This window comes from Delphinus delphis, chromosome 7, assembly GCF_949987515.2.
Source record: "Delphinus delphis chromosome 7, mDelDel1.2, whole genome shotgun sequence".
NCBI classification, from domain to species: Eukaryota; Metazoa; Chordata; class Mammalia; order Artiodactyla; family Delphinidae; genus Delphinus; species Delphinus delphis.
This window is the reverse complement of record NC_082689.1, coordinates 109,750,732-109,808,738: the sequence shown is the minus strand read 5'-3', so window position 1 is coordinate 109,808,738 and position 58,007 is coordinate 109,750,732. Positions and strand designations below refer to the sequence as shown.

At 45.8% G+C, this 58,007-nt stretch overlaps 2 protein-coding genes across 5 annotated transcripts; both read left to right on the top strand.

Moving 5' to 3' along the window:
- The first annotated feature begins 7,625 nt into the window (after positions 1-7,625).
- AMMECR1L (AMMECR1 like) lies at positions 7,626-28,262 on the top strand. 4 transcript variants are annotated; one of them, XM_060016994.1, is made up of 8 exons: positions 7,626-7,906; positions 9,421-9,530; positions 17,490-17,934; positions 19,950-20,060; positions 20,365-20,479; positions 21,135-21,225; positions 22,737-22,833; positions 24,523-28,262. In XM_060016994.1, exons 3-8 carry the CDS (start codon positions 17,528-17,530, stop codon positions 24,632-24,634), a joined length of 933 nt encoding a protein of 310 aa, XP_059872977.1. In that variant the 5' UTR covers positions 7,626-7,906; positions 9,421-9,530; positions 17,490-17,527; the 3' UTR covers positions 24,635-28,262. The 4 variants fall into 4 exon arrangements, with proteins under 4 accessions (XP_059872977.1, XP_059872978.1, XP_059872981.1 ...); XM_060016995.1 differs by lacking the exon at positions 9,421-9,530; XM_060016997.1 differs by lacking the exons at positions 7,626-7,906; positions 9,421-9,530 and adding an exon at positions 14,687-14,718.
- A 3,190-nt stretch (positions 28,263-31,452) lies between these two features.
- On the top strand, positions 31,453-42,097 carry POLR2D (RNA polymerase II subunit D). The gene is made up of 4 exons (XM_060016993.1): positions 31,453-31,566; positions 33,658-33,838; positions 39,390-39,485; positions 40,844-42,097. Exons 1-4 carry the CDS (start codon positions 31,494-31,496, stop codon positions 40,920-40,922), a joined length of 429 nt encoding a protein of 142 aa, XP_059872976.1. The 5' UTR covers positions 31,453-31,493; the 3' UTR covers positions 40,923-42,097.
- The last annotated feature ends 15,910 nt before the right edge of the window (positions 42,098-58,007 follow it).

Here is a 58,007-nt window from a genome sequence, read left to right as displayed (position 1 = left end):
TTTTTTTTTTTTTTTTTTTTTTTTGCGGTACGCGGGCCTCTCACTGTTGTGGCCTCTCCCGTTGCGGAGCACAGGCTCCAGACGCGCAGGCTCAGCGGCCATGGCTCACGGGCCCAGCTGCTCCGCGGCATATGGTATCTTCCCGGACCGGGGCACGAACCCGTGTTCCCTGCATCGGCAGGTGGACTCTCAACCACTGCACCACCAGGGAAGCCCAGGACGTAACTTTTTACATCTCTAGGATAAATGTCTACTGCTGCAATTGTCAGATCATATGGTAAGTATATGTTTAGCTTTCAAGAAACTGCTGAACTATTTCCAAAGTGGTCGTACCATTTTACATTGCCATCAACACTGTATGAGGAACTGAGTGTCTCTGCATCCTCACCGGCATTTTGTATATGCACTACTTTTTATTTCAGCTCTTCTGATAGGTGTGTAAGAACATCCCAGTGTGGGGACTTTGCTGGCGGTCCAGTGGTTAAGATGCTTCCACCACAGGGGGCAAGGGTGAGATCCCCATCTGGGGACTGAGATCCCACATGCCATGGCCAGTGTGGTCTTAATTTGCCCAATGGCCAGTGATACTGACCATCTTTTCACATGCTTATTTTCCTTCCGTATATCCTCTTCAGTGAAAAGTTTATTCATACATTTTGCCCATTTCCTAATTGGAGTGTATGTTTTTTACAGTGAAGTTTTGGAAATTCTTTATATATTCTAGGTATGAGTCCTTTATTGGATATGTGATCTGCAAATATTTTCTCCCATTCTGTAGCTTGTCTTTTTATCCTCTTAGAGGCGGTTTTTCACGGAGACAATGTTTCTATGAAACCAACTTATCATTTTTTTCTTTTACGGATGATGTTTCTGGTTTTCATGTCTGAGAACTGTTCACCAAGCCTTAGATCTTGAAGATTTTCTACTGTTTGCTTCTTCTAAAAGTTTTAGCGTTTTACACTTTAAAGCCTTTGATCCATTTTGAGTTAATATCAGGTACAAGTTGTGACGTGAAGCCAGATTCTTTTTTCTTTTTCTTTTCATATTTTTTTGTTTTGTTTTGTTTGCCTAAGGATATCTAATTGCTCCGGCACCATTTGTTGAAAAGCCTCTGTTTTCCTCCACTGAACTGCTTTCTCACTTTTTCGTCAGAAGCCAGTTGGCCATACTGGGTAGCCAGTAGCCTGTCTCTGTCTTCCCTGTTCTGTAATCTATGTGTTGGTCCCTCAGCCAATACCACAGTCTCTCTCTTTCTTTTTTCTTCCAGTTTTATTGACAAATAATGGACATACATCACTGTATTCGTTTAAGGTGTACTGCATGACGGTTGGATTTACATATATTGTGAAATGACTACCACGATAGGTTCAGCTAACATTCATCATCTCATATAGATACAATAAAAGAAAAGAAAAAAGAAAAGAAATTCTCTTTGTGATGAGAACTCTTAGGACTTACTCTGAATGATGTTCCTTTATATCATACATACATATAGCGTTAACTATAGTCATCATGTTGTATATTATATCCCCAATACTATGTATCTTATAGCTGGAAGTTTGTGACTTTTTGTGTGTGTGTGTGTGTGTGTGTGGTACGCGGGCCTCTCACTGTTGTGGCCTCTCCCGTCGCGGAGCACAGGCTCCGGACGCGCAGGCTCAGCGGCCATGGCTCACGGGCCCAGCCGCTCCACGGCATGTGGGATCCTCCTGGATCGGGGCACGAACCCGTGTCCCCTGCATCGGCAGGCGGACTCTCAACCACTGCGCCACCAGGGAAGCCCAGTTTGTGCTTTTTGACCACATTCCTCCGATTCTCCCTCCTCCCACACTCCTGTCTCTGGTAATCACAAGTCTGATCTATTTTTCTATGAGCTTTTTTGTTTGTTTTTAGAGTCCACATGTAGGGGAAAACTCAGTTCTGATGGGGGGTTTTGAAGCCCTCTCTCTGAGTAGGCAAGAGATAGGAATATGTAGAGGAGATTTTGTATCTAAATCGGGTTGCTGGCGGAAGCTGCGCTATTGCTGTCCTGTCAAGGTGCGGAGTCAAAAATACGTCTGTGTTTAGAGGTTGGAAATACCGTATTCACTCCCAACCAACACAGGGAGTAGGTGGGTCCGGGGTGTGCCCACTTGTGCACACGTCTGTCCCTGAGCCCACTTGGGCACACATCTCCCTGAGCAGAGATGCTCCGTTCCCCTCCCCATCCTTGGCCTCCTTTGCTGTTCTCCCTGCATCCTCCTTCCTACAGCTTTGTGTAATTTGGAAGAAAAATAATCACTCATTGAGATGTCTGGGCTCTCCCTTTCTCTGGAGAAACGTGTGCCAGGGTCCTGAGGCTCTAAAGCTTAGGAACTGTTTCTTTCTCAGTTAAGATCCATGCCCTGAGAAGTAAGAAAATATTTATGACCTTTGAAAGTCACTCACGTATCCACTCTTTTGGATGGACACATTTGTGCCCAGTGCTGTAGCGATGTGGTACTTCATGCTTTGACATGTTCAACACACCAGCTGCATGGCTTCAGCTGGAAAGGCTGCATGAATTCTGCTGGGCAGCGAGGGACGAGGGTCAGCGAGCTAGGATTCGTGATGCTTTCAGGCATACTGAGCTGCTTTTACTCTGCCGTGGTGTGCACCCTCAGTGACTGAATGTTTTCTATCCCTCTGTGTCTGTTCAGTGATTTCCGTTCAACGTGGTTACTTCTGTTTTCCCTGAGCAAACCCCAAGCTCAATTGCAATCTTCCTGAGCACGAATCAGTCTCTGGGCTTGTGGCTTCTCACCAGCTCCTTCCTTCTGGGTCCCCGTCTCCTACCTTTACTTTTGTATTGGTTAGATGTTAACTCTTTATTCAGTCTCATTTTCCCCCATCACGTCTGCACGTAAAGATCTCCCAACAGAACAGTGAAGGAAAAAAAGGTGGTAGTCTTCAACTGCTCTCATTTGTTTCCATCTCTGAGAAACACAAAGTAATTATATTAAGAGACTCCTTGTAACATTTGTAAGGCATTGACTTTTGGAATGTGTCCCACTGACCTCAGGGAGAAGAAGGGAAAGTATATCTGACCTCTGGCCCTTTCCTTCCCCTCCTGTGTACCTAAGCACTGCAGCTTTAGGAGCTAGAAGTTCAGGAAAGTCAGCAAGCCCTAAGGTGCTAGACAGTTCAGGACGGTGCCAGCTTTCAGCATTATTGGGATAAGGCCCCAAAGGTCGAAGGTTTCAACACAAACCTGAAGGAACTGCTACTAGCATATTCTCAGAAAAACCAGAGGGCAGTCTTATTTTGGTGAAAATTTGAAGCGATGGCTGTACCATTATTTACCTATTATTGCTCAGGCCAAGCCTGCCTTTCTCTGTTCTGTTCTGAGATAATAGGACTGGAGTCTATAAACTACATTTCCCAGATGCCCTTGCCATCTGATTTCTTTTCAGGTTCTGCCAATGGGAGGCGCTGGTGGGAGACCGGAAGGTGGCAGGGGAGTTGAGCGTCCCTTCTCATCTTAAGGTACAAGGCCCGAGCACCAGCTGCAACAGTCTCTCAATCCAGCACCAGCTGGTGGTGGCCCATCCCTTTGGTTTGAAACGCCTATAGCATTTCAAAGGAAAGTTTCTAGTTCCTGGATCTTAATTGATAGGATACTCATTACCGGGATTAGGGGTTACTTCCTACCTCCTGGAGCACATGTGAGTTTCTAATGCATCTGAGGTACTTGCCACTTCCTGCTCCTCAGTCTGTGCAGCAAGATGTCATGACTGTAATGGATCTGTGTGATGTTCTGTGGAATGTCAGGAAGATTAAATTCTCTGCTGGCATGATGACGACAGTGAGGAGAGGTGACCTAACGCCGAGGCTAGACAAGTGAAGATGTATTGCTGACTTACCTCCTTCCCGACTGGGTCCTGACGGATACAATAGCCATTTTTAGGATTTGCCATTTGAGGATGGACTACACTGAGGTTGCCAAAAAAAAAAAAAACCCAGGAGATTTTGTAAAAAAATCTTAAATCGCTAGACTTGGAGAAGGGGACAAGATGGTTTTAAAATGATGCTGGAGAGGCAAATTGTGGTATATTCATTCAATATGTATTGAATGGCATAGTAGTCTACGCAGCAAAGAAAAATAGTGAACTATAGCTGCACAGAACCAAAGGGATGAATTCCTAGCACGTAATGTTGAGCAAAAGAAACTAGACACAAAAGAATCCATACTGTACGAGGCCATTTCTCTGACATTCACGAGCAAGCAAAACTATTCCGTGATGGTAGCAGTCAGAATAATGGTTATCTTTTGAAGAGAGATTAATACCTGGGCGGAGGCTCATGGAAGCATTCTGGGCTGCTGGAAATTTCTGCGTCTTAATTTGTACGGCGGTTACACACATGTCCACTAATGGAAGAATTCGCCGGGCTGTACACTTGAGAGTCTCGCATTCTACATGCGCATCTCTCGATAAAAACCAGTACAAAATTCTCAGTACAGGCTAGACATTAAAAGCATTTATAAGATAAATGGATGTGTGACTTGAGCTTTCCAACTTGGTTTCATTTATTCCGCCAATAATGCTAGTAGAAGCTTAGAAACTTTTTGATGAATTGTGTACGCAAGTGACATACAAAGTCTAAAAACGCATCTTCTCAGAGTGGCATGGTTTAACTCTACCATAAACAAAATACTGTGAGTCTAATCAGTTTATTTAAACTACACGTTTCTGAAATACGTAGACATTTGTATATACAGATAAAGATTTATTTTAATCAGGTAAGTATTCATCATCTCTTTTAAGTGTCCAAACGGATTTATCCCGTGGAGGATACACAGGAGACAGGCACTTTTGTGGAGGCCAGAGCACAGAGGCAGACTTTGTATCTCCTACCAAGACCAGACTCATGTCAGTCTGGAAAATGGGACAGATGAAATCTATAACACCTATCAGTATATCCTGCGAAATCTTATTTCATTGCCACAGGCTGGTAAATGCCTTTGGTGCACGAATGCATTGCCAATCCAAGGTGCACATCCAAAAGAATGTATATGTTTGGTGTGCAGGCTAATTTCATGCTTATTCAACACCCTACTAATGAGGCTCACAGTTACGCAGCATTTTTTGACGTGATAACCTTATCATAGCTTTATATGTATAAACTTATTTAAATCTCATAACAACTCTGAGTTAGGGACTGCTACAATCCCCATTTTACTGACATACGAACTTGCCCTCGGGTCACAGGTATTCATGGCAGGACTGGAATTTGAAACCATGCAGTCTGATTCCATTCTCTCTCGTTTTTTAAAAGTAAGTTTATTTATGGCTGCATTGGGTCTTCGTTGTTGGGTCTTCGTTGCTGCACGTGGGCTTTCTGTAGTTGCGACGAGCGGGGGCTACTCTTCGTTGTGGTGCACTGGCTTCTCTTGTTGCAGAGCTCGGACTCTAGGCACGCAGGCTTCAGTAGTTGTGGCATGCAGGCTCAGTAGTTGTGGCGCACAGGCTTAGTTGCTCTGCGGCATGTGGGATCCTCCCGGACCGGGTCACGGACCCGTGTCCCCTGCATCGGCAGGCGGACTCTCAACCACTGCGCCACCAGGGAAGCCCCCACTCTGTTTATTTTTTGCACCAGTTCACTGTTGCCTCCTGACGTGAGGTGACCCCAAAATGACTTTTTAAAGTCCTGACCCTTTGCCTTTTGGCTTCAGTAAACACCACCAGCAGTGTCTGGGTCCGACTTCTCAGTAAAATGCCATTGACAGCTCAAGGCAAGGTTTGTTTTTGTTTTGAGAGTGTTTCAGATCCAACTTGGTTCCGTCATTTACCTCCTGGCAGCCTGATAACCAGGGAGCAGTAACTCCCTTATCTGTGGGCTGTTTAAGGACAACACAGTACCACCCTGGGAGCAGTAGCCTAAGGCCCTTTTCCAGATGCCATGTTTTAAGACTTTGAGCTGGAAAGACCTTCACTACGTGAAATTTATTCTGATTATTTAAAGTCAGGATTTGGTCTTCTAATTCAGAAACAAACAAATGAACTCTGGCTTGCTGCCTCCTGCATTTCTGGCTCTAGGCCATGTGATCATCTAATTTGTAGTTTCTCAGGCCGACAGAGGTTAGGATCTGGCCAATGTGGGCCTCAACAGCAGATAAGCTCATCAAGACTGTGACAGGAATTATGAAGACTGCTATAGATGGCTTTAAAAAAAATCGACCTCCCGTTCTGCAAGGCATCATTGTCCCTTTCTTCCACTGCTGTGCTTTGCCAGGTTCTCTGTGAGTCCCAGGTCCAAGAGGCACCAATCACTCTTGGTGTTCGCTGCCTACAGGTAATTATGCTAAAAGTCTTGTAGTAGTAGATATTATTATGCTTTGGTACATTATGCATTCCAGAGCAGAAGGTTTTTGCTGGAAAGCTTCACTGTTAGATATGATTTGCATTTTTTACTAGGTACTTTTCTTTGCTCCTTGAAGACAAACACGTTAAGGATTCCTTTGTGCATAAACAAAACTGTGGGGTTGAGTGTGTGTTCTTAACAAGACTGGCAATACTTTCAAATAGGGCATGCCTTTACTGCAGGGCCTAAACGGTTTGTTTGGAGTGGTTAGGGTGAGGGAGCAAGGCAGAAATAAAAGACTTTTAGGGCAAATCCATCTGTAATTAAAATAAAAACGTTAAGTCGTCAAATCAAATAGCAAGGATTTGAAAGTAAAATGATTTACTACTGATTTTTAAAAACTGAGTTTTTTTGTAGTGCTCTGTTTGAGGCTCTTGCCCTGCTATAGTGCTGAGGAATGTGTTTAGTCGACCTATTGAATTAAGCCTGTACTGTGGGTAATTCCACCTGAGTCGTCTCCAGGCTGGGGACGCACAGGGTCAAGTCAGAGAGGTGGGCTCCTGGCACCACCCGGGTGTAGTTTGCCCCTTCCCGTCCACGAGGAGGCTGGCCTGGAGGCCGAGCCTGGAACACCTCCCCGCAGGCCTGGCCGGAGCCAGTGGGTCAGCTGCATTTAAAGCTGGTCTGAGCTGCGCCTTCCTGGCTGCTTTCGAAGGCTGCGGCCCGGTCGGGGGAAGCGACGCGAGCGTGAGCGCTCGGGAAGAAAAGCCGTGGGCAGGTGAGTGTTGGGTCCTAACGCGGGAGAGGGCGGAGCAGCGAGGCCGGGACACCCCGGCTGACGTCCCCAACCGGCACCTGGGCCGCGTCGCGGACAATGCCGCCCGGCCGGCCACACTACAACTCCCGGCGCGCTCTGCGCTCGCTCGCAGAAGCCAAGGCGGCCCGGCGTGCACTGCGCCGGCCGGCCTGACAGCCGGGCGCTCCGCTTGGCCCGCTCAGTGACCTGGGTCGGGGGAGAAACCAGCTGGCCAGCCTCCTCTCGGTGCCTCACCGCCTCGCCTTCTTTATTCCAACTGCCGGGGACTCGGCCCGAAGACTGGGAAGCAGCCTCCTAAATACAATCCCGTAGAGTCGGCGCCAGCCAATAAAGTGCGCGGAGTCAGGCCACGTGACAATAGCGGGGTGGTGCTCCGATGGCTCCCTAATCTCTATGGTTTTGGCGACTCGCTAGAGGGCGTGTGGACCACTGGAGGACTCCCTACATTCTTCCTCCATTACCTCACTGCCTCCGGTGGCTGCTGGGATACCGGAAGACTCGGGTCCCGGCTCGGCTCAGTCCTCCAGCTGCCCCGGGGAATACCTTTAGCAATTCTTTCCTACCGCTACCGCCGCCCCGCCGCTTCCTCCTCCGCCCGCCCCTCGCCGGCCTTCTTGGCCCCGCCCCGTCCGCGCCGCGCGTCTGGCCCGCCCGCGGCCCGCTTCTCTCGGGAGCCCCCACCCAGGTGCATGGCTCCATGAAGCAGGAGGAGGAGGCAGAGCGCGAGAGGTTCCGTCTGCCCCGGCTGCGTCTGGGCCAGGAGGAAAGGTGGGAAACTCGGTCCGCGCCGCTCCCTCCTCCCCCGTGCCCGCCGGGCCGGCCTCCCTCCAGCTGCCGCCGTGCGCGCCGGGCCTCCTCACCCCGGGGCGACCGGAGGGGCCGGGGAGCGGGTCCCCCCCGGGTTCGGGAAGAGGGTCCCGGGACAGCGTCGGGGGGAGCTCCCGGGCGGCGGTGAAAGGAGGCGGCAGGCGGGGCCTGCGGGCCGCGTGTGCCCGCCGGGAGCAGGGGGGTCAGGAGGCGTGCTGGGGAGGGGGGTGGGCGGACGCCCCTGCCCCCGGGCCGCGAGGCGAGGCCGGGCGAGGCTCCAGCTCCTTTCTGCACTCCCTCCAGGAAGCAGTCTCGGGTCGTGTAAAGTTTGGTGGTCTCCGGCGCCGCCTGGCGGCCCTCGCCCCCAGTCCCACCGCCCCCTCCCCCGCCCGACGTCTGGATTCCACCCCCGCGGCTCGGCCCTCGCTGCCCTACCAGTCGCTGGGTCGTCCCACCACTACTCCCGGCGCCGCACGCTTTCCTTCCACCCCCTTTTCCTTACCATTCACCTTTCTTTCTGCCTGTTTGGTCCCTCCCCACTCTGGCTTCTCCTCTCCCCACTGTATCTCGCCCTTTCCTTGCTGAACTCTCTTTCACACGCACGCTTTCGCCTCTTCTTCTCTTTCTTCCCAACTCCACCCTCATTCTGTCCTTCCTTATCCACCCAGAGTCCCCGTTTCCATCAGCCCTCCACCTGACACTCTTGTGGGTTTTATGCCTCCCTCCTTCCCAGGCTGTGAGCTTTGCCCTTCATTCCTCGCCCTCCTCCATCCCCTGTCCTGATCTGAACTCCTCACTTTGCCACACTCCCTCACCCTTATCCCTCTGGGCCTATCCTCTTTCACTGTCCTCTCCTAGGATAGAGTGGGTGGGGCCTGGAGTCTCCTGTTTACATCTTTGGGAATAACTCACATCTCTACTTCTGGGGGGGGGCTGGGGAGAGTTGGTGAAGAGATTACGAAGAGATTTATGCCAGCCGAAGAGTATGATGGGTGACTCTTACCTACAGTTATCATCTCCACCTGGGATAACAAGATGGCCTGGCCTCAGGACCCTGGCATGCTGTCCAGTAATCTTTCAGCACCATCTTTGCAGAGGATTTGGGAATCTGTTTGTATTCTGAAGCCAGTGGAGAACCTTGAAATGGTGTATCTTGGCCTGAGAACAAGTTTTGGTCTAAATTAGTGGTAGAGGAAGTTTTAATGTGTGTTAATGTTCAGGTTCAATAAAACCTTTGATCCCCCCGTCCTCCCTTCTTGGTGACGGCACCAGGGATGAGATGATTTTGTGCATGGGGTTGCCCTTGCTGCCTTATATTTAGACTTTGAAATGTTTTGAATTAAAGAAAGCCTGTTCCTTAGCTTTTTTTTTCTTTCTAGAAATTGCTCTGTTGAGTTGTAGTTTTTCAGAAACCATCTCTTACCCCGGCACTGCCTTGATTTTGTTCATTCACTGCACCTGCATTTCCATCTTAGGTACAGGAAGAAGGAATGGAATCGGAAGGAAGAAAATTCATTTCAGAGACAAAATAGCTCCCCTCCTCTGTTATAGCTGTTCCCCTGGCAATACAAACTTTCTGCTTTCAGTGAGTATTACCTTGGACATACTTAGACTAGAATTTTGTTGCTTTTGCTCTCTTTTTTCGTTTTAGGCCTGTGCTAGGACTTTAGGATGTAGGTTTACTTTGTTCGCTTCTGTTATTCTGTTTCCGTGAGGGTGTCCTAAAGCTGATGAATCCTTCCACTTGCTCTCTTTATATGTAAAGACAAGTTTATTTTCCATAATCCCATTAGAGTGACCTAGATGGTGGTGTAGTATTACACTTACCCTTCGCGTCTCCCACCGCTTCCCAAATTATGCATTTTTTAAAGACAAAGATCATAACTTGTAGGTTAATGCAGTTCCTGTCAAGGTCAATTATTGGGTGTCTTCCACATGGGTATAATCTTCAGAGATTTATGGAACATTTTGCCCTGAATTTGCTAGGGTGATACTGTTTTCTTAAAAATAATTAAAAGTCTACACGTAAACCAAGTTCTGGAAAAATTTTTATTACTGCTGCGTTCCCCTCAAATGTGTTAATAACGGTATGCAAACACTTGTAAGAGAGTTTTCCAGATCGCTTCGCATCTTACTGGAGGCTCACAGCCACTCTGTGAGGAAGGCAGAGGACAAATATTTTCATTTTACGAATGAAAGAACCAAGGCCCAGAAGGATCTGGCACCCTGCCATAGCTCACAGAGTAAAGGGAGGGGATCTAAAAGGAAAACAGAGCATCTGACTCCTTGTGGTCATGTTTTTCCTTAAGCTAAGTTGACATGAAAGTGTATAGTACTGTGTATTTTTCTAAATCTGTAAATTTTAAAAGCAATTGTATAGGTAGATCTCTTTTTCGCAGGGAAAATTTTCACACAGCAAATGTTTTGGCTGTTTATGTGTGTATGATGGGCTTTCGTGTAGAAATGATTATTTGAAATGATGACCAGAATGTTTGTGGGTCTTTCATCTGTTTCTTGGAATTGTTCCATAATAAGTAGGCCAGAATTATAGCTCAGGTGCCGTTTCACTGCTCAAATAATGATTAAATTGAATTTCAGTTCAACTCTGTGTCACAAAGGAAACAGCAGCCTGTTCCCTTCTGCGTAAAGCTTGGTTTGAATAGACATCCGGAGAGTAAATAATAACAGAAGAAAATACAGAGACCTCTTTTTTCTTTGCTTTTTGCCTACCTTCCAAATCCATTTTCTATGTTAGAAGGTCATGCCCCCGCATAGGCTGTTTGGGGCTTCAAAAGATGACTCTCTCTCTATTTTTTTTCCACCTCCAGGCTCTTCTAGATGTTTTAATCTGGTTATTGTTGGAAATCTAACTGCTTTGACTCAGTAGTTCTGTTAGTACTCAGTATATATCAAGGTATCTGTAATAACAACAACAAATTTAGTTTCTTTTTAGTGTATGGCTGCAAGCTTAAAAGAGGACCCTTGTAGAACAGAACTGTGCACAGCTCTCAGCCCAATATTCCTTATATCTTCTGGTGTCTCACAATGAAAAAAACAGTGGATGACTTATTAGAAGCATGTCTCTCCAAAGAGGAAAAGCATCAAGGTCATTAGAGTAATAACCCCATGTTAGTAATATGATCTTTTAATGTATCTACAAAGCAGAAGTAGAGTCACGGTTGTAGAACACAAACTTACGGTTACCAGGGGAGAAGTGGGGGAGGGATAACTTGGGAGATTGGGATGGACATATACCCACCACTATATGTAAAACAGATAACTAGTAAGAACCTACTGTCTAGCACAGGGAAGTCTACGCAATACTCTGTAATGACCTATATGGGAAAAGAATCTAAAAAAAAAAAAAAGTGGATATATGTATATGTATAACTGATTCACTTTGCGCTACATCTGAAACTAACATGACATTGTACATCAACTATACTCCAATAAAAATTTTTAAAAAATAATATCTCTACATGGTAGTTCTTAATAGAATTTTATTATGAGGACATTTATCCCTCTAGAAATTGTAAGAACTCAGAGCTATGTTATTTATATAACAAACCCTGCTTTTATCGGTAAAGGTAGTCCTAGTATTAGTAATAGCAGATGCTTTAATGAATAGTAGTTCTGTGCCAGAGAAGTGCTAGATGCTTTTCATGTCTTAGTGAATTGCTCACAGCTAAGCCCTCTGTGGTAGCAGGAGCCCAGGTCCACAGAGATGTGACAGCCTGCCTGAGTTTGTACCTGGTAAGTCAGATTGGGGATTTGAGCCTAGACAGTAACCCCAAAGCCTGGGCTGTGTCCTCCGAAGATGGGAGCTGCTCTGGGAAGGCACCAGCTTGTTGTTTTCAGTGGACTTAGGAGCCTTGGAAGGGACCCCTAGCAAGGGAGGAAGGCCCTCCTGTCCAGCCAGCCACGTCTGTCGGGGTGTCCTCACATCCTCCCCTCAGTACTGGTCTCCACACCTTGTTTATGTTTATAACATCAGCAATTTATGAGACATCATTTGTATTAACTCCTTTTTTTTAAATTTTTATTGGAGTATAGTTGTGTATTAACCCCTGAAATCATAAATTGCCCTCCAGACAAATAATGCTCCCTTGGGTAGCTCTTAAAGTGCCCCATCTTTGATAAAGAAAAGAAAATTCTTTTCAAGTGCAGTTTAGAAACTAGGTGTGTCCTTTGGAAGGAAAGCCTTGAGCAACCTACAGTTGAACAGCACCTGCGGCCAAGTCTAGGACTGACCAGTTACTGTGTTTTAGCCAAGAAGCCAGCTACCACCATAAACCAAACCAAGAAGTTACTGTAGGGGATATTTGACGTGTTTTTTAGAATGGATTGTCCACGTTGGCTCTCCACCTTGCTATGAATTAAACCACTCCTTGGTTTGGGCTGAGTAGAGCTGATGTTGTGTTTTGGTTTGGTTTTGGTTTTGTTTTTTTTGGCCACACCCCGAGGCTTGCGGGATCTTAGGTCCCCGGCCAGGGCTCAAACCCAGGCCCCAGCAGTGATAGTGCCGGGTCCTAACCACTGGACCGCCAGGGAATTCCCTGAGTTGACATTGTTGATAATAATAGATACCTGTATTTTGGTCACTTTCAGCTTCTGACACACTCAACAGTCAGCACCTCACAGTGAAACAAGAGTATCTACAAGTCAGGTTGTGCCGTAAATATTCTTTTTATTAGGAAGGCTAACTTAAATGGAATTGCTGGGAGAGCCGTAGATAAGGTTGTTGGTGTGTGTACCATGTGCGAGGCGCTGTGTTAGGTGCTGCGAAAGAAAACACACAGATGCGGCTCGGCCTCTGAGACCAAAGGTGTTGGTGAGTTCATTGCTGGCTGGAATTTAAGTGGCTATGTAGGCCACTGGGCCCAGATCAACAACACACTGCTCAGCTTTCCCACAGAGGGGGCCGGAGAGGTGCCTTTGTTGTGCACCCTCGTGAAGGCCAGGACCCCTTGAATACTGCATGTCAGGTAAAGGGTGTGGTGACTTTTTCAACCCTGAGAGCAACTTTACTTCATTTGACACTTGCTAGGTTAGGCGGTCTTAAGAGGTAACACAGTGATTCCTGTTATTTCCTCCAGCTTTTTGTGGAAGTGTGGGTATTGTCTCCATCTGGTGGAAATCCAGTTTTAACTAGTTCTTTTTCATTGTTCGCTCTAAAGTGGACAGACAGTAGGAAAATGACATCACTGCCATTGGCCCTTAAAGTGGCCCTTGAGTTTAGCTTTGAAAGAGTAACCAGCTGAAGGCTCCGAAGGTCTTAGTGATATGTGTTTACAAAGCAAGGGTTTTTGCCTGATTCCAATTGCTTCAGATGAACCAGCTTGACAGGAGTAACATTTATTTGCTCCTACTATGATCAGTGTACCATTGCTGGTAGTGTTTATGAGGTTTGGGGGAAGAGTGAGAACAAATGCACACAGTCCTAGAAGAGGTAGACTGTGCCGTTGGGGTGTTTGTTTTTAGCTGGTCAGACAGCAGGTTAGTCTGTTGTACTGAAATGCTATTATTCTGAGGGATCTCACACTGTGCCCTCAGAAGCCGAGCGGTTGGAGAAGTGAATGTGTCTTTGGTCGTTGTAGGACAGTCCCGGGAGCCGAGTCTGGGACACTTAGCTGTGGTGAGATGCCCGCTTTGTTGGAGTGGGGTTAGAAGAGTCTCACTTTAAAGAGAAACCTGATGAAATTGATAGGTTGAGGTTGATATGGTAAGTAAAAGTACTCACTGCCAGCACTTTCAGTCTTTCCTGTCGTTCACTTAACATCTGCTTGACGCTGACAGATAGGTAAAATACTGGTCCCTTTAAAAACAAACCTTAAAAATTCAGTAGGAGGTGGGGAGATGGAGTAAGTAGGCTGCATATGTTTGAAATTTTCTATAGATTTAAATTTATGGAAATTTTTTTTTTTTTTTTTTTTTATTTTGCGGTACGCGGGCCTCTCACTGCTGTGGCCTCTCCCACCGCGGAGCACAGGCTCTGGACGCGCAGACTCAGCGGCCACGGCTCACGGGCCCAGCCGCTCCGCGGCACGTGGGATCCTCCCGGAGCGGGGCACGAACCCGCATCCCCTGCATCAGCAGGTGGACTCTCAACCACTGCGCCACCAGGGAAGCCCTATGGAACAAATTTTTAAAGAAATGCCTTCTAATATATTTTTGAGGCAGAAGGTCTCTAACTCTGCCTTTGGTCACTAACTGAGAATATCTGTTGAATTGTTTGCTTAGTGGCCTCCAGAGAAAGCTCGGGCCTAAGGAACCACAAGATTTGGGTGGGTTCTACAGATTACAAATTATAGTTGGGGAGGGGGAATTGTTAAACGTATTCTCTTGGTGTCAGTTGTGATCATGCCCCACTGCAGATCGGTGATTGTACGTGATGTGTAGGCAGAACCTTCCTAGGCTTGAGCTCACCTGCCTTGGCATGGTTTGAAAATCCCTTCTATTGCTCTGTTGTAGGATGTTTCACAGTCAGGTAGCTGATAGCACCTGCAGAGAAACACCTGAGTTGCCACTATCTCATGACATTTCGCCCTTCGTTCAGGTGTGCTTTGGTGTAAGGCGAATGAGGAAAGATTTCTTTTTTTAACCTATTTTATCCCTCCTCTTTGCCTCTTTGAATTTTGGGGCTCTCTAGAGGCAGAGCCTCAGGGCCCTGTTGGTGCTGTTAAAACTGTAGCTCTCGAGAGATGGTCCCTCTGCTTCATTCAACACGTGTCCTAAACCCCCTGCACACAGTTATGCACAAGGTGGAAAGTCAGGTAAGAGCTCGGAGGGCAGTGCCATCCCTTGTGGAGTCAAGGGACAATGGCAGGGGTACTGATGATTGTCAGCGGGATGGCGGAGATACTGGCTTTGGGCTTAGGTTTTTTTTTCCCCCTGCTCCATTTTTGTTGGCAAGATTTTGCAAACTATTCTTTTAGTTTTTAGTATACCCTTGATTTTTTTTCTTTTTTTTAGTCATGCCCTTAGGAAGGGGACTGAATCCCATGGGTATTATTGGCAGGCCTCATTCTTCTTTGTGGTTTGGTGGGAAGACCCAGGCTTTGGAGTCTTACAGATGGACTGTGGTCCAAATCCTGACTCTGCCACTTAGCGGCAGTCTGGCTTTGGGCAGATTATCTTGCTCATTAAACCTAAGTTTCCTCCTTTGTAAAATGATGGTAACGTTGTCCTCCTTGCTGAGTGGTTTTGAGGATTCAGTGAAATCCTGTTTAAAGAGCACCTGGTCGATGCTCTAAGCCCTGAGTGCCCAGCGAAGTCCTGGCCTTCCGGAAGTTTCCATCCTGGTGGGAGCAGATGATAAGCCCAGATGATAAGAGCAGCTGACTCTATGCCAGACGCTGTATGGAAGCAGCTGACACATATTAAACTCAGTTCTCCTAACAGCCCCATGAGGCACGTGCTCCTGTTATTCCCAGTTTGAGGGAACTGAGGCATAGGTTAATCCTGGAGGAATCAGGATTTGAACGCAGGCCATTTGACTCTGGAGGCAGCATTTTTTTTTTTTTTCGTACGCGGGCCTCTCACTGTTGTGGCCTCTCCCGCTGCAGAGCACAGGCTCGGGAAGCGCAGGCTCAGCGGCTCAGCGGCCATGGCTCCTAGCAGCATGTGGGATCCTCCCAGACCGGGGCACGAACCCATGTCCCCTGCATCGGCAGGCGGACTCTCAACCACTGCGTGGAGGCAGCATTTTTAACCGAGATCTTCTGCTCCCTCTCTTAACAGTCCGAACAAGGCAGTGATATCCGTGCTCAGGAACAGTCTAGTCATTGGAGGTTTTACTGCATCACGTGCGTGAGGCTTTCTCAAAAAGAAGCCCCTGTTTCAGGCCAGACATTGAAGCATGCAAGCTGCTATTCCTCTGCTAGAGACAACTTTCATCTTCCGAAGAACTGTCTTAGATACAAAAATGTGTGTTTGTTAGGGGTCAGTATATATCAAGAACATAAGCAATATTTGTGAAATTTTTGTATCTCATTCAACCTAAAGTGGCAGGTTGTTTTTGTAGAAATTACGGCATTGCAAACGGGTACGTGCATATCTAATTTGATGTAAAAGGTTGTAGAATTTACAATCAAAATACTATACAGTAGAGCAGTGCCTAAAAGGCAGTTGTGTGCTACGTGTTCAAAGCACAGGGAAAATTTTAGGTAGGGATTATATATATTTTTTTGGGTGGGAGGGCTACAACTAACAGGTAATGACTTGAGGAAAAACAAAGTGTACTTTTCTCAAGTCAGCAGAATTTTACAAACTTTGGTATTATCAACATTGAAATAACTAGGATCGCTTTTCCTGAGCCTGCTGATTACAGACACAGACAACAGAAAGGATCTTGATCATGTTATAACTATGTATCTTCACCTTAGGCTTTTTAAGAAAAAGAATTCAGTGGAAAAAGATTCCTTCCTCCCCTTAATCAGTTGGGGCTCTCCGGTTTCCTGGGCCATCTGATGCCGCATTTGGTTAAGCTGATGGCTTTGCATCTGTCTGCCTTGCTATGACAGGGCAGAAATGGCTGCCTCACAAAAGGGCTGTGAAGCTTGGGTCATTTGTGTGAATAAAGGTTTCTGCCAGGTTGTAGCTTTTTTTTGAATGGGGTCTTGAAAGGACAGAAGTGTAGAACTTGGAGTGAGTTCAGAGGAGAACCAAAGAAAATGAGTAAGGCTGTGCAGGACAGCTGTGAGGACGGAAAGGTGGGAGGGGAGCCCGGTGGTAGAAAGCGTGCTCTCGTCAGAACAGCTGCTGCCTTTCATCTTCATAGAGGTCTGGGGCTAAAATTACACAGAAATTGAGGTTAGTGATGAGGAAAATGAGGAAAGGATGTGGTTAACAAGGAAAAGCAGGGCTTCCCTGGTGGCGCAGTGGTTGAGCGTCCGCCTGCCGATGCAGGGGACGTGGGTTCGTGCTCCGGTCCGGGAGGATCCCACATGCCGCGGAGCGGCTGGGCCCGTGAGCCATGGCCGCTGAGCCTGCGCGTCTGGAGCCTGTGCTCCGCAATGGGAGAGGCCACAGCAGTGAGAGGCCCGCGTACTGCAAAAAAAAAAAAACAAGAAAAAGCATGAAAGTTTCTCTGGGGTTCTTTAAAAATAGGGTGGTTCAGTTTGGAGCCTCTAAAACAGTAGAGAAAGTGTCCTGATGAGGCACCTGACAGGTCAAGTGCAGTCTTCCAGTCGGTCTTGAAGCGTCCCCATTCAGCTGCACGCTGGCTGCCACCCCACCCTTCTTTCTGCCCAGGGAGTCCTGGGCAAGAGGGAGCTGCTTGTGGCCTGCCTCCGTCCGTGGCGATGATAACCTTTATGGAAAATGGAAAACAGCTCCCCCTGAGGAAGAGGTTAGGCGCCTTCGGTCTGGAACTCAGGGTCTCTTCTAGCCCACTGGTCTGCCACCCTTTGCAACCAATGTGACCTGGGCAAGAAAGAATTTGATGGCTCCTACCCTCTCCATGGAGACCCTTTCTCTTTGAGTTTTGTGTTCTCCTTGCGGCGAACCATTTGAGTTAATGCTTGCATGTTCTCTTCTGGGTTAGGGTTCCGCAGCATTCCAGACCTCAAGCACTGGTTCAGGATGGGAAAAAGACGCTGCGTCCCCCCACTGGAGCCCAAGCTGGCAGCAGGCTGTTGTGGGGTTAAGAAGCCTAAGCTGTCTGCAGGTGGGACGCACGGTCACGGGAGCCAGTCCACAGCCGTCCCCGGCTCCAGCGTGGGGCCTCTTCAGAACCACCAGCATGTGGACGGCGGCGGTGGTCGCGAGAACGTGTCGGACTTAACTCTGGGACCTGGAAACCCTCCCATTACACGGATGAACCCCGCATCGGGAGCGCTGAGCCCTCTCCCCAGGCCCAATGGAACTGCCAGCACCACCAAGAATCTGGTGGTGACCGCAGAGATGTGCTGCTACTGCTTCGACGTCCTCTACTGTCACCTCTACGGCTTCCCACAGCCACGCCTTCCTAGATTCACCAATGACCCCTAGTGAGTAAAGCGGTCGCGCGTCGGGGATGGTGAGAAAGGCATGACGCCTCTGTCGAGGGCATTCTCTTGAGGGAGTCTGCTACTTACAAAAAGCTTAACATGATTTGGGCAAAGGTTGTTGGGAATAGGATGATGAGAAACGTGCAGCCAATGTCTAGAACACTCACTGGGCTCAGTAATGGAAGGGCACTAGGCTGTGTTTGCAGGAGTGGTTGGCTTGTCAGAGTAATGTTCCGGGAATCAGGAGGGTTTCGTTCTTGGTCTTCTGTTGGTTCAAATGGCAGTGGGTAGGTCATTTAACCTCTCACGTGGAGAAGTCACACCATCACACCATTGTGGACCCGAGCACCGTTGAAGCCCAAGTGACCTGCCAGTGTCTGGGTGCCAGGTGGGAGACTAGGAGCTCATTTAGTGGGAGCTGAGATGCTCTTAACAAGGGTCCCCTCACTTGGTTCATTGTCAGTCCCATGGGGCTGCCGGCACCCCACCAGGAATGTCAGAATTTGCTGTACTGTGTTTAGTTCAAGACTCTTATTTGTCCCAAGTCCCCCCGAGGTGTCAATGACTTTAATAAGGAATGTGTGTAAAGGGTAAAGTCAGGTGAAGATGCTCGTGCCGATGCTTTCTTTCTCGGTTGGAAGCAGCTTGGAGGTGGCTGTAAAGAGCACTGCTGCTTGTTTATTTTTATTTTTAGAGCATTCACTGACTGATCATCATTCCTCGACTGTTAATGCCATACTGAGGCGGTGCCTAGCCCCGCTGGGCAGGGAATGGAGGAGTATGAAGAAACAGTCCTTGCTCTCGGAAGACTTGAGTTGGCAGATCACACACAGAAGCTAAATAGTGTTCACACACCGTCTGGGCAGAGGTGCAGAGGAAGTTACTCCTGTGATTGTGTCAGAGGAGAAGAAATGCAGAGAAAAATGTGCTCACTCTTTAGGGAAGTATTGCCGTGCGATACCGTGAACAGAAGAATCCGGACTGAGTCGGTGGAGAGGCTAAGCCTTGATCTGAGTGGGGTCAGGTGTGTCCCTTGCAGGAGAGGGACGTGGGTTTGGAAGCGTAGTGGTGGCCGCAGCAGTGTAGGATGTGGAGACAGTGGAATTCTTGAAGGGTTTTTGAGCAGGTTTTGGAACATTAACTTTGGCTGGTGGTGTTCAGGTGTTTTCCTGGAAGGAAAAGATGGGTAGGTGGGAGATCCTGCTTTGTAATAATGATCAAAGTTAGATAACTTAAAAAATTTAAGTTGCTTTTGAGAAGTGTTAACTCAAGAATCAAAGAGGTAAGGGCATAGGAATATGGAGGAATTTCAGGAAGAGGGGACAGCCCTGTAACCTCTGCCTAAAACATGTCAGCGTCAATCGGATGTAGCCTAATGCAGCATGACTTGGGCCTAGAAAGTGGTTAACTTCTGCTAAGAATAAGCTTTTTATTTTATCTTAGCGGCGCCACTTGGCTTGCGGGATCCTCGTTTCCCCACCAGGGATCGGACCCGAGCCCTCGGCAGTGAAAGCGCAGAGTCCTAACCCCTGGACTGCCGCGGAATTCCCCAAGAACAAGCTTTCTTGAGGAGACTTTTTCTTTTTTTCTGGAATTTATGAGCAGGAGAGGCAGAAATAATGATGGGCACGATGTGGGGTTGAGCGGAGAAGGTGTGCAGGCCCCGTGTGTCTTCATGAAGGTGGAACTGGGAGCATAGACACCTGAAAAGAGAGTAAACAAGAGGAGAAAGACATGGAGAACTAGAAGAAGAAAGAAAGAGTTGAGTCGTGGGCAGAGGAAGAAGAAAACGGCACCTCCACGTGGTGGTAGAGTGGAGTGAGGCTGTGAGCAGGGGCCTTTCTTCTCGTGCCTCGTGGCGATTTCCTCTCCATTTACACCCTGGGGCTGCGCGGCTCGGAGAGGGCAGAGAGGACAGCCCGCGTCAGGAAACCATCCTTGAGGGGAAGAACAGATGAACGGGGATGGAGCCGAGGCTTTCTTCTTCCCTGATTGATGTGTGCTTGCTCTTTCAGTCCGCTCTTTGTGACGTGGAAGACGGGGCGGGACAAGCGGCTTCGTGGCTGCATTGGGACCTTCTCAGCCATGAATCTTCATTCAGGACTCAGGGAATACACGCTAACCAGGTAATGGCAACCGCACATAAGACTGGTAGATGATTGGCAAGAATGGAAAAAAAAACTGCCTGTCTCTTCTGAGTGGTGAAGTCCAAGTGTTCTCTTTTGGCTAATCAGGAAATGTAGGGGACTTAATCCGGTGAGTCACTTCCAGTCCAAGTGCAGGCAGTTAGTGGCGTCAGGTTGTTGGCAGCATGCTCGGGCTGATGGATAGTGGATGTTTTCTGCAGAGCTCGAGAGCCATAAGCGTTCGGCACATGATGTTGGCTCCCAACCCTGGAGCAGCCTCACTTGTGTTTTCTGTCCCCTCCAGTGCACTTAAGGACAGCCGATTCCCCCCCCTGACCCGAGAGGAGCTGCCTAAGCTTTTCTGCTCTGTCTCCCTCCTTACTAACTTTGAGGATGCCGGTGATTACCTGGACTGGGAGGTGAGAGCAGCCGCATTTGGAACTCTGCGTCTCTCGTTGCATTTGGGTTCGGGTTAGTACATGGTAACGTGTCTCCTTCATTGAGCGAGGGTCTGAGGATGTGAAAGCTGAGCTTGGGAGGAATTGCAGGCAACTTGGGTGACCGAAAACGTGCTGCGGTATCAGAAGTAGGAAGAAATGGGAAGGCTTTCTTCTCCCATTCTTCCCAGTCTACTCTGTTGCACATCCTTTTCCCATGTCTAATAAGAAATAGGAATGGGGATAAAGGAGAACATTCCTGATTCTTTGTGGTAAGCCCTTATCAGGAGCCATGTGTGCAGAGTCAGGGGCCCAGATCAAAACCCTGTGGCATGTTCTCTTAATGGAGTAGCTTAAAGGTGGAATATTCAAGATCTTTGGATGAACTGCTGAGAGAATTTATTTCTGTAGCCTCCGTACTCTCAGAGAGGTGGCTGCACGTAGACTCTCACTTCCCCTAAAGCAGCAGTTTCTTTGGCTTCCATGCCTGAGAGAGAGAGTAAGTCATGAAAGGCAAGAGCCTCCCCTTTTCTCAGCCCTGGGTCAAGCTGGTCAGGGGCAGTGTTGATTTATATGAGGATAATTGAAGTTCCACTAGAGTGAGTAAATGCCATTTACCGGTTGTGTGTTTTTGTAGGTTGGGGTCCATGGGATTCGAATTGAATTCGTCAATGAAAAAGGCGTCAAACGTACAGCCACATATTTACCTGAGGTTGCAAAGGAACAAGGTGAGTTGGACACATGGAATTTCCGTGAATGATACAGTTCATAGTGCTGCCAAGTAAAGGGCAGGAGAGTGGAGTGTGTTGCCTTTCAGCCTAACTGTAACTAAGGATGAGTGCCTTTCTTCCTCTCCCCATATCTGTCAAGTTCTTAAAGAACGAGAAACTCCCCCAAAGATGTAGGAGCTGGGAAGAGAAGAGGGGTAAAGACTTCCCACGCCCAGCTGCTCGTTTCACGTACTTTCAGTGAGTAGTGGTATTTCTTGGCCCCCAAAACTGCAGTGGTTAACTGTAGGGAAATTCCAGCAGTCAACTTGGTCATATTCTGGAGTTCATTGTAAAGGGAGGTTGCCCGTATTAGTGGGTTTTGACCTTCTGGTCGTGAGCTACTACACAGTGTGATAATTGGAAGAATGCAGAACATAATCTCTCCTGTGTTTTGAAAGAACTCGGTAGCTACTTAGCTCTTACAGTGGGACATGAAAGGTAGGAAATGGGTCAGGCAGGTTTTCTCTTTCAAAGCATAGTTAGAAGAATACCTTAAAATGCTGCTCGTGCAGTCTGGTGTATGACCCAGTTTTCTTTCTTTCTTGGAACTGGTCTGTGTTTTGAAAATAATATGTATCTGTTAGGTGTGAACCTGGAATAGAGAAAAATATCCGGTTCAGTGTATCAGCGAACTGATGTTGTGGAGAGGGCTTGCCTTGTTGGTTCCCGTCGTCGTTGTGTTTAAACTGTTTCAAAAGCAGTGAGGATACGACATAAAAAGGAGGAAGCCTTTTAACCGCTTCATTGAGATCCTAAATCTGGCATTTCTGTCCAAGGAGGCACACCAGGAGTTACTTCCTGAGAGTGAGATGTGGTGATAATATGGGTAAATAAGCAAGCACTTTTGCCATTTGAAAACTGGTTGGGAAAATTTAAAAATCAAGGCACCTACTGCAGTAATTTAGGGGGTTCTCTTTGGTTTTCAGTTTGATATATTTGGTTATATCTGTTGAAAATGTTTCAAGAACAACACAGCAGTAGATGGGTGAACACCTTCCCAGCCTTCCTAAAGGAATAGTTTCCTTCCTGCTGTCAAGTCTCTGTAGTAGAAAACGACTCCTAGAAATCATCGAAACGAAGGAAGGCCACACGAAGGAATACAAGCACAGAGTATGAATTCTCTCTTCTCCCAGAACAGCCCTGGTTACAGCACTAGGCCTACAGGCTGGTCTACGCTGGGACCATGTTTGCTGCTAGATAGTTATACTGGGATCATATCTGACAGGAAAGACTCAGAAGCAGGGGGCCTGGGGACAGCCATTAGTGACGTGTGTCGGGCGTCATCTCACATCTCGGATTCTCCCTGGACTGCCAGTGAGGCAGACGGGGCTCCAGGGACGTGGGGCAGTGCCCAGGCTTGCTCCGCCCGCAGCAGACCGGGCTGCTTCTGTTCTGTCACTGTGGTGTCAGAGCACGGCCCGTTCTTGTGTCGCTGTGCGCTGACCTCGGTGTGCCTGCCTTCTCCTCAGACTGGGATCAGATCCAGACGATAGACTCCTTGCTCAGGAAAGGTGGCTTTAAGGCTCCCATTACCAGTGAATTCAGAAAAACCATCAAACTCACCAGGTAAGCCACTGTCTTATTTTCCTTGTCATTTTAATTCACTTGGGGTTGGATGGAGGATACTTTTGACAGACAGGGGAAGAGAAAAATTTTCTCTGTTAATGTCTCTAAACCGAAGACGTATGGGTGAGGTGGAAGCTCTGAGGAAGCAGTGGCAGCAAAGGCAGAGACTCCCCAGCATCCTGGGCATGTCCACGGCTAAGCTGCCAGCACAGTGGGAGCAGAGTAGCCGCTAAGCAGGTCGTGGGTGTCTTTGTCAGACCCACTTGCTGGGAGGCTGAGCGGGAAGGCTGAAGGCAGGAGAAAAGGCTCTCAGTACAGAAGTCCAGGGTCAGTTGAAGTCATCACATGTAGTCAGGTGGCCTGTTGATGGAATAGTTCCAAGGAAACGCCTCTGCCTGTTTGCGGCTAATACTTCTACGGGGAGGCTGCCTAGTGTAGGAAAATATGCATGGACTGGACTCTGAGTCCCAGCTCCACCACTTCCTAGCTGTGTGACCTGGGCCAGTTTTTCCACCTCTCAGAGCAGAAAAAAAAAAATGTCCTGTCTGCAAGAGGTGAATGGTAATGCCTTGGGGTCGTTTCAGGGTGTGGTAAGGTAATGTATGAAGAAGTGCTAGTCCAGGGCCAGGCAACATTGTAGTAGGTGGTCAGTAGATGTCAGTCCTCTTCCCATCCCTACTGAACTCGGAAACACTGAAAGGTTTAGCTTCTGTGGGGTTTCTGTGGACCTCCGTTGGCCCGTTCATCTGTGAAATGCTGAATAATCAATATCGTAACCTCACAGGTCTATCTGGAAGATAACCCCGTGTTTTTGAAATGCTTTGGATTCCAAAAAAAAGAAAAATCTTCAAATACAAAGCATTATTATTATCATTATTATTATAATTTATTTGAACAGCCATTTCCCTGTCAAAATTCAGGAATAATCACCTTGCAGTGGAGGAGTGATTACAGTGGGAAAGAGATGGCTCTGGGTAAGGATTGTCACACCCAGCTCCTGTGGTCTGTAGTAGGCTCCATAGGTTTGTAACACCCCATGCTTCGCATCCTGACTCATGGCTCTTTCCAGAGCAAGGCCAAAGTGCTATGAATTCTGTTCTGATGACCCTGTGATATGATATGGCATATTCATCTGGAAAGTGAGACCCATCCTCTATAGCCCCAGGATCTTTTAACCTGCTTCGTCAGAATTTGACCCAGAATTAGGTATCTGTGCCCCTTTTAGTTTATAAATAACTTGTTTGTTGCTTTTCTGCAAGTGGAGGTTGCATTTCTGTCAAATTTATCACATTTTAACCTGAAAGTAGATATGCGTTTTACACTGGGCATTGGTGCAGCCATCTTCCAGTCTGCTACCCATGTAATTTGACCTTGAAATTCTTCACTCAGACCCTAGTAGCAGATTGCTTAAGAGCAGCCTGGTGATAAGCATATGAAGTGTTTAAAGGTGGGATGTGCAGAAAACAGATTCTCAGGGGTGAATTGTGAGTGTGCTTTTCCATCTCGTTCATTTGTAATAACAACACTGTTCTCTTGTGCTGTCGTCTTTCATTCTCTGTAAGTAAGATTGCTCTTGGTCTTCCATTTTATTCTTTCAAAATGTGGAATAAGCTTTTGGTTTTCTCTGCCGCGTGACTACAAAATGAAGTATCTGGGGTTCCTAATACCCTTTCCTGTTTCCTTACACAGGTACCGAAGTGAGAAGGTGACAATCAGTTATGCAGAATATATTGCTTCTCGACAGCACTGTTTCCAGAATGGCGCTCTTCATGCCCCGCCCCTCTACAATCATTACTCCTGACACACGGCTGCATGACCAGTCCCACCCCCCCGTGGCCACCAATGGCTATGACATCATTGGAGCAGATGCCTCCTCTTCCTGGTCCAGTTACTTTTATTACTGCACCATTTTATGATGCTAGCTTCCGTTGCCAAGTCTGCCTCCAGCTGACTGAGGGGGGCGGGGTTACATCGAATGAAACAGAACTTGAGGGGCCCAAGCCTTATCTCAGCCTTTCCTCAGTATGGGGTTCCGTTGGATTGGGGCTCCTCCATGACTAGTGAGAATTCCGTGTGGGTTCAGAAGACCTTGGCTGCAGGTGCCGCTGGTGATTTGCTGCCTGTGTGTTGGCCACTCAGTGGAAGCTGGAATTGATGGTCCGTGAAGGCTTAGCCCACACACACCCCTGCAGCCTCCCCAGATCGAGTAGGTGTATTCCCCTGGCAGTCTGGGCAACGGAGACCAACAAGAAACGTTTTTAGGTTGTTTTAAATTCCTTTTTTTAAACTTCCAGTGTATAGCATACCACGAGTTGATCTCAACCTCCATGCTTCGTAAGTGGACGCCATGTTAGGGTCGAACGTGGGCACCATGAGTCGTTTGCGGCTCCTGGACAGAGACCCACCTCAAGATCAGAAGCCCTTTGGATGGCGTTGCAGCTCTCATTGCTCAGTTAGCCTCAAAGGTTTTAATTCTCATCCCACTATCAGTTGGATTTTCTGGCACTCTTCCTGCATTGAGTCTCCTGGTATCGAACAGAGCGCTGTGGTGTAGCCTGCAGAGGAATGGACTGGGATGCCCGCGGGAGGTCCTGACGGCATCGCTGCATGCAGTGTCGAGGGAGAGACCTCTTCCTTACCACCCGGCTACCTCACTCCTCTACTGGTGGCAGTGCCTATAGCTGGATCTGGGTTCTCAGAGGGCAGAGGTGTTCAGACAAGCACTTGGGTCGGGCTCTAGAAGGGCACGTCGGCATAGGAGAGAATCCAGGGTCTCTAAGCTGTTTTTCTGTTCCGGCAAACATCCTGAGAGACCTTTAAGCAGAGGAGTTCCTTTTTCTAGTTTGCCTGTAGAAGTGGGAAAACTGTTGCTGTTACAGTCCTTACAGGACTTTAGAACAAAGCTGTGTCATTAAACAAGGTGAATCTTTATCTTGCCTAACATGCCGGGAATCTTTACCCCACCATGGCAGAGTTCCAAATAGCTCATTTTATTCTAGGTCATTCATCCTTTCATGTGGCATATTTCCCTTTCTTGTTGTTGCTGATTCCAAATACCTGTCAGCAAGTTTCTCCTCCCTCTTGCCTATTCTTCACTCATATGGTGGCAAAGTTCATAGAAGCTGGGGACTTGGAAGACGCTTTGAAAACATGGTCACAGAGGCACTGCTGAAATGATTCACAGGAAGAGGTGGCCACTTGGAAGAAAGGACCCTACGGGTGATACACTGGTTTTCAACAACGTGTTTAGAGAACTCTCGACGCGGATTGGGTGTCAACCCAGTGAACACAATGTTTTGATTTAATTTATTTTTAATGTTTATGTGGTAGTGGTGTGGCTTTCCGAAAATGGGCAGATGTTCAAGTCAAAGGGTCTTTGGGGTTTGCTTCTGCCAGGAACGGGGGAGGGGGAGCAGAGGCACAATCTGAGGAACGACACACGTGCCATTCTAGGCATAGTTGTCTCGTTCCTTGAAGAGATGGGTAAGGGTGAGCAGGTGAGCTCGGCACAGTCCTCTGCTGTTGGCGAGGGTGTGGAACGGGCAAGGGAAGCGCCGGCTGACGTCTGGATGCGCGGGCTGGGCTGCTGCACGCCGCCGCCTTTCCCTCGCGGTGTTCGTGAAAACAGGCTCCCAAAGAGGAAGGGGTTGTTTCGTGATTTCCTGCTGCTGAGAATAATAAATGTCTTGTTGCAAATAAATGTGACGGCAGTTACTCTTAGGTGCCATGGATCGATGTCAGGGTGGTCAGCAGCTCTGGACTAAACCGCCCACCTCCAATTTGTACAACAGTATTGATACATAGGGCTACACTCATTCCTGTTCAAGTCTTCTATGTTGAAAGTTGTGTTTAATTTCTAAAGTTTAAAAAAAGCAAAAAAAATGGTGCTAAACTTTCACCCCTGAGCACGCTCAGTGAGACTGGTCATGCAAGCATTTTCAGTGCCATGCTCTTTCAAGCCTATTTTTTCCTCGTAGAAATGTTGCCCTATTTGTCTCCCCCAACGTATAGTATGTTTTTTTATTTTATTGAGGGTGGGGTAGGATACCTGCCATTTAAGAAAATGAACAGAAGATTTTAAAACCCAGGAAATGGGGGGGAAAAATAGCAGTGCACAAGAATCGGGCTCCTGAAGCCCAGCACCACACTGACGAGGGCTCCGTGGGCTCTCTCCACTTTCTGGAGTGAAGAAGCCTGACTCCCTGCACATTCCCTCACGCCCCCATCCAAGCCCAGCAGTGGAGATACTCGAGGTCCTCTTGCCTTGGCGAGGGGACTCAGGAGTCGACCGAGGAGAACTGTTTGGCCCCGTGAGGAATGGCACTGTCAGTGTCTGTCCCGAATGGAGCCTAGTCAGGAAGTGGTCTGGAAGTATACGGTCAAGGTCACCTCCTGAAGATGTATGGCAGGTGGCTCTCAGGAAAAATACTAAGTCTGGATCATCCACGTGGCAGCTTTGCGTAGGGAGATGACAGCTCCGAACTGGAACTGACCTGCCTTCCACGTGCTTGACCACAGCAGTGATGGCGGCCAGTCCACGTAGTGGGAGTGGTGGGTTTGAAGAGAAGGGAAGGTTTTTCTGCTCGGTGTTTCCTTTGTCCTTGGGCTGCTCAAGCTGAACAGTAACCACTGTTTTCAAGGAACCAGCTCCACCTTGGCTGGTTTGGTTCGGAGTTCGTTTCATCCCTAGCTGTGAGTGCCTTTTGGTCTGGAAGGTTGGCTTGTCTCATAATACCCACAGCTAGGACATTCTCTGTAATTTCGAATTGTCCTTGTTCTCCATTAACTAAAAGAGAATGTCTGATCACTAGAGTTCGTCGGTGTTGGATTGTTTCCACTGTGAGGTTCTTAAACTTTTTCGCTTCATGATATTAAAAAGCAACTCATGTTAGAGACCCTTTCAACGTGAAAGGTTTGTAGTTGAGACATTACATATATTTTATTGTTTATAATAAATATCATCTGTACAAAAGTCCTGGGTGTTAATTTTAATATTTGCACAAGATCTGTTTTCCATGATATGTTAACACCTACAATTTCACTAACTGTTGATGTTATTTTCTATTGAGATTCTGGAGCCTAGGGAGCTATTTGTTCTTTTTTGTTTATTTTCATTCTTATTTCCCTGAAGCAAGAGACTTTGTATGGCCTTCAGTGCAAAGACTTTAGACCAATTCTTTGTATTACACTTGGTTGCCTCTTGGCTATATAACTTCTGAGTGCAAATCATTGAACTCTTTAACAAAGTATTGTAGAGAATAAATCATAATGGGTAAAAATTGTTCTTTGTCTTGCCTCTTTTTTTTTTTTTGAATAGTAGTAATAGTCATTTAAAAATTTTTTTTAATTTTATTTATTTTTGGCTGCATTGGGTCTTCATTGCTGTGCGAGGGCTTTTCTCTAGTTGCAGCACGCGGGCTTCTCATTGCGGTGGCTTCTCCCGTTGTGGAGCACAGGCTCCAGGAGCGTGGGCCTCAGCACTTGTGGACGCGGGCTCCAGAGCGCAGGCTCAGTAGTTGTGGCGCCCAGGCTTAGTTGCTCCGCGGCACGTGGGATCCCCCTGGACCAGGGCTGGAACCCGTGTCCCCTGCACTGGCAGGCAGAGTCCCAACCACTGTGCCACCAGGGAAGCCCCTAGTCATTTTATTTTTAAAGACAGCCAACCAGATCATATTTATTCAGCCTGCATGTTTTTGTGTGGTGTTCATGATACCCAATAACCTTGCACTTTTATTTATTTTTTTTTATGTAATGCCATTACATAAAAATGCCATTGGGTTTTTTGAGCCAACTTTTCTGAACTAAGGTTTGTGAACCCTTTAAAATTTGGATTTTTCTAGAAAGAAGGTTCATAGTTCTCATTAGGTTCTCCAGTGAAACTGACCTTGCCCAGAAAGCTACAACCTGAACTCGGGGGTGGGGGGGGATGCTCAAATTTGAGATGTCATTTGGTGAGGTTAACCCAAACAAAGACCCTGGGACGTTGGTGTGGTCTGACCTAAGGGAAAATGTTTCTTGCTTTTGGATGGCCCAGAAAGGATGAGGTGTGTTTGGAGAAAATGGCAAGGAATAATTTTTCAAACCTTACAAACATCCATATGCTGATATTGTCAGTCTTGGTTTAAATTTTTATTTGCAAGGATGTAAAAAAAATTTTTTTAACATACCCAGTTCTGAAGCCCTTACAACTTGGCCACAGGTGTACGCTGTCAGGGTTAGATGATAATTTTGGAAATAGATCACAACAACTGGTTAAACAGACTTTGGTAATAACTCTGGGGTGTGTGAGAGGAATTCTGTTCCTTCAAGAGAAATTATAGTTCTAGAGATTAGTATTCCATATTTGCAGTTAAACAGCATGGAATTCCATTTTTGTTTGTTTGTTTTTGGTGGTGGTAAAATATATATAACACAAAATTTGCCATTTTAAACTCATTCTGTTGTCTGAAACATGAACTAAGCCATGTGGTCAGAGATCGGTGGTTCTTGTGAGACTGAGGGTGGAGGAAGTGCTGTAAAGCTGCTTCCAGATCAATCTAGGGTCTGTGACCTTGGCTTGAATATCTGCCTTTGAAAGGCACCCGCTGGGCTGGTTGAAGAACTTGACCCTGAGCCAATACAGTATAAAGAACCATAGTAGCTCTTGAGGAGCATAATGACCTCTTTCTCTGTATCCTTCCATATCTCTCATACCCGTTGCCACTTTCTGTCTTTTATGATGGAAGATAAGTCCAGATCTTGCATCAGCTGCTCTTAGTGAGCTCCTTTTGGGGACAGCTCTAGGACTGATTCATCTTTTTAACCTCAGGGCTTTGCACTTAAGTATTTATGATGGTTTTCCTGAATGAAAATGTAGACAGACCAACCTATGAAACATCACTATGTATTATCTGTTATTCTCCTTTCCTCTCTCTTCACCTGTTGACTTCTCTCCTGCTGTGTGTGTTGGGTATCCGGCTAGCCCTGGGGGCAGCCCAAGGTAAGTCCAGTAAGTAGTAGTTGCTCTGTGAAGCCCTGTTGGATGGATAGATGAGAGAAAGGGGCCTACGCTGAGTACAGGACCATTTCCCACACCCAGCTGCTGCATGTCCCCAGACTCCTCGGGACATCGGTCCACAGCTGTAATGAACTGTGTAGGAAAGCCCTTCAAGGCGGTAATAAGCTCTAACAATACTATAGAACCTGCCATTAATTCACCGGATACATTTCTTCTGGAAATACAGATACAAGGCAAATTAACTTTGTGAAAATTATATTTTAAATCAAAGGAATACAAGTACATATTCTCGTCTGGTAATATCCTCATTCATTTACTGTTAACAGAGTTCACATGATACCTAAACGTGGTTCACTCCGGAGCCAAGTAGTGCACTGTGATTATTTCCTTCATTGTACAGCCATCTGTTTTCTCTCAGGTTGGAAACTTTTTCATTTGCTTACTTATCTTTTTCTTTTTGCGGTACGCGGGCCTCTCACTGTTGTGGCCTCTCCTGTTGCGGAGCACAGGCTCTGGACGCACAGGCTCAGCGGCCATGGCCCACGGGCCCAGCCGCTCCGCGGCATGTGGGATTCTCCCAGACCGGGGCACGAACCCGTGTCCCCTGCATCGGCAGGCGGACTCTCAACCACTGCGCCACCAGGGAAGCCCCTCTTTTTTAAAATATTTATTTATTTATTTATTTATTTTTGGCTCCATTGGGTCTTCGTTGCTGCCGGCGGACTTTCTCTAGTTGCAGCGAGCAGGGTCTACTCTTCGTTGCGGGTGTGCGGGGCTTCTCGCTGCGGTGGCTTCTCTTCTTGCGGAGCATGGGCTCTAGGCACGCGGGCTTCAGTAGTTGTGGCACGCGGGCTCAGTAGTTGTGGCTCATGGCCTCTAGAGCGCAGGCTCAGTAGTTGTGGCGCACGGGCTTAGTTGCTCCGCGGCATGTGGGATCTTCCCGGACCAGAGATTCCAGGGATTGAACCCGTGTCCCCTGCATTGTCAGGCGGATTCTTAACCACTGCGCCACCAGGAAAGCCCCTGCTTACTTTTCTAAGTATCATCCAAATGTTCCAACAAGGCCTCTCAATATCACTATCCACATGTTGAGAATTATTGGAAAAATCCCACTACAAATCAAACATTTTAAATGCTTAAGGCATTGTAAGAAATTACACTGTATGTTTTCGGAGTCACCTACCCAGCTTCCCATCAACGACAGTTCCTTGGGTCGGTCAGCGCGTTACTGCATCTCATCTAATCCTTCCCTGCGCCCTGGGAAGCAGGTATCGTCATCCACACTTCACCGGTGAGTTAGCTGAGGCTCAGAAAGGTCAAGTGACCAGTCTCCACGACGCGCGGCGAAGGGCGTACTGGAGAAGAGAAGGACGGTTTCTCCGGAAGCGACCAGCGCAAGATGCCCCTCGGCCCTCCGGGAACCCCCGCGACCTCGCGGCTCTGACCTGTCTCCGCTTCCTTAAGGGAAGCGCAAGGACGCTGCAAGTCCCTCGGCTCCGCCCGCCCCGTCGGGGTCCCGCCCACCCACCGAGGCCCCGCCCACCACTATGACCCGCCCACCCCCCCAATGGAGCCCCGCCCCGTCGCCAAGACCACGCCCCTTCCTGGCCGCGGCTCAGCGCTTCCGCTTCCGGCGGTGTGGGCTGCTGTGCGCGGCAAGACGATGGCGGCCGGTGGCAGTGATCCGCGGGCAGGCGACGTAGAGGAGGACGCCTCACAGCTCATCTTTCCCAAAGGTGCGGCCTGGGGCTGCCGGACTGCCCCCGTGGTCCTGCGTGGTCGCCGCAGGCCTGGGCAGGAGCGGCGAAGGGCAGGGAGGAGGGGGATGCGGGCCGGCAGGGCAAGGTGCCGCGGGAGCGGGCCAGCCGGAGTCCACGCCTGCAGCCCTGGAGCCGTCGGCGCCCAACTCCACACTGCCCCTGGGCGGCCTCTTGCTCCTGTTTAAGTAGTTTGTTTTATCCGATAATCTGTGAAGTGTTGGAGGGATGTGTCAAAGATAAAGCTGGCACTAAAGGGGAAAGGACAGATTTTAATCAGTAATATACTATTGCAGTGGGACAGAGAGTCAAGCGTGGACTCATCTAAACTTCGATCTGTAGAGGTGACTGGGCATATTAAAGGGAGAATGAAGGAATAAGGAGCGGAGTGAGCGGGGCCTCAGTAGGGTCGGGGAAGTGAAAAATTACGAAAAGCGGGAAGCGGGGGGTTGGTCCATTTGAAACCCCTTTGGATTTGTTAACTGGCGTTTAACTCCTACCCTCCCACACCCCTCGCTCTGGGCTGGGACACAGGGGCCCTGTCTTCAAGTGTTGGCTGGAACAAACAGTTATTTTGGCAGCCTTCAGTTTTCATAAACAACCACTGTAAAGGGCTAGAGTCATCCCAGGGATGCGGCCTGGAGCTATTAGAAATCTTGTTAGTGTTTTAAATGCATTTATTTTATTTTTATTTATTTTTGGCTGCATTGGGTCTAAGTTGCTGCATGTGGGCTTTCTCTAGCTGTGGCGAGCGGGGGCTGCTCTTCGTTGCGGTGCGCGGGCTTCTCATTGCGTTGGCTTCTCTTGTTGCGGAGCACGGGCTCTAGGCGCGCGGGCTTCAGTAGTTGAGGCACGTGGGCTCAAGGGCTGTGGCACACGGGCTTAGTTACTCCGCGGCATGTGGGATCTTCCCAGACCAGGGATCGAACCCGTGTCCCCTGCATTGGCAGTCGGATTCTTAACCACTGAGCCACCAGGGAAGCCCTCGTCAAGTTTCTGTGGACCAAAGTTGAGTCCTTGGGGAGAAGAGGGCGACAGGAAAGAGCCTGGAGTTTGGTCAGGGAGAGAATCTTTGTCAGATGGCTGGGAGTAAAGCACGTTTTGCTATCAGAGAACTTCCTCTTTGCAATGTGATGTGCTTAATTTGTAATTTAAAAACCCAAAATAAGTAGAAAGCTTAAGATTTTAAAGTATCATATCTTACAGGTACTGGAAAACACAAAATAAGTGGGGGAAGCCGTAACAGTACCCTTCTTTTAAAAAAAATTACTATATCCACAGTAAAACATGAAATTCCACACCTTTTCACCCAGAGGAAACGACCGTGAATAGTTTAGTGCTTATGCTTCCAAACTGTGCTCATTTATAAATATATACTTATACACTTTATTCTTTGCAAAAATAGAATTATGCTATAGAAATCATACAGCTTTTTAAAAATTTGATGATATATTGTGTAGAACTGTTCTATTCTTTCAAAGGGCTAGGTAGTACTTAATGGTTGTACCATAGTACTATTTATCTGTTGATAGACGTATAGGTTGCTTCTAGTATTGTATTTTATAGACTCAAGGTGTAATACTCCCTTCCATAGGATAGCTTCATGGAAGTTTTGGGCATAATGGAAATATATGTTTGTTTTCTTTTTTATGGTGTAATAACTAAGAGGGAGATGGTTTTCTTAATTTCATGATAAAGTAAACCAGTTTTTCATATTTAGGTTTTGTCTAGGTACTTTTTATTCAGGTTTTTGTTTGTTTATTTGTTTTTTAAATGCTGTACAGTTAGAAATTCCCTGGCAGTCCAGTGGCTAGGACTCGGCGCTCTCACTGCCGGGGGCCCCGAGTTCAATCCCTGGTCGGGGAACTAAGATCCCACAAGCCACGCGGCATGGCAAAAAAATAAAAATAAAAAAAAAACCTGAAAAATACTGTACAGTTGCGGGATATTGAAGCCTCTGGATTTCTGCAGGGACAGAGACTTGCTGATAGTCTCAAAGGCAAAAGGAACGTTTAGAAGCTGACTTTTGGAGGAATACTTTCAGCTGACATTTATGCTTCTCACAAATAGAGTTTGAAACAGCTGAGACACTTCTAAATTCAGAAGTTCATATGCTTCTGGAGCATCGAAAGCAACAAAATGAGAGTGCAGAGGATGAACAGGAACTTTCTGAGGTCTTCATGAAAACTTTAAACTACACAGCCCGTTTCAGTCGTTTCAAAAACAGAGAGACCATTGCCAGTGTACGTAGGTGAGTGCTGAAAGAAAGTTTTATTAATCCAGACTATTAGACATCTGCACGTAGCATGCTGTTGCCGCCTCCCCCGCTCCTCCCCGCCACCCCGTGGGCATCATCTGTACGATTAATGTAAGTAAAATAATGTCTTCGTCAAAATTTTGAAATAGCTTATATGGTCAAAACCTCCTTGGCCACCTTTTGCTGTACCCCAAATCCCAGTTACCTCCCTGCAGAGTGACTACTGTCAGAAGTTTGTTGTTAGCCCTGCAGAGCTTGTTCCATACATTGGCATACACACCATAAACACACAGCATTGTTTTATTTTGCTTTTTTTCTTTTTTTTAATAAAGTGGGCTCATTTATTTATTATTTCCCTGATGTGTCCTAGAGATCTTGCTATGTTAATAAATATAAATCAGGAGCATTCTTTCTGGATCTTTGCTTGACCATTCAAAAGGTGACCGGCTTTTAGCATTTTTTCCTAAGGCATTGCTTCTCAAATTGGTTGGATGTGCTCTGGGAAACAGTGAGGTGCTGGGGTATATAGGAGGCCCCAGGGAAAACAAGAGCTGTTTTAGCATTTCTTTGATTTCTTCGAAGATGAACATTATCTCATGTGAACTAGATAATCATTTGATGTTCTGATATAATTTGAGCCACTAGAGAAGTCCATTTTTATAAACTGGGTGTCATCAGTGTTACTTGGTGGTATGGTTTAAAACATTTCTGCATTAAAGCAAACAGATACCAGTATATTGTGAAGTAAAACAAATGATATATATGATCTCTTTTTTCTAATACTTTAGTTGTATTTATTTATTTTTATTATTATTTATTTTGGCTGCACCACGCGGCATGCGAGATATTAGTTTCCCGACCAGGGATCGATGGAACCCGTGCCCTCTGCACTGGGAGCTCGGAGTCTTAACCATTGGGCCACCAGAGAAGTCCCTGAATTTTTGAAATAAATCATGAGACTTAAATCCTTGCAGTTGCAGAAAGTCATTTGTGCCTATGCCCCCGAGTTGGTTGTGGGTACTTGTTTGCTCTACTCTGGTGAAATGTTTGAGAAGTACTGTCCTAAGGAAAAGCAAGTGGACAAAAAGATGTATATATGCAAATATTCTTCAGAGAGCTATTAATAATAGTCACAGTTTTTAAAAAAACTAAATATTCAACAGTAATTAAATAAATTGTGGTAAATCCATTTGATGGACTACTATATATTTTTTGTTTGTTTGTTTGTTTGTTCTTTTCGGTACGCGGGCCTCTCACTGTTGTGGCCTCTCACGTTGCGGAGCACAGGCTCCGGACGCGCAGGCTCAGCGGCCATGGCTCACGGGCCCAGCCGCTCCGCGGCATGTGGGATCTTCCCGGACCAGGGCACGAACCCGTGTCCCCTGCACCGGCAGGCGGACTCTCAACCACTGCGCCATCAGGGAAGCCCTGGACTACTATATTGTCATTGAAAATTATGATAGAAAATGAAATTGAAGGATGTTCACATAATTTAGGTGTGCAGAAAATGAAGTGATAAAGCTGTATATGAAGTATAGCCTGTTCTGAAAAGTGTGGGTGTATGCATGGGGAAAAGATTACGTACAAAACTGCAAAGTGTTGAACCAAAAAGATGACTTGAATAAATGAAGGTGGACTTAAACGTTCACGAATAAGAGGTCTTAATACTGTAAAAATGTCATTTCTCCTCAAATTAATGTATACATTTAGTGCCTCAAGGTAATTGATATATACTCTCAAATACACTCGGAACTTTGTAAGTAGGATTTTGGATGACAGTGCATTCATTGTTATACCATCTTGAACATCTGTAATTTGTTTTGTTGCTGTTACTGTTATTCCACTGATAAAGCATAATTTGCCGTATAATTCAATTAAGATGAGGTGGTAATAGATCATTATAAATAAACATACAGTGGCTGAGGGAAGGCACCAATCACCTGAATCCTACCAGTGAGCAGCACAGGCTCCCTAAGTGGCGCCAAGAAAAATGTATCCTCTGCTGTGAAAAATAAATAATACTAAGTTAATTAACAAATGCCCCCCCCAAAGATCTAAAATTTGTAAGAATGGTCAGAAAAACTTTTTTTTTTAAATAAATTTATTTATTTATTTATTTTTAACTGTGTTGGGTCTTTGTTGCTGTGCGCAGGCTTTATCTAGTCGTGGCGAGCAAGGGCTACCCTTCGTTGTGGTGCGCGGGCTTCTCATTGCGGTGGCTTCTCTTGTTGCCGCGTGTGGGCTCTAGGCGCGTGGGCTCAGTAGTTGTGGCTCTTGGGCTCTAGGCACGCAGGCTCAGTAGTTGTGGAACACGGGCTCAGTAGTTATGGCTCACAGGCGTAGTTGCTCCGTGGCATGTGGGATCCTCCCGGACCAGGGCTTGAACCCATGTTCCCTACATTGGCAGGCGGATTCTTAACCACTGCGCCACCAGGGAAGCCCCAGAAAAACTTTTAAAAAGAAAAAGGAAGGGGAGTTTGCCCTACAAACTGTTAAAATACATTAAAAAGTGACAGTAATGAAAATAGTGACACTTTGGCCTGAGAATAGATAGATGATTGGGGCAGAATAGAAAATTCAGGAACAGATACAAATCCAAATCTATTATGTTTTATATGAGTCCAGTGTATGGCAAAGATGGTACTGTAAGTTACTGGGAAAATATTTTTAAATGAAGTTGTAACTCTGTATATCTTATACCAAAATAATTACTGAAGGAATCAAAGATTTAAATGTAAACTATGATGCATAAAAGTGCTATGTGATAACTTGAGTGAATATACAGTTTTGGCTGTAGTTAGCAGGACTTTAAATGAGGGGAAACTTGATGGACTATAGCTGGCTGTAAGCTTTGCAAGGGCGAGGACTTGATTATATTCATCACTGTAGGCACTAAGTAATTCTTAGTTGAGTAAGTAAATGAATTTACATAAATATCTTTAAATAAAGTGCCATAAGTAAAATCTAAGTATGAATAAACTGGGAAGAGGATTGATGTCCTTAATGTTAAGAGCTCTAACAGATAATCAAGAGATGACACCCAGTTTATAAAAATGGATTTAGGGACTTCCCTGGTGGCGCAGTGGTTGGGAGGCCGCCTGCCGATGCAGGGGACACGGGTTCGTGCCCCGGTCCGGGAGGATCCCACATGCCGAGGAGCGGCTGGGCCCGTGAGCCATGGCCGCTGAGCCTGCGTGTCCGGAGCCTGTGCTCCGCAACGGGAGAGGCCACGACAGTGAGAGGCCCGCGTACCGCAAAAAAAAAAAAAAAAAAATGGATTTATTAGTCTCTAATGACTTGATTTATGTCAGAGCTTCAAATGACTATCTAATTCAAATGAAATAATGTTCATCTTCTAGGACATCAAAGAAATGCTAAAATAGCTAAGTAGGTTTAAAAAGAATGGGAAACCTGGGACTTCCCTGGTGGTCCAGTGTTAAAGAATCCGTCTTCCAATGCAGGGGACGCGGGTTCGACCCCTGGTCGGGGAACTAAGATCCCACATGCCACGGGGCGGCTAAGCCCGCGCGGCACAACTACTGAGCCCGCACGCCGCAACTACTGAGCCCATTTGCCTCAACTAGAGAGAAGCCTGTGTGCTACAAACTACAGAGCCCGTGCGCCCTGGAGCCTGCGCGCCACGACTAGAGAGAGAAAAACCAGCATGCCACAGCTAGAGAGAAGCCCACATGCTGCAATGAAGAGCCCACATGCCACAACGAAAGACGCTGCCACGAAGATCCTGCGTGCTGCAACGAAGACCTGACACAGCCAAAAAAAAAAAAAAAATGGGAAACCTAGTGTAAGAAGTAGGGGAAACAGGCACCATCTTTTATTGCTGGTGGCAGTGTAGTGTATATTGGTAAAGCCCTTTTAGGGCACTGTCTCTCAGAAAGAAGCCATCCAGTTATATCGTATCCTTTGACTGAATAATTCTGCTTCCAGGAATTTATCTTTAAAGCACAAAGTAATCAATCAAGTGCACAAAGAAGTATACATTTACAATGATGTCTAGAATGATGAATAATTGGAAACAACAGAAATGTTCAACAGCAGGAAATTTGGTATATAAACTTATGGCACAACCTTCAGTGCAATGCCATGTTCAAGGTAAAGTTACGTGTGTACTAATACGGAAAAGAGCTTCTGTACTGTTGAGTGAAAGAAGGCCAGTTACAGAATAACATTGTTATAATTCCTGTTGGGGTTTGGTTTTGTTTTGTTTGTTTATTTGTTTTTAATTATGGAAAGGGCGGGTGGACTCTCCATGAAAATGTTAACACTGGTTATTTCTGGGTAGAATTTCAGGTTATTTTCCCATGTTGGGGTTTTGTAGGGGGTTTTTTGGTATTTTTTATAAATGAACATGTGTTCATTTTACAACAGATCCCTCCATATAATACATACACTACATTATGAACCTCTGCCTGTGTAACTAAGTTTACAGTATTTTGTTTACAAAATGAAAATAGCTTTATTAGGTGACGAAAAGTTACAAAACAAAATGAGTGAGTTTGTATTCTAAAACATAGAAAGACGTTTGGAATGGCATACTAATATGGTAACATTGACTTTGTTTAGGTAGTGACTTTCATTTTTCTGTCTTTATTTTCTCAATTTTGAACAATAACTAATAGGCTTGTAGTCAAGTGGTAAGGACAGGAAATGTTTATTTCTGAACAGATAATTAAGGTCCTCTCTGAAACCAGATTTACCATGGACGGCCTCTGTTTTAAGAAGTCGATGTGTGAGAATCCAGGATATGATTTGTATTGATGATGTTCTTTTTTACAGTTTGAACTAGAAGTACATTTAAAATAAGATCTGTACATAGATTTGTACAAAGTAAGATATGCTTGTATTTGTTTATTTTTTAGATACTTTTTTTTTTTTTTTTTTTTTGCGGTATGCGGGCCTCTCACTGTTGCGGCCTCTCCCGTTGCGGAGCACAGGCTCCGGACGCGCAGGCTCAGCGGCCACGGCTCACGGGCCCAGCCGCTCCGCAGCATGTGGGATCTTCCCGGACTGGGGCATGAACCCGTGTCCCCTGCATCGGCAGGCGGACTCTCAACCACTGCGCCACCAGGGAAGCCCTTAGATACATTTAAAAGAGAATTTTCTTCAAGTCAAGATGCCTGGTAGATGGGGGACATCTGACATCATGTGTTTGACATAAAATTAATAACAAAGAAAGCAAAGAACAGTGGTAGGAAGAGCAAAGAGCAACAGAATAAATTCTCGGGGGAAAGCTTGTATAGGCCTCGAGGTACATAGCAGTTTCTCAGAAGTTATCATCGCAAGCATTCTCTGCCTTGGTGCGCTCCCCTCGCTTTCACTGTCTCTGCCTGATTTCGTTGTAGCTTCCTGTTCTCCAGGAAGAGGAACAGGAAGTGATTTGAAAGTGGGATTTTGCAGCAAACCTAACCATAATGGGAAGATTGCAAGTGCTTTATTTTTCCTCTTGCTTGCTAGCTACATTGGATGCCCTTTTTCCTATTCATCATTGTTTGATTTTGTTTGTCTTGATTTTCTTCCCTGTGATCAGCTTGCTGCTCCAGAAGAAGCTTCATAAGTTTGAGTTGGCCTGTTTAGCCAACCTTTGTCCAGAGACTGCTGAGGAGTCCAAGGCTCTGATCCCAAGGTTAGGACTGGTTGTGAAAAGCTCTGTGTGTATTGGATAAATTCTTACAAGTAGAATTACTGTGTCTAAAAGCTGTGTGCATTTAAAATCTAGACAGATATCACCAACGTCGGATGGGTGCCTTTGTAATGAGGTTGATGGTTTCACAGCACACCGATTGTTGGCAAAAATGTGAAACAGCTGAAACTCTGGTATACTGATGATAGGAGTGCAAATTAGTATGGTCACTTTGGAGAGCAGTTTGGCTACATCCAGTAAAGCTAAAGATGAATATACCCCATGAGCCCAAAATTCATTCCTGGGTACGTGTCCTAAAAGCAACGCATACGTAGTTTAAAAGAAGACATGTATTCCAATGTTTATTGCTGCATCGTTAGTGATAGCAAAAACTGGACAACAGTCAAGACTGGAGAAATAAATCATTGTATGATCATATAATGTTTATTATATAGCAGTGAAAAAACTAGTGAACTAGGACAACGTGGAATAATGTCAACAAATGCCAAATTGAATTTTGAGTGAAAAAATTGCAGAAGGATACATACAATACGATGCCATTTCTTTTTTTTTTTTTTTTTTTTTTTTTTCCGGTACGCGGGCCTCTCGCTGTTGTGGCCTCTCCCGTTGCGCAGCACAGGCTCCGGACGCGCAGGCTCAGCGGCCATGGCTCACGGGCCCAGCCGCTCTGCGGCATGTGGGATCTTCCCGGACCGGGGCACAAACCCGTGTCCCCTGCATCGGCAGGCGGACTCTCAACCACTGTGCCACCAGGGAAGCCCTACGATGCCATTTCTTATAGTTTAAAACCAGTACTGCATATTGCTTGTAGATACATTTACATATACTATAGTAAATATTAATATAAAAGTACACGTAGGGATGATGAATACCAAATTTAGGATAATGGTTACTTCTGGGGAAGGAAGAAAAGGAATTGGAATAGGGGAGCACACACAGAACCATCGATTTGTGTCTGTCATATTTATTAAAGAATCAAGGGGAGAGGGAATTCCCTGGCGGTCCAGTGGTTAGGACTCCGAGCTTCTACTGCAGGGGGTCTGGGTTCAATCCCTGGTCGGGGAACTAAGATCCTGCAGGCCACACAGTGTGGCAAAAAAAAAAGGGAATCAGGTGGGGATAACTTTTAAAATGAGCTTATTTTCTATACCTTTTATATGTTTGAAATACTTCATAATGTTTTTTAAAGGAAAGAAGTAAGAGTTGAAATGTAAAGGTGTCAGCATTTAGGGGTAAGCGGAGAGGTGGGCCAGTGGTGCTGGAAAATTAGCACGCACGAAAGAAGAGGGCGGGGAGCACTGTCGCTGCGACACTCACTTTTTTTGTTTTCCTTCTTGTAGCCTGGAGGGGCGGTTTGAAGATGAGGAGCTACAGCAGATTCTTGATGACATCCAGACCAAGCGCAGCTTTCAGTATTGATCTCCAGATACCACTGCTGCTGGGGGACACATCACATCCCCAGCACAGCGCCGCTGGCCCAGGATCCGGGGCTGACTTGCACAGAAAATCTATTGCAGAAGACACTTGGGCTTCCTTTGGATAGAACAACCCAGTGCTTGGTCTTGGTTTAGGTTGCTGTTTCAGGCTCGACCGTTGGACGCTGATGGCCAGCATAACCTTGGAGAGGCCTTGCAGTGGCTGCCTGAGCTTGCCTCTGGGAAGGGTGAGGTGGGGTGATGTGCATCTCAGCCACACTGCGGACGCCTCACATCACGGTCTTTGGCCCTTGTGTTATTTTTGATTCCTACTATTTCATGTTTTAATTTCAGTGTGTTCATAGTTTTTGAAGCTATACTAGAACATGTAAAACTGGTATGGGAAACAGTATCACCTAAATGCAAAAAGAGCAATTAAACGAGACCTGTATCGTTGTTTGAAATTCTTAAAGAGAGGATGATAGCGCCTTGGCGTCATTGTGCTTAACCAGGAGACAGGGAAGAGGCTGCCGCGAAGAGTAGTTACACCTGAGGGTAACTGCTGAGTGCTGTGGGGCACACAGCCTTGAGATGGACAAGTACTGTGCCTTTCTTCTTGGATTGCTGCACAGCATAGATTTGGAGTAAGTGGTCTTTAAGCACTTACTTTGTCACTGCCACATTCAGATTTTTCCTTCCTGGGCCAGATGTGAAGGAGTGAGCACTTCATAGTGTCCTCATATGGGGCATCAGGTCCAAACCTCTGGCCTCCTGCTTAGCAGTAGGTGTTCTGGGATGGAGGAGATGTGGGAGGAGGGCGCCTGCCACTTCCCAAGCCACTACAGTGGCCTCACTCCATCTGAGGCTAGTTGCGGAGAAAACACTTTAATTACTAAACACTGCAGCTCTGAATTTTCTGAAGGGAAATATGCCTGTTTTCTTCACAATTTGGTGATTCTTCTTTGAGGCACTTGTTGGCTCCAAGTGAATTCATGGTCCAGCGAAAAGGCTGGGGAAAGAACAAAGCTGCCTTTAAAAGTCAAGGTGGTTTTATGTCAGCTGCTGACTAAGGCAAAAATAAAATTTCTTTAATAAAGTCTTTCAGTTTCTGAAATGACATGGTTTCTGAGTCACCAATATTCTTGATCATTATTTGAAGGAAATGTCATTCATACCTCAATTAAAGAAGCATTTGAGGAAATAATCTTTTCATCCTTGGGCAACTTTACTTCTTTGAGACTCAGTGTTCTCAATTGTAAAATGTGGATAATAGTTTCTATTCCACAGATGTTTTTAAAGATTGAATGAGAAAATTATTAAAAAGAGCCTATTGGTGTCTGACATACACTATACCCCAGTAAATGTTAGCTGTTATAGTCAGCTTGCTTTGTAGAAATTAGTGCAAGGGGGACTTCCCTGACGGTCCAGTAGTTAGGACTCTGCGCCTTCACTGCCGAGGCCCCTGGTTCGATTCCTGGTCAAGGAACTAAGATCCCACAAGCCATGTGGCACAGCCCAAAAAAAAAAAAAAAAGAAAGAAATTAGTGCAAGGAATTGGTAGCATACCCACTGGTACTGGCATCAGACTATGAAAACAAACCCAACTGCCTACTCAAAGTCTGCAGAATTATCTTTTAAGAGAGTCAGTTCCATGGTTGGCACCAGGCAATGAAACAAAAATAACAGGCCTGGATGGCAGACCCGAGCTGTAATCCAGGCCGCGTGTGCTCGGTGGCAGGAGCAGGGCGGTGCTACCACCTCCATCGGGTGCCCGCCTGTGAGCCACCTGGGAGTATTAAACTGTGCAAGTTGCCCGGCATACAGTTAGGCACTAATAAATGGCAGGTAGTAAGGCAACTAGAAGCAGTTTAAAACAACAGCAACTCATACTGGGGGATTACATGTAAAAGCAGCCTCATGCCATGTTATAGACTCAAAGCCTGGTCTGTGCCTTCTGGTCAGGGTTCTGTCTAGTCCTGGACAGCAGCTCACTGTCCAGTGAACAGGAGGCCCTGCAAGATCTTTAATCATCTGTGAAACATCGTTAGACTCACTGCACCATTTGCAAAAGCAGAATTCAAAACAAAGATGTTGTAGGGGCTTCCCTGGTGACGCAGTGGTTGAGAATCCGCCTGCCAATGAAGGGACACGGGTTCGAGCCCTGGTCTGGGAGGATCCCACATGCCACGGAGCGGCTGGGCCCGTGAGCCACAACTACTGAGCCTGCGCGTTTGGAGCCTGTGCTCCACAACGGGAGAGGCCGCGACAGTGAGAGGCCTGCGCACCGCGATGAAGAGTAGCCCCCGCTCGCCACAACTGGAGAAAGCCCTTGCACAGAAACGAAGACCCAACACAGCCAAAAATAAATTAATTAATTAATTAATTTAAAAAAAAAGATGTCATGTTGTCAAAGCCTCACTTCACCAGAAAGCTACATTAACCAGAAAAGCTTTTCTGAAAGCTCTCGTCATCTTGGTTTTATAAAAATGTATTAAACTTGAGTCTTGAAAAAGCATTACTGGATGGGGCTTGAGCACAAGCCATTCTTACTAAAAATTATTGTTTTAAGCTTATTTCTAAAACCATTGAAGCCTACACAAAGACTTCTGTGTGAATAATCATTGCAGCGTTATTCATAATAGCTGAAAAGTGGAAACAATTCCCGTGTCCACCAGTTAGTGATTTGGTCAGCAAAGTCTGATACAGCCATACAGTGGAATACTTTTTAGCAATAAAAAGGAATGAACTAAAAAAACAAGAACCCGAAGCATTGAAGCCCACAGGATATGCCAGTGGGGTGACATTTTTTCAATTTTTTATTGTGAAAAATTTGAAGCACAGAAAAGCCGAAAGATTAGAGCATTGATCATACCTATGTTTTTCAGCTGCATTTAACAGATAATGTTTGTCATATTTGCTTTATTATATTTTTCTAGGAAGCATGTGAAAGCAGACAGCATGACACTTCATTGAAAATTGAAGCATGCATTTTAAAAATACACTTTCCTCTGTTAAGTACAACTGTTGCACTTAGGAATATTGACAAGCATTTCCTGATAACTTAATATTCAGTTCAAACTTCTCCTGAGGAGGGTTCTGGGCCAGTAGTCAGTCCCAGTGTTGGTATAATTTAGTATATAAAATCAATCGTCATAAAGGATCTAAATATTGAAATTGAAATATTGAAGAAATACATGTGGCTACTGCCCTCAAGTTGCTGGACGAAAATACCTGTTTGCAACCCCTAGGTGAAAAGTGGGCCTAGACAGAGTTCAGGCCCTAAACAGTGATCGGTAATGTGTCTGCCTGTGGCTCTCCGTGCCTGTTCCTTCAGCAGCAGCAGGAGGGCAGTTTGGGACTAAACAGGCAGAAAGTGTGAGTGGTGACAGCAAGGTGAAGGTAGGTCTGTCTACTGGAATCACGTTCAGACTTGGGTTCTGTGCGCCTCGCTCCCTTTGCGTGGCTCCCAGGGGGTGCTAAGTAGTGAGTGTTGAGTAAATACACTGCCCCCGTTTGCCGAAGGTCGACTTGGAGTGCGGGGAGAACGAGAATGTACCTGAAATAATACAGTTGAAGGAGAGGACTTTGTGAGGGGGCAGAGGGGAGGTGGGGAAGCAGCCCAGAAGACACCTGGGAATTTTGGAAGACAAGGCAGAGCTGCCCAACAGAACTTTCTGCAAGGTAGGAATATTCCTTATCTGCACTGTCCAGTGCGGTGGCTGCCTGCCACAGGTAGCCCTGGAGCACTTGAGGCTAGTGTCACTGGATTGAGGAACTGAACTTAAGTAGACGGCAACACAGAAAGAATTGGTCACATAGGCTAGTTTCCATTCAGTCAACTTTCTAGCTGTCTCAGTTGGGATAGAGGCATTTACAGAACTGGCTGTGCTTGAGCCTTCTTTGCAAGCAGCTTTTATTTATGCATGCATGCTTCACCAGGTCTTAGTTGCAGCATGTGGACTCTTTGCTGCAGCTTGTGGGATCTAGTTCCCTGACCAGGGATCGAACCCAAGCCCTCTGCACTGGGAGTCTTAACCAGCGGACCACCAGGGAAGTCCCATGAACCGTAAATTTTATTTAAGTTTTAAATTTAAAAATTTAGATAGTCACATGTAGCTAGTGGCTACTGTAGTGGACAACACAGCTCTTAGCTCCCAACACAAATGTCCTGCAAACCACTGAGCGTTACAGCAAGACTGACAGTGCTCACAGGAGGAGCAGTAATAATGGGAGAGCATTCATCCAAAAGGGGTCCCCAGAGTTTGGAAGTCTAAAGATGTATATCACTTTCTGTGTATCACTGAATCCAATTTTTGTGTATAATACACATTCTCTTTTTTAAAATCTGCCTCTTTAGTACTTATGCTCAAGGACAAAATTATGAAGGCTGTTTTAAGGAAACATTTGGGACTAGTGAAAAGATGAATGCCTCATCTTGTGGTGAGAACCTCTTTCCTAATTAATTCTGCCTTTTCAGTAGGCTGATAACTTGTACGTTGAATTTAAAAAAGCAAAACTCCAAGGTTTATTACCTTTTAAGGCTTCTGATATTTATATTTTGTAATTCTACTAATAAATATGGTCCAGGCACAGGTTACTCCCGGATTCACAGACTGATGTCCTTTTAAATTCAGACTAACCTGTACCTCCTGAGCCATATCAACACCAGCCCGTGTCTGCATGTGTCCTAAATACATTCCCCTTGTTAATAGGGAACTTAACAGTTCTCCATATTCAAAGGCAATTGAAATTAGAAGATATTTGACAAGCAATACTTTCTATACTTAATGATAGAAGAAATAAAAAAGACTTGATTACATAATTTTAAATTGTGTAAAATCACTAGAAAGGCAATTGAGAGAAAATTTATAGCAGAGAAGACGAGCAAAGGGTGAAGATGTTTATAAAGAGCTTTTAAAAATAAACTTTAACATCTTAGGGCCCCGATTTCAAAAAGGATAAAGCATATCGACACAAGTTACATCCAATTACCAAATTAATGGGGAAACGTTCACCCTAATTAGTTTTCAAAGGTATCTAAAATGAGGTGATGTTTTTCTCATTAAAAATGTACAAAAGGGGCTTCCCTGGTGGCGCAGTGGTTAAGAATCCGCCTGCCAATGCAGGGGACACGGGTTCAAGCTCTGGTCTGGGAAGATCCCACATGCCGCGGAGCAACTACGCCCGTGTGCCACAACTACTGAGCCTACGCTCTAGAGCCCACGAGCCACAACTACCGAGCCTGCGAGCCACAACTACTGAATCCCGTGCTCCGCAACAAGAGAAGCCACCACTCACCGCAACTAGAGAAAGCCTGTGTGCAGCAACAAAGACCCAGTGCAGCCAAAAATAAATAAATAAAATAAATTTATAAGAAAAAAATGTACAAAAGAATGCCCTCTATTTACATGTAGTTAGCAACTTCTTTGTGTCAGTTGCTATTCTGTACGCATGAGGATACAGAGACAAAGAATGCCAGCTTTCAGAGTGCTGCCTCAGTGGGACAAATAAAAACATACTTCGTGCTTAAAGTCTTTACACTCCTGAGTAATACAAGGACCACAAAATCAGGTCTTCCCTGGTGGCGCAGTGGTTAAGAATCCGCCTGCCAATGCAGGGAACATGAGTTCACTCCCTGGTCCGGGAATATCCCACATGCCGCAGAGCAACTAAGCCCATGTGCCAGAACTACTGAGCCTGTGCTCTAGAGCCTGTGAGCCACAACTACTGAGCCCGGGTGCTGCAACTATTGAAGGCTGAGTGCCTAGAGCTCATGCTCCGCAACATGAGAAGCCATGCACCGCAACGAAGAGCAGCCCCCACTCGCTGCAACTAGAGAAAGCCCACACACAGCAACAAACACCCAATGCAGCCAAAACTAAAAATAAATAAAAATTAAAAAATAAAGGACCAACAAAATCACCCCTGAGCACCCACTCCCACCTCTCTTTATGCTGTAGTTTTTTTTTTTTTTGTCCAGGACTTTAGTTTGACTCTGTTTTTAATTACCCCCAACACACACACACACACACACACACACACACACACACACACACACACACACAATGTTTTACAGTCAATGCAGAGATTTATCCACTTTTTTTTCTGATTTTAAAAGTTATTATAAGGTTATAGTCTCAAGACAAAGTGATATGGGTAAAGGGTAGAGAAATAGATCAGTGGAACAGAATAGAATCCACAAGAGACCCATGCGTATATGATTAAATGATTTTGGATAAAGTTGCTAGGGCAATCCCACTGGAAAATGAAAGCTTTTTTTTTTCAGAAAATAACTTTTAATTTTATACTGTAGTATAGTTGATTAACAATGTTGTGTTCGTTTCAGGTATATAGGAAAGTGATTCAGTTATACATACATATGTATCTATTCTTTTTTCACATTCTTTTCCCATTATCCACATTTTTACCAACTTATTTGCTCATTGTTGCATCTATGCATCTCCCCTTCCTCCTGGGTTCAGTTTTATTTTTCACAAAGCTGCTCCTTTGGTAGTTTTTGAATAAGAGTACGAGAGTAAACATTCTCAGCCTTTCTTTGGCCAAATATGTCCTTCACCCTGATTTTGAGTAGTAGTTGTAGAATTCCATATTCTACATAGACACTAACTTTCCAGAGTACTTTGAGGATGCTATTTGTTTCTGGTAAGATTTCTGACAGTCTTAATGTTCCTTTGTAAATAATCTGTTTTTCTAATTGTTTTCATGATTTCTTTCTTGTTTTTTGTGTTTTATAATTTCACTACAAGGTGTCTAGGAATGGATTCAGTTTTATTTACTCTCTTTGGGAATTGTGTTGCTTCTGCCTGTGGATTCATGTCCTCTGTGATTTGGGGCCACTTTAACTGCACCTTCTTTCCATGCTCCCTTCTCTCTCCCTCTTGATTGTTTTTTTTTTTTTTTTTTTTTTTGGCTGTGCCCTGCAGTTCCTCAACCAGCTTCTGGGATCTTGGTTCCTCAAACAGTTGCCTGGGGCACTGGACCCCAGGGAATTACCCACAGAGGTTTTTTTTTAACAGCTTTTTTGAAGTATAATTTACATACCATTAAAGTTCACTCATTTAGAGTTTACAAATTAATGGTCTTTAGTATATTCACAGAACTGTGAAGCCATCACAACAGTCTAAGTGTAGAACATTCCATTATTTCAAAGAGAAGCTTGTACCATTATCAGTCACTTCCCCTCCCCTATTCCCACCCTCCCCAGCCCTGTCCACTGATTCTTATTTGACTATAGTTTTCTATTTCACGTATTTCAACTCGGGTCCAAATCAGAGTGTTCTTTTTTCCATAGTGTCTTGTTCTTTCATCATGGTTTCTATTTCTTCTTTCATAACTTAAGACATATTTAATGTATATTCTCTTTCAGACTGGTTATCTCAAGTTCTTGTTCTCCATTTGTTTTGTAATTATTTTGATTTTTAATGGGGATTGCTTTTACTATGGAAATGTGCCTGCGTTTGTTTGTAGGAGTGTTTCTAACAGAGGGGTCTGCACTTCTCCCAGGCCTGTAGTATCAATAGCCTGGGAATACTTCTTCCAATAATTTCTCAGCTTAGGGATTCCCACAACATGGAACGTGCAGTGTAAATCTGAATTCAAACCCATATGTGGCACAAGTTTCAGGTTTTGATTCCTCAGATGAGACTTTTTTTTTTAACCTGGAGCCATGAATAATGACAAGCATCCTTGTCTTCCTGGGCCTCTGGGCAGAGCCTATCTTTTACTGACGTGACAGTCTTTCAAGTTCCTGGCTTTATGGAGGGGGCCCAGCCCACCTGGAGGCTGACCTGAAGCCTCTAGCTAATCAGACCTCATGCCACCTCTCTGACCCCAGCCAAGATTTCTGTCCTGTCACTTGGAACTTCACTCTGGCTTTCAGTTCCCAATTTTTGTTTTAATTAATTAATTTATTTATTTTTGGTTGCGTTGGGTCTTTGTTGCTGTGCACGTGGGCTTTCTCTAGTTGCAGCAAGCGGGGGCTACTCTTCATTGTACGCTCTACTCTTCAAATAAATAAACAAATAAATAAATTTATTAAAAAAAAAAAAAAAAAGAAGGCAGGCAGAGCACGGGGACACAGAGGGCAGCCCTGTAGGCTCCTAGACTTGGTTCTGCCAAGACAAGTGTCTCTGGGTTCCCTTTAATACAGATATCACTGTGACTAGCGGGCCTCACTCTGCTTTATCCACAGTGTGTGTTCGTGTCAGCACGTATCCATGTCTCCAAGCTTTATACGGAACATTTCATAAACTTGACAGTGCTATTGCAATGAACAGGTGATTTACCAGAGAGGGAGGTCTGAGAGAAGACAAGGTATGAAATAGTCATTTTGGAGAGTGGCAGGTTGAAGGACCAGGGGGATGAATGTCGTCAGTCGTCTTGAAAGCCCTAAGGCTGTCCATACAAAGCTACTACAAGTGCTAGAAACCCAACAAAAGTAGAAAAAGGGGGACTTCTTAATAGGGTAATGGCTTCATTGAAATGAAATTGAACTTCCAAGCCTCAGGAAGAGCAGGAACACATGCCATGAGTCTCCTCTTGGTCTCTGCTTGTTTCTTTCTTTTCTTTTTTAATATTTATTTATTTGGCTGCGCCGGGTCTTAGCTGCGGCATGCAAACACTCAGTTTCAGCATGTGGGATCTAGTTCTCTGACCAGGGATCAAACTTGGGCCCCCTGCATTGGGAGTGTGAAGTCTTAGCCACTGGACCACCAGGGAAGTCCCTCTGCTTTTTTTTTTTTTTAAATATAAATTTATTTTTGGCTGTGTTGGGTCTTCGTTGCTGTGCACAGGCTTTCTCTATTTGCGGCGAGTGGGGGCTACTCTGTTGTGGTGCACAGGCTTCTCATTGCAGTGGCCTCTCTTGTTGCGGAGCATGGGCTCTAGGCGTGCAGGCTTCAGTAGTTGGGACACACGGGCTCAGTAGTTGTGGCTCGTGGGCTCTAGAGCGCAGGCTCAGTAGTTGTGGTGCATGGGCTTAGTTGCTCCGCAGCATGTGGGATCTTCCTGGACCAGGGCTCGAACCTATGTCCCTTGCATTGTTGGCAGGCGGATTCTTAACCCCTGCACCGCCAGGGAAGTCCCCCTCTGCTTGTTTCTTTATATCAACTCTGCTCTCTTGTTCCCACCTGCCTTCTTCCATATAGCAAAGAACAGGCTTTTAACTGCTCATGGGTTTCGTTATCTTGACCTTCTGCCACCCGAGAGGGGCTGGGATCAGGCTCTGTTTGGACCCAGATTCAGAAATCCCAGGGAAGGGCTTTGAATAACCTGGTTTGTGTCTGGTGCCCACCCTGGAGGTGCTCATGGAGACAGGAATCTATAAAAACACTGCAGGGACTTCCCTGGTGGCACAGTGGTTAAGAATCTACCTGCCAATGCAGGAGACATGGATTCGATCCCTGGTCCGGGAAGATCCCACATGCCGCGGAGCAACCAAGCCCCTGTGCCACAACTACTGAGCCTGTGCTCTAGAGCCTGTGAGCCACAACTACTGAGCCCGCATCCCGCAACTACTGAAGCCTGCGCGCCTGGAGCCCGTGCTCTGCAACGGGAGAAGCCACCGCAGTGAGAGGCCCACGCACTGCAATGAAGAGTGGACCCTGCTCTCCACAACGAGAGAAAGCCCACATGCAGCAACAAAGACCCAATGCAGCCAAAAATAAAAATAAAATAAATAAATTTATATGGCATACATAAATATATATAAAGCTACAAAAAAGAATGAATATTACCATTTGCGGCAACATGGATGGACCTAGAGAATATTATGCTTAATGAAATAAGTCAGACAAAGACAGATTCTATATGATATCACTTATACATGGAATCTAAAAAAATAATACAAATGAATCTATATACAAAACAGAAACAGACTTACAGACATAGAAAACAAACTTATGGTTATGAAAGCCAGGGGGAAGAACTAATTAGGAGTAATGGGATTAACAGATACAAACTACTATATGTAAAATAGATGAAAAACAAGGATTTACTGTATAGCACAGGGAATTAATACCCAATATCTTGTAATAACCTATAATTGAATATAATCTGCAAAAAGAAAAACTAACCCAAACTTGAATCACTATGCTGTACACCTGAAACTGATGCAACACTATAAATCAACTCTAATTCATTTAGAAAATAAGTTATAATTTCCATTCCACTGGAGTTCCTGGAGGAAGGAAGTTAGTGCAGAAGAAAATATATGAGGGGAAAATGGCAAACAAAAACTTCACAATTATGTAAAACAGAGATCTAGGAAGCTCAGAAAACCTTCACTCAAACACATAGTCAATCTGCTAAAAACCAAAGGTGAAGAAAAAAATCTTGAAAGCAGTCAGAGAAAAATGACACATTATACATAAAAGAATATCAGTTCAGGGCTTCCCTGGTGGCGCAGCAGTTGAGAGTCCGCCTGCCAGTGCAGGGGACGCGGGTTCGTGCCCCGGTCCGGGAGGATCCCACATGCCGCGGAGCGGCTGCGCCTGTGAGCCATGACCGCTGAGCCTGCGCGTCCGGAGCCTGTGCTCCGCGACGGGAGAGGCCACAGCGGTGAGAGGCCCGCGTACCGCAAAAAAAAAAAAAAAAAAAAAAAAAAAAGAATATCAGTTCAAAAGGCTGTAATTTCTTATCAGAAAACAGAGGCCAGGAAAGATTGGAATAATATCTTTAGAGTAGTGAAAGAAAAAACTACCAACCCAGGACATTATATGCGGCAAAGATATCCTTACCACTGAAGGCAAAACAAAGGCTGATGAACATGAAAGAAAACTAGAAGCGTTAATCATATCTGATGATTAACTAGATATAAAATGATGTGAAAGCAATTTCTTCAGGCTGAAGTGAAATGACAAGAGTTTGTGAAGTTGGAACTTCAGGGATAAAGGAAGAGCAACAGAAGCGGTAGTATCTGGATAAATGAGGTAGTCTATTTTTTTTCTCTTCTTAAATTCTTTTAATATACATATGACTTCTGAATTAAAAAATTATACGAGAATCTCAGAGGGTGGGGTTCAATTCGTGTTGATGTAATACAACAACTATAACATAGAAAACAAAGAGTAAGAGCTTCCCTAGCGGCGCAGTGGTTGAGTCCGCCTGCCGATGCAGGGGACACGGGTTCGTGCCCCGGTCCGGGAAGATCCCACCCACATGCCGCGGAGCGGCTGGGCCCGTGAGCCATGGCCGCTGCGCCTGCGCATCCGGAGTCAGTGCTCCGCGACGGGAGAGGCCACAACAGGGAGAGGCCCGCTTACCGCAAAAAAACCCCAAAGAATCTATATTGCTTACATTTTACTTCTGTCAAAACAAAATGTAAGGCTTACATTTTACTTCTGTCAAAACAAAAATTCACCCAAGAATGTTAAACAGGCAAGGAAGATGTTATTCAAGACTACTGCAATAAGAGAGACCAGAACTCAGTCTGAGCTCAGCTTCTCTGAACACAAAGGCAGGAGGTGGAGAGTTTTAAGTGTGAGGTGAGGTTGATCTATGGGGTGTGTCCAGCACATTGAGTTATTCCTGAGTTTGCAATGGTTTTTCTCTGTGATTAGGACATCTGTGTGTGCTATTTGGTAACCATCAAAGTCAGGCTCCTACCCTCCCACAGACACTGGGAAATATATATGTTATATATGTCCCTCCCAAACTGCCCTGGATGCCACTTCAGCTGCCCCCTGGAACAGGATATGGGTGGTATGGGCACCGAGGGAAAGGGCAGGAGGACACACAGCTGCTGATCCCAAAGCTGCCACCTTGTGTAGGAGCTGCTGAACCAGGAACCCTGCTTTCCAGAGTTCCCCCTCTGCTGGGTGGGGACCGGGGACTATGTCCTGTACAGTTAGTTCCCCGACAGCTCTCCCAGCTAGGGGAGAAGGGGCCACTGCCCTGCCAATAACCTCATCACCCTCAAGGCAAAAACCTCCAACCCTCAGACCCCAGGACTGGGAAGCGCCAGAGGGTCTGAGGTGAATCTGCACCTGTGCTGCCTCAGGTCCTTGCACGTCCTCTGCACACAAGCCATCCCTCCAGGACTTTTGCGCCGGCGGGTTCCGTGAACCCACGCCCATTCCTGACTCACACATTCCCAAGCTGTGTCCCAGAAGCAGGCCAGACAGTGTGAGCTTTGGAGGTTGACGGCGGAAGAAGAGTGCTTGAAGCCTAGCTCTCTATCCAAGGGCTGACTTCCCCAAGTGCTCTATGGGCAACTACCTGGGCAGACTCTGCCCCTCAGCCCCACCCAGGCACGGGGGGCCAGCACCTGCCGGGAGTTTGGCAGCACAAGCCTGGCTCCCTTCAGGTTGAGGGTTTCAGTAGCACCTATGGGCTTTACCCCAGATCTAAGCTGCCCCTTTGGGGCACTCAGCATTATAGCAGACACAAGGCGAGGGGTGGAGGGTTGCTGACTACAGCACACTGCTATGGGGGATGTCTGGGACTGAACACCTGGGTCCCCCTGGTCAGAGCACCCCAAGGTGACCCCAGGACCCAGCACTAAGAATAGCCCTGTGTTTGGAGGCACTACTGCCCCTATCTTAAGTCACATTCCCAGGGGCATGCCCCAGTAGAGCCGCCATCCTTCCAGCCAAGGGCCCAGTACCACTGCCAGCAAAGCCTTTAGGGGCACGTCCATCCCCGTCTCAACCCCTAGGAGCCGTCTCTGCAGCAGGCACAAGGATGAGCAACTTGCTGTTATGGCTCCCTTACCACCTGTCCAGGGTGGGACACAAAACCACTGGGGCAACCAAGTCATTTTCCTCCACGTCGGGATCCAGGCACTCCCTTGGGGTCTAAGAGGCGAATGCTGGCCTGACTGAATAGCTTCCTGGAGAAGTAGTCAGTGTCTTCCTTCCTCCCAGGCTGGACGTCGTATGGGCCCCATTTCAATGTGATACACACATGTAGGCCTGACCTCTGTGATCCTGGAACAAACTGGGCACCCAGAGAAACAGCATTCCCATCCCGTATTCTGCAGTTTTCCCCTAAGGTGGGTAGTTTGAGGCTGTTGTCTGTAAGAGGTCCTTGTCCTGTCCTGTCCCCTCCAGCCATGGAGCAGGCGGGATCCCTCCTACTGCCTACAGTAGATTCCTCCCCTCTCACCATTTTTTCTCCCAGAACCCTTGGGTCTTCTCTGTAACTTATAATTAAGCCTTAGTCTTGTTGCTTTGCATAATTCTCACATGTCTGTACTCTGTAGATCGTGTGGAAAGCACTGACTTGTATGAGTCGTGATCGGGAAGTCAGACCTGTTTAGTTTCCTGTGGCCCAGCTCAGCAGGCGTGGAGAGTAGCACAACTTGATGACTAGAAAGACTGGCCAACTTCTGAATATTAAAACTACATTTTGGGAATTCCCTGGTGGTCCAGTGGTTAGGACTCTGGGCTTCCACTGCCGGGGAGCCGGGTTTGATCCCTGGTCGGGGAACTAAGGTCCCGCAAGTCGTGCGGTGCGGCCAAAAACGAAGAGAAAAAAAGTGTACTTTGAGTTTAAAGCTCAGTGCAAGTCCAGGATAAGACAGGCCGGGGGCGGGGGGTGGGGGGGGATAAAGACAGAGGCTCATTGTTGCCTGTTGGAATTGTCACCCCACTTTCTGACCTGGAGGGGCTGGATCACCCTGAGTGTACACCAGGAGTCCACACCCTACACGTTTAGTCTTTTCTAATGTAGCAATCTCTTTTCTTACTTTTTTGCTTTTAAAGGCCTAGGCAAATTACCTACACACAAATCTCACCTAAAGGGAATGGGCCTGGCATTAGAGCTTCTCAGCCAGCACAAGCAAGGAAAGCTTTAATTCTAGGATGTGACATATCCCTGAGCAGTTTGTGACATTCTGCTTTAAAAAAGTAAAACGACTCCCTGAATTACATTTCTTTGCTTTTCCAAAAATAGGGATGAAGGGGAAACAAGGTAAAATTAGTTCATTTTAATTATAAAAGGTTAAAAGACTTCCAGTTTGTGGTCCAATATGTATGGAGATTAGAGATCATTACGCCTGTCACCACAAGAAGAAGAGAAGCTGAACAAACTGAAAATCAACAATTCTTCCTAAATCCATCATAGAGATGAGGTCACGGGGCAAACTATCATCACAAAAAGAACAGGGAAGACAAAATAAACAACAACAACAACAAAAACCTGCAAAAAACAAAGCACCCCAGAGAAAATGATTGCTTCTGACACCTATGACTAGCAGCAAAGAGTAAACATGGTTTAACTCCTAGAACATAAAAAACTTACATTAAAGCCCTATTTACCTCAGTTTGGTGTATTTTTTACCCAATACACTAATCATGTCCAGCTTTCAACCAAAAATTACAAGGCATACTAAAAGGCAACCACCCTCTCCCCCCACAATTTGAAGGGACAGAGCAAGCATCAGAACCAGACTGGAATATGATAGAGATTCTGGAATATTAGACTGGAAATTTAAAGTAAGTGTAATTTGGGCTTCCCTGGTGACGCAGTGGTTAAGAATCTGCCTGCCAATGCAGGGGACATGGGTTCCAGCCCTGGTCTGGGAAGATCCCACATGCCGCGGGGCAACTAAGCCCGGGCACCACAACTACTAAGCCTGTGCTCTAGAGCTCACGAGGCACAACTACTGAAGCCTGCGTGCCTAGAGCCTGTGCTCCGCAACAAGAGAAGCCACCGCAATGAGAAGCCTGTGCACCACAGCAAAGAGTAGCCCTCGCTCGCTGCAACTAGAGAAAGCCCATGAGCAGCAACAAAGACCCAACACAGCCAAAAATAAGTAAATAAATTAAAAATAAATAATAAAATGAGTGTAATTCATATGCTAAGAGCTCCAACGGAAAATTGAACAACATGCAAGAACATGATGGGCAGTGTAAACAAGGAGATGGAAATTCTAAGACGAAACAGTAGAAATAAAAAACACTAACAGAAATGGAGAATGTTTTGATGAACTCAAGAACAGGCTAGATATGACTGAGGAAAGAATCAGTGAGCTTGAAGATATATCAATAGAAACTTTTCAAACTAAAAAAAAAGAGAGCGAGAGAAAAGACTGAATAAAGTAGAAAAGAATATCCAGGAACTGTGGGACAATTATAAAAGGGGTAACATCTGTGTAAAGGGGATACAAGAAGAAAGAAATAAAACAATAAAGAAGGAAAGAAAGAAAGAAAATAAATACTTGATAATGGCTGGAAACTTTTATTTAACATACATCAAACCACAGGAATCACAGAGAACACCAAGCAGCATAAACACCAAGTGATCAATACCTTTGTATATCGTATTCAAACTTAAGAAAATCAAAGACAAAAAGAAAACCCTGAAAGAAGGCAGAAGGAAAAAAATCTTACGTGTAGAGAAACTAGTATAAGAAATATATTGATTTTCTCTTCAGAAACCATGCAAGCAAGCAGAGAGTGGAGTGAAATATTTAAAGTGTCGAAAGAAAAAAAAACACCCCACCAACCTAGAATTCTTTTTTAAATAAATTTATTTATTTATTTATTTTTGGCTGCGTTGGGTTTTCGTTGTTGCCCGTGGGCTTTCTCTAGTTGTGGCAAGCGGGAGCTACTTTTCAAGCGGTGCGCGGGCTTCTCACTGCAGTGGCTTGTCTTTGTTGCGGAGCATGGGCTCTAGGCGTGCGGGCTTCAGTAGTTGTGGCTTGCGGGCTCTAGAGTGCAGGCTCAGTAGTTGTGGCACATGGGCTTAGTTGCTCCGTGGCACGTGGGATCTTCCCAGACTAGGGCTTGAACCCATGTCCCCTGCATTGGCAGGTGGATTCTTAACCACTGCGCCACCAGGGAAGTCCCACCAACCTAGAATTCTGTATCTATCAAATTTCTCTTTCAAAAGTGATGATGAAATACAGACTCTAACATAAATAGAAACTGAATTTGTCTCCAGTAGACCTGCCTTGCAAGAAATGTTAAAGAAAGTTCTTCAGAGAAAGAAAATGATGTAGGTCAGGAACTTGGGGCTACATAAAGAAAGGAAGAGTGTTAGAGAAGGTATAAATTAAGGTAAAATAAAATTTTTTTTTTTGGCAGCGCCTTGCGGCTATGTGGGATCTTAGCTCCCCGACCAGGGATTGAATCCGTACCCCCTGCAGTGGAAGTGTGGAGTCCTAACCACTGGACCGCCAGGGAAGTCCCAAAATAAAATATTTTTTAGTTTTTACTTTTCTTATTCTTAATTTATCTAAAAGATTCACTGTCTTCAAATTAATAATTGCAAAAATACATTTGGTGATAATAGTTTACGGATAAGTGAAATGTATGAGAGAAATTTTATAAGGGATGGAAGGGAGGAACTGGGAAAACTCTGTTATAAGATACCTACATAACCATGAAGAAATACAGTGTTGGGACTTCCCTGGTGGTCCACTGGCTAAGGCTCCATGCTCCCAATGCAGGGGGCCTGGGTTCGATCCCTGGTCAGGGAACTGGATCCTGTATGACACAACTGGGGTTCCTGCATGCTGAAACTAAAGATCCAAAGATCCCGCACATGGCAACGAAGACCCCGCCTGCCGCAGCTAAGACCCAGCACAGCCAAATAAGTAAATAAATATTAAAAAAGAAAGAAAGAAAGAAATACAGTGTTATTTGAAAGTGAATTTAGGTTAGTTGTAAATTTAGATTGTTAATTGTAGGGAAACCGTTTAAAAAATTTTAAAAGAAGTACTACTGATATGTTAAGAGAAAAAATGGAATCACATTTTGATTAAAATCAGAGGCAAAAAATAGTTTAAAAGAGTGGAAGACAAAAAAGAGAGAACAGGGGCAAAGGATAGAAAATAGTTACAAATATGGTATATATTAATCCAACTATCTCAATAATCACTTTAAATATGGATGGCCTTAAAACATTAATTACAGGGGCTTCCCTGGTGGCGCTAGTGGTTGGAAGTCCACCTGCCGATGCAGGGGACTCGGGTTCGTGCCCTGGTCCGGGAGGATCCCACATGCCGCGGAGCGGCTGGGCCCGTGGACCATGGCCGCTGGGCCTGCGCGTCCGGAGCCTGTGCTCCGCAACGGGAGAGGCCACAGCGGTGAGAGGCCTGCATACCGCAAAAAACAAAAAAAAG

Excerpts from the sequence above, each read along its gene's own strand:
- AMMECR1L (XM_060016995.1), top strand. The coding sequence starts at position 17,528 with ATGGGAAAAAGACGCTGCGTCCCCCCACTGGAGCCCAAGCTGGCAGCA. Across the intron at positions 17,935-19,949 it reads AGATTCACCAATGACCCCTA|TCCGCTCTTTGTGACGTGGA; the intron begins GTGAGTAAAGCG and ends TTGCTCTTTCAG. Across the intron at positions 22,834-24,522 it reads AAAACCATCAAACTCACCAG|GTACCGAAGTGAGAAGGTGA; the intron begins GTAAGCCACTGT and ends TTCCTTACACAG.
- POLR2D (XM_060016993.1), top strand. The coding sequence starts at position 31,494 with ATGGCGGCCGGTGGCAGTGATCCGCGGGCAGGCGACGTAGAGGAGGAC. Across the intron at positions 31,567-33,657 it reads ACAGCTCATCTTTCCCAAAG|AGTTTGAAACAGCTGAGACA; the intron begins GTGCGGCCTGGG and ends TCTCACAAATAG. Across the intron at positions 33,839-39,389 it reads ACCATTGCCAGTGTACGTAG|CTTGCTGCTCCAGAAGAAGC; the intron begins GTGAGTGCTGAA and ends CCCTGTGATCAG.